The sequence below is a fragment of the Copadichromis virginalis genome, linkage group LG19, assembly GCF_057382275.1.
Source record: "Copadichromis virginalis isolate Kocher_CV1m ecotype Utaka linkage group LG19, C_Virginalis_male_GT1.1, whole genome shotgun sequence".
Classification (NCBI taxonomy): domain Eukaryota; kingdom Metazoa; phylum Chordata; class Actinopteri; order Cichliformes; family Cichlidae; genus Copadichromis; species Copadichromis virginalis.
In genome coordinates this window covers 28,861,762-28,933,850 of record NC_140636.1, presented here as the reverse complement: position 1 = coordinate 28,933,850, position 72,089 = coordinate 28,861,762, and the positions used below count along the sequence as shown (strand labels likewise).

General features: G+C 39.7%; 4 protein-coding genes across 6 annotated transcripts in view; all 4 read left to right on the top strand.

The window, feature by feature from the left end:
- Window positions 1-26,774: 26,774 nt before the first annotated feature.
- Window positions 26,775-29,008, top strand: LOC146686373 (B2 bradykinin receptor-like). The gene is made up of 2 exons (XM_085441824.1): window positions 26,775-26,838; window positions 27,589-29,008. Exon 2 carries the CDS (start codon window positions 27,621-27,623, stop codon window positions 28,542-28,544), a length of 924 nt encoding a protein of 307 aa, XP_085297950.1. The 5' UTR covers window positions 26,775-26,838; window positions 27,589-27,620; the 3' UTR covers window positions 28,545-29,008.
- Window positions 29,009-38,449: 9,441 nt separating this feature from the next.
- Window positions 38,450-39,805, top strand: LOC146686372 (B2 bradykinin receptor-like). Its single transcript, XM_085442012.1, has one exon. It carries the CDS (start codon window positions 38,477-38,479, stop codon window positions 39,383-39,385), a length of 909 nt encoding a protein of 302 aa, XP_085298138.1. The 5' UTR covers window positions 38,450-38,476; the 3' UTR covers window positions 39,386-39,805.
- Window positions 39,806-41,823: 2,018 nt separating this feature from the next.
- On the top strand, window positions 41,824-42,762 carry LOC146686371 (B2 bradykinin receptor-like). The gene has a single exon (XM_085442554.1). It carries the CDS (start codon window positions 41,848-41,850, stop codon window positions 42,760-42,762), a length of 915 nt encoding a protein of 304 aa, XP_085298680.1. The 5' UTR covers window positions 41,824-41,847.
- An 18,403-nt stretch (window positions 42,763-61,165) lies between these two features.
- The window catches only part of LOC146686370 (B2 bradykinin receptor-like), a 15,266-nt gene continuing 4,342 nt past the window's right edge, over window positions 61,166-72,089 (top strand). The window contains exons 1-2 of one of the 3 annotated variants that reach the window (XM_085441795.1): window positions 70,221-70,415; window positions 70,637-70,724. Coding sequence is in view for 1 of the 3 variants with exons in the window: in XM_085441793.1 (XP_085297919.1) it covers window positions 61,507-61,718 (212 nt within the window). In the remaining 2 variants the exon portion in view is untranslated. Of the gene's footprint in view, window positions 61,719-70,220; window positions 70,416-70,636; window positions 70,725-72,089 lie in introns of those variants that run through there. The other 2 variants (XM_085441793.1, XM_085441794.1) reach the window with 2 other exon arrangements.

Below are 72,089 nucleotides of genomic sequence, written 5' to 3'. Positions count from 1 at the left end.
AGTCAAAGTGCTTTACAGATAACAACATATGCCAAAAAAAATCCCATATTAAAGGCTGTGGTTAAATGAATAAAATTAATAAAACTGAGGGCTTGTAATGAACAATTTAAACCCTCAGTTCAAACTCTGTCCCCTACCATCTTGTTATATCAATATATGCTATATCTCTGAGTGTTCGCATGTGCTTTTGCTGTGAAAATTATCACTGAGTGGACTTTATATTTTGTGGAGATGTTTTACCTCATCTCAGAGGCTTCTTCAGTATTAGTGGTCTCATGCTAATATTGAGCATCTCATATGCATCCACAAAACAATTTGCCTGCTACTCTGTTGTTCTTCTAATAACAGTTATTAATTTAATAATCATTCATGTTATTGTTAATCTTATTTCCAATCTCTTATTTAGACTTAAATGTTTCATGTTATAAGTGAATGATTTTTCATGATAGGTATGGGTATGACACAGAGTAACAATCCATATAATCATCACTAAGGTCTGAAACTTTATAAATAAACACTTCCCCTGCAGATGATGACTTAGTTGCTTTATAGCTACTCTTTCAAGAATTTGAGATATAGAGAGCTGGGTCAAGTGAGGACTTTTAAGTAATGGCTCATTTACTGCTACATTAAATATGTTTATATTAAAGATTAAAGGATTAATTTCAGGACTTTTTTTATTTATTAAACTTTTATAAATAACAATCACTTTGTGTGAGATAAATGGTGCCAAGTAAATCATAATATGAAGGAAAGGACAAAGAGATAATATATATAAATATTTACATCAAATATTTTCTGTTTTTTTTTACATCAGTCAACTCAGTTATGTTTATTTCTAGACCACCTCAGTGTCACACACACTGTAAAATAATATCTGAATCAATAAAAACAGAATCGATGAGAGAGGATATGAACCCATTTGGGTTCATTTGAGTTCAAGTAAACTGAGAAAACTAAGAGCAAAACACAAAAGACAAATAGCTACCAAAATAAATCAGGAAACAATAAATTATAACCACACAAGTGGAACACTAAGGGAAGAAATAAACACAGACTACTAACAGAGAATACCATACAGAAACCATACAGGAACCATACAGGAACCATACCAGACCATATGAGGAACAGAATAAATGAATAAGCATGAAACCAGATTTATACAATAAAAAGATAAGACCAGTGGTCCAAAACCCAAGACTATGACAAAATAAAACCACATTCCATTTTTTTTTTCTTGCCTGTCCCGTTTGGCTCTTTTGCCATCAGAATTGTTGTCTAAAGGCAAACAAAGATGCCCAATGGATTTACTTTACCAAATTGACCATCCCAGCCTTGCCGTAATGGTCCATTTGATTCACCTTTTATTGTTTATTTTATTTTCACTTACTGAATATGGGACAGACTTGACTGGGGGAAAGAAGGGGAGAAAGAAAGAGGGAAAGAGAAACAGCTGAGAAGAGGGACGGGGGAGAAGGGCAAAAGACAAAAACCAACAGAATGAGCAGAAAAAGAAAAAAAAAGAAGAAAAAAAGAAAAAAAATGCATATATCGATCACCTGGGTCACCTGCTGAGAAAGAAAAAAGAAAACAAGCAGAAGAGAACAAGAGTAATAGAATAAACAACATCACAATGATATATGGGAATATGACAGTAAATACTAAATATTAAACATTATTGTGCAGCACATAAGATCAACAGAACACAGTGTGCTTTGAGGTAGGAGCCAAAAAGGGTGTAGTTTGTGGGTGTGATCACCCGTGTGTACACCTGTGAGCATGGACGCGCTTGTTTTTTGTTTTTTAAAAGGTTCCTTCATGTAATGATCTGCTAGAGGGTGTGGGGGGGCCACAGCCCCGTCCTCCAGGGCATGAAGCGGGTATGGAGGAGATCAAAACTCCAGACATCCAGAGGCCCCCAGAACACAAGAGACCAAGGAAGACCAACAGAGGGGCAGCCGCGCCACTGTCCCAGAAAGAGCTGAGGAGAGTCCCAGATGAGGGCTCACTCAGCAGCCGCGGAGCAGAAGCCAGGGGGAGTTGCAGTGACGCGCCTGTGAGCTCCGCCGGCAGCCAGCTGCGCCTGAGTGACCGAGCCCCAGGCCGAGAGGCCGGGGGCACCCCACCTCCGAAGCGGCCCGAGCAAGCCCCAGGCTCCAGGCCCCGATAAGCGGCCGCCAAGGAGTGAGCCGGTGTGTACCTGGACGCCCATCCCCGGACACAAAGAACCACCAACGCACCAATGTCTGAGGCAGTCCGCCACTGGCAGGGAAGTGGTGGTAGGGGGAGATAGGCCTCCATACCTTGGAGGGCCTGAGATGTCCCCAGAGAGGTGGCGCCTGACACCCAACCTGACATATAGACACAGAAATACAGGCACACACATATACAAACATCCATTCCCACCCTCATGCTCTCATATGCACTTACTCCACACTCAACCAGCGTGGAGACAGACATAAAGAGACGCTGTACACACGATCACACTCCCCAAGCGTACTCTACAAACCGGGTCTAGGTACCCTTGCCCCTGGAGGGGGGGAACTGCACCCAGACCCAGGTGGTGTTACCCTTTTCCCTGCGGTGGGGGGAGGCAGACCGCCCCGACTCCGCAGCAGCAGGGAGGCCCCACACTCCAGACCGCAGTCGGACGGCCAACTCCTCCTCCTAGCCCCCCCGCTCCAGCAGGTCGCAGAGAATGGGGGTGAGAGAAGACTCCAAACCTCCCTCCACCCGCTCATTGTAGTGTTGATGCATGTGTGTTCTAAGGTGCATTTAAAACCCAGGAGGGCATGGAGCTACCTGCCAGAGAGCAGCAGGTAAGCGCATGGTCCCTCCTGCTGGCCCTCAATGTCTACGTGTATTTAACATTGAGAGGTGGGCAACGACGCCAGGGGTGGGGTGTACACCCTGATGGTACTTTGGATTCCGTGTATCGTGCCCACCCCCAAGATCCTATATGTATGTGTAATGAGAGTGTGAGTAATGTGAATGTCTAAGTTGTGGGATAAAATTGAGGCAGAGGCAGCCAGAAGGGGACAGGGGGGGGTGGCCTCCTCTGCACCCTGGTGACATACCCCTACTCCAAGGTCCTGCATGTGTGGGTGGTTGTGGTGGAGCGGGAAGAGGGAGGCAGCTGGAGATGGGGAGGGAAGGAAGGGAGGGGCAAGTGACCCCTCCCTTGGGCCAGCTCCCCCGCTGACCCCAGTAGGCACCCCCATACTCCGCGACCCGCCCCATTCCAGATCCCACAGGATGTTTGTAAATGCACTAAGCAATATTTCTGTGAATTATCATGAGATTCTGACATTTTGGCTCGATGTTTAAAAACAGAGAATTTGTCTGTAAGTGTCCCAAAGGGGGTGTACTATATTGATAAACTGAACGCTGAGATCTTTGGAAGTAGATATAGCAAACAGACAGAAGACTATTCGACGATGGGAAAGTGACATGGGGCTGACAGCCACAGAGTTGGAACACAGAAAAATCAGAAGGCGTGGGGACACAACGATCCCAAAGGGGAACATAAATCAAGGAACAAAGCTAGAAAGAACTATAACAAAATTCTGAAGTAATGGGAAATAATATTAATATAATATACAAAACTAGAACATAACCCCCAAACAAATTATGAACCAACAAACTCAAAGCACTGTGTTACTGGAACCATGACAACTGTTATCTTTTTTCTGTGGTATTAGCATTAAAACCCATGATGAATAAAAAGATATAGGTGAAGAAATGCGCAGTGAACTGTAGCAACGCCCTTAACTGTATAAGACTAGAGCAGCATAAATAAGGGATGGTTAAGGTTCACATGATTTAGGCCCAACTCTAAGCTTTATGAAAAGAAAGGATTTAAGTTTAATCTAAAGTTTAGAAATGGTCACGAGCATTAACGTTTTGAGGAGCAAAATGCAAGAGTCAAACAGGAACTAAACTCAAATCAGCATTTAATACTAAAGAATTCAGTGAATTAAAAAAGTCCACTACAGTTTACAGAACAAAGCCAGTAAAACTAAATTCCAGATCTCTCAGTACACCAAGCAAGGAAAGAGGACTGCGAGTGATGCAACAAAGAACAAAGAGGAGACTCAGACAAAATATACACAAGATAATGAGGGGAGGGGTAGTGTATGGGGAACACAGCTGAAAGTGATTTGGGAGGTAAAATTTTATACAAAACACCAGAGACACATGACCATCAAAGTAAAACAGGAAGCAACTACGCAGGTTAAGGAGACTTAATATACAATGAAACACTAGGGGAGGAGGATTAAAATGAAAGGCACAAGGAAGTAAAAACAAATACTCAAAATGTAAATGGAACCTATAGTATAAAAGTAATCAGAACAAAAGACTAAAAGTGAAACAAAGATACAAAAGTCACAAAGTCAAAGACTCAGGACGATCTCTCACAGTTGGATTTTTGCAGGATCTAAAGAGCAGACTCAATATACTGTATATTTGTCATTTTATCTCGTCTAGTGATCACCTGACCCAGTGGCACTGAGCAGCAACATGCAGGCTGCAGTGCGTGAGAAAGTATGGTGTAGAGGTACTTCATAGCCTTTTTTGTATATGGAAAAACTGCAAACAGTGATGCATGTTGGAAGGAAATTTTCCTCTGTGGCAACACCATCAACTTACATAGGGATATGAAAGAACGCAACTACATAGCTCATATACACTACAAAAACAGCTCTACTCCATCCATCCATCCATCCATCCATCCATCCTCCCAGTCTCTTCTGCTTATTCTTTTCAGGGTCGTTGGGAATCCGAAAAACTAGCAAATGAATCTGCTGTATGCCTGAGATTTTCACACAAACAAAACAAAAGCTTTCTATAGGACAAACTTTAGTGTCATTAATTTTTTCCCCCTATATTTTAGGCCTTTATTGATTGTGACAGTGAAGAATTGACAGGAAAGCTGAGGGAGAGAGGGGAAGACATGCTGCACAGGGCTCTTTTCTCAAATTGAAAAGTTGTTTATGTGGCCTTACGCTTGAAATAAGAAAAATGATGTTATTCTTATTGTGGAATTTCAAACAAACCATTGCCATACCCTGTAACCAGTTAATAAAGCTCAAGATGAGCTGAAATATCTTATTAAGAAAAAGTCAGACATATTTTCCTAAAATGTGCAAAACTTGCTTGTTAAGAATATTTTTTCTTAGATAGAAAAATAAGAAAAAATATGCATAAACAAGGTTTTGTTTTTTTTTTTACTTCCTTGAAAATCGTTTTATGCAGTGCAGGTGTGTAAATAATGTCTCAGTCATGTCTGATGCTGCATTAGGTCAAGTATTATTGTTCATCATAGTTACTTCAGCAGACTGATTAGCTACATAAATATATGGAGTGGACCCAAAAGGTTTATTTAACTCAAGAGTCTTAACCATGAAAGCATGGTAGGAGCAAGCGTCTCAGGAGTGGAGTCACTGTAATCACAGGGAGAGGAGGGTTATTTCTGTAATACCGGCAGTAATTTAATCTTGACACAATGCTTACTTGAAAAGCAGGAAAACAAAGACCTCTGGGGGAAGCAACCTAGCAAGTGCCTTGGTGGGGCGTGAGATGAGTGAAACAAGATGTTTGACCTTTTCACTCGTGACCAGTGATCCAGGAGGGGAGGCAGGCAAGATGTCCGAGCTTTAGTTATTTCCAGAGCAATAAAAGGAATCATCAAGCTGAAAAAGCAGAGGGGTGAGTTTGCAGCAGTTATGCGATGGCGAAGTAGACCACATTTAGTCAAACCAGAAGAGCGACAAGTATGCTGGTCCTGAGCAAAGGAAAACTGGAGATGCAAAGCTAATACAAGGAGTAACACGATATGCTGAAAATACTGGCTGGTCTTAAATGCAAATCCAGTGATTGCTCACAGGTGGGAAGAGGCAGGCACAGTATTCAGAATCTGGACATAGGAGCCGTAGTCATCATGACAGGCTGCCCATTTTAGCTACATAGCACACTTAAACAACACAAGCTGACACAGAGATGAACATTTATATTTCAGGTCTCCATTTTTATATGCTCATGCACTGTCATCCTTTTGCAGATCACAAACAGCCATAGCAATGTTTTAAACTTTTGGGGGTTTTTTTATATCTTCAAGACTCTGCTGTTCTTTTAAGAGTGACTAAAACAGTCCGTGCATCTGACTGTCCCCATATGACCCAGCGCTTTGTGTTTTCTTGTATTTTGATATTCATTGTTTATAGTTAGTCCTTTTGCCATTAGATCCTAGGTTCCTTAGTTGTAGTTATTGTTCATTGTTTAGTAGGTCTCCTTTGGGTCATCTTCCCATGTGTTAAAGTTCCCCTTGTTGATTACTGTGTCTTATCTGTCATGTTTCTGGTCTGCCTGGTTAATGCTGTCATGGCTGCGTCTTGTCATGTTTTCCAGTTTATTTTGAAAGTCCAGTTTCTATGTGTTTGTGTTTTAGTTTACATTTCCTGTGCATCATTATGTTCATCCTGGTCAGCTCTTTATCTCACTTCCCCTGATCACCTCGTGTGTATTTAAGTCATTTGTCTCTTACCGTTCATTGTCAGGACATCTGCCAATTTCCTTCATGTCATCTAGTCACAGTTCCAGTCACAGTCTGAGTCATAGTCATAGTCTTTTGTTATCATAGTCGGTCATAGTTTTTCATCGTTTTTCTTGGTGTTTCATGTTTTCAGCCGAAATAAAGGCTCGCCTTCTGTTTGCAACCAGCTCCTTCCTTCAGTGTCTGCTTTCGGGTCCGCTCTAACAAACACACTGGTGCACCCCACCGTGACATTATGTAGTTACTATGGACTTAAAATTTAGGATATAGTGGTTGTATTGATGTATAGCAATTTGAAATGCTCAAAAAATGTACACTACAGCATGTAAAAATGTAAAGATAAGTTCTGGCAGACTTGGTTCTATGGTGAGCTTGAAAGGGTTAATCCTCAATTTATTTTTCTGCAGGTGGTTATTTTTATTATTTTTTAATTGACAAATGGCTCTTTCCTTTGAATAAATGAGTCAAACTAACAATCACCCATTGTTTGTTAATATGGTGGTAGTAACTGCTCTGTTGCAAAACTGGTGTAACCAGTACTTTTTTAAGTCATTTGTGCTTCCTATATGTGACAAGCTGTGTAACCAGGCCAGTATTTCTTTTTAAACATGTGTCCAAACCATGTGTTAGAGTGTCTGTGAAGGTTCTCAGTCATCCAGGTCATCGTAGTCAAAGGAGCTTGCAAAGAAAAGCGTCTGGACTTCTTTAAGTTGCTTGAAGACGTTTCACCTCTCATCCGAGAAGCTTCTTCAGTTCTAAGGTCAAATGGTGGGGAGTCCCAGATTTAAACCCAGTGGGAGTTTTCCCCCAAAGAGGGACCAAAGGACCCCCTGATGATCCTCTAATCACATGAGCCAAGGTGTGAACACGGGTGTGGGTCCCAATCAGCCAGGGTTTCGGGTGAGCTCATTGTGAAACCTGACCCCACCTTATCATGCGATTTCCTGAGGTCAGCTGGCCCAGGATGTGAGTGGGTGTTAAGGCGTCTGGGAAGGGATCTCAAAACTGGATTATAGATGGCAGAGAGTTGGTGTCGTAAACCACCGCCTCTGTTCAAAGATGGTCGCTCACAGTGGACATAGATGGCTTCTTTCACTCCTCTTTCAAACCATCTGTCCTCTCTGTCCAAAATGTGAACATTGGCATCCTCGAAAGAGTGTCCTTTATCCTTAAGATGCAGATGGACTGCTGAGTCTTGTCCCGTGGAGGTGGCTCTTCTATGTTGTGCCATGCGCTTGTGAAGTGGCTGTTTGGTCTCTCCAATGTAGAGGTCTGAGCATTCCTCGCTGCACTGTACAGCATACACCACATTGTTAAGTTTGTGTTTAGGAGTTTTGACCCAGATGTCGTCTACATATCTGTACCAGTGGCTGGGTACTCTTCCTTTGAAAGAGCCAAGAGCCTTCCTTTCCACTTCCTCCATGTAAAGGTTGGCTACAATAGGTGACACAGGGGAGCCCATGGCACAGCCATGTTTTTGTCTGTAAAAGCCTTCGTTGTATTTGAAATATGTAGTGGTGAGGCAGAGGTCTAACAGTGTGCAGATCTGATCGGGTGTAAAGTTGGTCCTGTCTTCTAAGGAGCTGTCTTCTTGTAGTCGTTTTCTGACAGTCTCCACTGCCTCCGTGGTGGGTATGCAAGTGAAGAGAGAGACTACATCAAAGGACACCATGGTTTCATCTGGATCCAGGGTAAGTTTCTGGACCTTGTCGGTGAAGTCGGTGGAGTTCTTGATGTGGTGTGGGGTGTTCCCCACGAGAGGAGTAAGGATGGTAGCAAGGTGTTTTGCAATATTGTAAGTGGAGTTTATGCTACTGACTATGGGTCTGAGTGGGACAGCTTCCTTGTGGATTTTAGGAAGTCCATAAATGCAGGGTATGGCATCCCCTGGGTAAAGGCGATGATATGATTTAGTCCTTTTCAAAGTCTTGAAGGCAAGCTATAACTTTCTTTTTGTAGCTGCTTCTGGGGTCTCGCTACAAGCAGCTACAAAAAGAAAGTTATAGCTCCTTTTGACCATGTGTTAGAGTCTGACAGCTTCTTATAAAAAAAACCCCCCACCTGTGTTAGGTCAGTGACAGAAAACTTTATTTAGATCTCCAAGTGAGTAAAGTGAACATGGGAAACTACCTCGAGAAATAAATATAGCAAAGAGACGCACATGAGGAAAAAATAGAGAAGGGCTCACTGAAGAGTGAAAGAGGTGCTGATAGAGGGATTCAGCTAGCATATTCCTTGTCTGGCATCACTTTAATATCAGATTACTTTCTCCTTTAAGTTAAGAAAGCCAAAGACAGAGACAGACAACGTTACAGGTCATATGCTTAATTTGTCTTACTTTGTACTTTATTGTGTTTTCACCTCTGTTCTCAGTAGTCAAAATAGTTGATAGGTTGATTAAAAATGTAAAAAGTGTAAATCATTGTTCTTCATTGACAGTGTTTTCTACATCATAGTATTAAATGATAAATTGTAGAAACATTCTGAAAAGCAAAACGTCTTCAGTTAACTTACCAGCAGAGACGATTTTGACAAATCCAAGAACAGTTGAGACGATCACAGATTACGCCCAATGTAATCTGTCACCATCCAGGCTGAAGACTGTTATCTGGATTTGTCTCAACATGTTTGGTGTTTTTGACACGCTACATCCAAATACAAAAAGAACCTTTACACTAACAGGCATACACATACTGTATGATAAAGAGATCTTTAAGCATTTAATTTAAATTCTCTTAAGCAGCAGCAAATCTGTGTTGTAAATATCAGTAATATATTTAAATGCTAAACAGTAACAAGTAACACACAAAAAAGTTGCCATCCCTTTGTCCCTTTTTTATATTTGTCAGCCTAAGTAATAGAGAATGGAAAGCTCGTAGAGCTCTAGAGAAAAACAAACAGAAATAAGTTTGTTTTTCTAATAAATACAGTAAGAACAGTAAATTCAAACTGAGCACTGCTACGTTTTTACTACAACTACAGGAAAAAGAAGGAAAACAAGAAGAAAACAGCAGGCTAAGGTTTTGTCTTTGGAGAACACTCACTCTATTGTTTAGCAGAGAAGGGAAATGTCTTTAGAGCCAAGGATACATACCAAAACATGCTCTCCTGCTTTTAAAACTGGTGGAACTGCTTCGTTTTTCCAGTACTTTGGGAATCTGCTTTTTCTGATTGTTACTCTTATGAGATGTGTCACAGGTCTTATCAAAAGTCTTGATATTTATTATGATAAAAAATGATAAAACTATATACATCTTTTGCCATAGAGTATAGTCACTTAATGATGCATGTGATTCCTACTTCATTAAACTACTAAATGCAACAGGTTTGTGGTGATTCTGCTGCTTGTATCATTAGTTGTTGCTGAAGAATCAACATTTTGTCTTCATTCTTTTACTAATTGTACTAATTGTGTCAAGTATAACTCATTTGTCTTGCAGCAATTATCTCCAGAATAATTGAATTAAGAATACATGAAGTGTATACTATTTATTTTCTGTTAATTTATTCTCTTTCTACTACTTATTAGATAAATTAGTGACGTTGTTTTTAACAAGTTTGAGATTTTTGCTTTCTATAATTCCAGGTGTTTTTTATTTCCAAAACTGTAACAAATCACAACATGGTTGCATTGTTGCTGTGTTGTGTAAGAAAAATGGTGCCAATTCAAAAAAGAAAAGAAAAATAGGTGTTCAAGCCTAATAGGACATATACACAGAAAACTGAAGCGTTTACTAATAGTGTTATATGAAGGCTGATGTGCAGGCAGGAGTGGTGGTAAGGAGGGCCCAATGCGCAGACACTTGGAGGCAAACGTTAACTCAAAAATCTCAGCTTTATTGCTGGATGTTAGAAAACAGAAATCTAACTGAACTGAGAACATAAAATAAACAACAAACCAGTTGAAAGGGAAAACACACAGCATGGTAGATGGTAGATCGCAACACGGACAGAGGAAAATACACGGCTTAAAAGACTAGAGATGACGAATAATATCAAAATAAAAGTTCAATAATAATGTAAACTCAAAACTCTTGGTCGATGACCCAGGTCTCCTAACAAATGGAAGTATTCAGTATCCCCCGCTCTGTCCCCTTCTTCAAGTCTGTCCCGTATCTAGCAAGTGAAAATAAAAAATAAATAAAATAAACAATAAAAGGTAAATCAAATAGACCATTACGGCAAGGCTGGGATGGTCAATTTGGTAAAGTAAATCAGTTGGGCATCTTTTTTCGCCTTTAGACAATAATTCTGATGGGAAAAGAACCAAACGGGACATGCAAAAAAAACCCAAAAAAAACAAATGGAAGTATTTTCTGTCTCTTTTGCACAAAGACGTCATAAATTCTCTGTACTCAGACAGGGAATTAGGAGACTTAAGCTCAGTTGTGTTGAATTTTGACACAACATGAGCAATAAAGGCTTTTAATATTATCTGAATCCTGAGAAAAACCATGCATTTCAGTTAGGTGTATTTCTTGATCACATCAGTGTCAGATATTTTATAAAACAACTATTGATTATTTTAGTAATTGAGTAATATATTGATTATTTCATCGATTAATCAAGTAATTGGATAAGAAATACTTTTGTCTTTTTAATGAATGGCCAGAATACAATCAATTAGGAAAAGATAAGCTAGACACCCATCCATCAACTCAAAGGAAAGCCAGATTTATACAGTAAAAGTCAATAACAAAACTGGGACTCTCAACACTACTTTACCATGGGAGCAGGCAGTACTCTGTATGACACTCTTTATCAGTTCACACTCAAACACTGTTATTTCCCAGAAATAGTGATGATGATCTGACAAGAATGCCAAATTTTACACAAACACTGTCCTGTGCAAAACACTGGGACGTATGGCTGTTGACGGTGGCTTACCACTACTAGCAAACCATAAAAGACCTTTAAGTTCAACAAAGCTGAAGTTCAGAAGTTCAGTATGCTCCCAGGCAAAGCAATCCATTATGCAAGTTGTCTGAATTACTGCTTTATCTTCATGAACATAAATTACCTTTTTATAGTTTTGTTGATGTTTAAAATAATATTAAAAATAATATTTTCAGGATTCCTGGAAATTTCTTATTAATCGAACACTGGCCTTTATAGACATTCAGCTCTCTTGCCAGCAAATAAATATCCAGCAGTTAGCAAAACTTAGCAGATTACCAGGCTATTTTTTCAAAGAGTGATTAAGAAATCCAAAATTCACAGTTGCATATACTATAACATGACTAGTTGTGCTCCTGTTTAGAATTGTGGAGGCTACACTGCAGCAGGGCCACAACTGAACCCAAGTAGCCTACTCCACAAACCAATTTAAATGTACCTATCGTCCTATGGTAGCTAGGGCAGACTCCAGGCCCCCTTGACCCTGTTAAGGATAAGTGGAAGACACTAGATGGACAGCTGACAAACTTGAAGGTCTTTTATGGCTTGCTAGTACTGGTAAGCCACCGTCAATAGCCATACGTCCCAGAACCTTTTTACCTCATGGTAAATATGACCAGATCAGTCTTTCATCTTTGGAAACATACCTTAATTACGGTATGTTAAGGACAGACCAAAGGAGAAGGCCACCACTCTCTTCCTGGCAGTTCTCCTGGCATTGCTGATCTGCTGGATAATATTCCGTTTAAGTGAGTTACTAAGTGTGCTCGAAATAGTTGACTTTCTAAGGCGTCATCTCATACTGGTCATCTACCAACACATTTCTCTATATTTAGCCTTCTTCAACAGTGTCCTTGTCCTTAAGCCAGATCTCTTCATTATCTTTGGGAAAGGTTTCAAGAAAAGAGCAAAGGAATTCTTTAAACAGAGATCCAATCCAACAGTAAAAGCATTCAGCCTCGCACAGACAGATTCCAGGCTTGGCCCTGGAATCTAACATTTCCTCAATCTGATCTGTAGAACTGTGATGTTTTCAGCTGTGATGTGTGCTTTGATAATTTTACATAATTTTTTATGGCTTATCCAAAAAGAGTAACTATTAAGCTCCTCACCAACCAGCCTTAATCAGTCCAACTCAGCCCCCACCTCTTCCCCCCACTGTCACTCAGCACTGGTTGCCCACAGGGTGTAACAGACAGTGGGAGCCAACTGTGTGGAGAGTGAATACTTGACCCAAATGCAGACCCAAAAATGGAGTGTGAAATGTGACTTGAACTCAAAGCGAGCCATTTATTATAGCTGATAACAAGAGTACACAAACAGAGCAAAAGCGAGAGGGGCAAAAACTAAACCAGCACCTAAACTAGCAGAAACTAAACTATGATGACTGTGACATAAGACATGAACATGATTCAGAGCAGGTGCATGCAAGAACTATGAGAAAGCAATCTCACCTGGACTCACAACACCAATGTCCAGTGGAAGGCCCAGCAGCGGCTGCACTTCCTTTGTCCTAAAGAAGAATAACCTGGACTGGAAGCTGCTGCTGGCCTTCTTCCGCTTCTCAGCGGAGAGCATGCTCTCTTACTGCCTGGGTGTTTGGTACACAGGAGCCACGACTGAGAACAGGAACGCTGCACAGAGGGTAATTTAATTAACGCTGGCCAAAAAATAATTAGCTGCCCCCTGCTACCCCTTAAGGCCATTGCCAGATCCTCCTGTCTCAAGAAAAACATTGCCACACAGGTGACCCCTTGCACGTTGCTCACCTCCTGTTTTACATGCTGCCCTCTGGTCGGTGCCTCAGGTCAATCAGGTCCCACACCACCATAATCACAAACAGCTTCTTCACCCAGGTCATTCAGACTGTCAGTAAACACTATCCTCCCACACCCCACACTAAACCATGGTATGACTAACCCTGATCACTCAGGTCACTCACACACAAACTCTTCAGACCAAGTCTTTTCTTTGCACTACGTCTGAGCACTTTGCATCTCTTTTGTACTCTGTTGTGTACCTTTCTCTCGTTTTTTATATATCCTTCTTGACTGTATAAATTTCTCCTTTTTGCTATCTCAAGTTCAAGTTCAAGTTCAAAGTTTATTCGCCACATGCAGGTTGCCCTGCAGTGGAATGAACCCGCCCCCCCGACCTTACACACACAACACGGACATCACATGGGGATACAAGTCAGAGAACGGTTGCATTACAGAAAAAACACTGAAATGGACACTACAATGAGAAAAGAGGAAAAAAAGAGACCTCTACTCATGCTGGGCTACAGGAGGACAGCATGAGAACAGGAAACAAAAAAACCTCCTCTGCACAGAAAAGCACATAAACGTCCACAGTACAACATTATAGAGCACATGACCAGCAACAGGGTTGGGTAGAGGATAAGGAGTAATCCCAGGCAACACAGCAGCCATCCTGCCACTGCGCCAACTCTCCAGCACGGGCCCAGACCCGCCTCGTGTTCCCAGGAGGCAACAAGCATCGAAGGCATTGGAAGGGGAGGGGGGATGTGTGAATGCTTATCAGTGTAAGTGTATGTGTGTGCTAGTTCTAGTTTATCCCAGCACAGTTGGTGTGAAGCACCCACAATGTTGTTGGACATGTACAATCACAACAAAAGGCTATTCTATTCTATTCTATTCTATAAAATACAAGTGTCTATCTATTCTGAACGTAATATGCTTCACTTACTTTCTGTATGTAACAGTGTTTCTCATATCCAGATAATCCAGATGTTTACTTAATAGAAGTGCTGCCAGTCTGATTCAGCTTGAAGTAATGAGGTTTTAGTTCTCTTTGAGTATTTTCCAGATGGGACATATCCCATGGCTAAGAGAAGGTATTTCGGTGGTTTTAACTCTGACGCTATGTGCTTTGTGGTATTTTTTTTTTATAGGAAACCCATTATTATACATGGGAGTGTTACATAAAAACTGAAAGTTCAGACTGCTCTTAATTCTAGAAGTTTTTCCTACTCTTGGTTGTGCATAATGTAATGTCAGTGAGAGTGGATAATTTGATACAATCATGTCAAGCACACAGCTCTGGCTGCCCCAATCAGGTGCTGTTCAAATTCTGGCTTGTGAAGAGCAGCCAACCAAAAGAAGGTGGACTTCAACAGACCGTGAAAGCCCTTCAGTAGCTTAGTTAATTTTAAAATCCTCAAGATGGACTGTGCTTTCTAATAGAGAAACACATAAACATTTTTCAGTACAAGACTGAATGTTTCTGTCACTGATGCATATCACAGAAATATAAAATTAATTATAAAATTAATTAAATTAATTGACTTAGCTGGTGACTAGCATGTGTAAATATATGTGTGACCTGCATAAGATCGCCAACCATTGTCTGGGCATCTGTCATTGTCAATAAAACGGGGCCATAGTTACATACCTTCCTGTGAACACCGGCACAACTGTTTCCTTTTTTCCAGTCATTTTGGAATCTGCTTCTTCGGATTTATGACTGGAATAATGTGTTTCCAGGCTTGTCAGCAAAGTCACGAATGTTTTAATGATGAAAGCATGAAAACCTCATATATTTTTCCCTTAAGTTTAATAGTTGCTTTAATATTTTACTTTATTAAACTGATTCCGTTGCACATTGCATTATTAGTTACTGCAGAGCACTCAAAATTTCGGAATTTATTAAATTTACTGTAATTGAATTAAGAATAATTGAAGTGTGTACTATTTATTTTCAGTTAATCAGTTTCCTTTCTGGTAGATGATGGGCAAAAGAAAAAATTAATAGGAAACCCTCAGTTTATCTTTATAATGGCTTAGTTGGGTGGGGTTGTGGACCAAGAGAAGGGAAACTGTGCCATAATCTTTCTTATTTACATTTTTGTCTTATTTAAATATTCTCACCATAAAAGGCAAATTCTCAGCACATCACTCTTCTCTTGTCCTAAGCCCTCATCAATTCTCATACCCATCTTTCCTTGACCTCAATGAAAACATCATCAAGGTTAAGGAAAGGAAAGGAAAGAGTTTAGGAAAAGGAGGTAGGAGGGAGTTTTGGAAAGCAGCCTCTGTTTTTCCTCCACGTCGTGTAGTTTTACTTCCTGTCTCTGCCCTTGCTTATTCCCTGAGTATCCCCAGCTGTATTTTATTTCCTACCAGTTTCATTTCCTCTCGTCACTACTTGTGTAAACATTGTCTCTGTGTTGTATCCTTCCTTCCTGTATTCTAATCTTGGATACCCTGTGCTTTATTTTCCAAGTAAGTTTTGGCTTTGTGGATTTCCTGGTTTTCTTTTTTTTTCCCTAGAATGTGTGTCCTTAAGACTAAACAGCATTAAAAGCTCCCTTTTCATTTACATCTGTCTATGATTCCGGCATTTGGGTCCTCAAGACGAATTTGACTTTCACAAAGCTAGCCTTGACCCCAAGGATCTCACATATTCTCTGCACTCAGACACAGAATCAAGAAATTTAATGAACTCAGGAGATTGTGTTGGATTTTAGTACTCTTCAGTACATTTCACTTAACCAGACCAATATCCAGATATCTGAGATTAGGACCATAATCTTCAGCTTCATCATTTAGAATAGAATAGAATAGAATAGAATAGAATAGAATAGAATAGAATAGCCTTTATTGTCATTGTACAGAGTACAACGAAATTGGAGTGCCACTCCCTTGGTGCAAGTTTCAATAATAAATATAAATGTAAAATATAAAAAGTACAAAAAAAACAATCGTAAGTACTCAAACAATAGTATGTACAATATATACAGGATAGCAGCATAATATAATGACAGTGACGGTATGGAATAGGTTCAATTGTTTTTGTGCTTATTTACTACGGTGATAGCTCTGGGAAAGAAGCTATCCCTGAATCTGTTTGTCCTGGTTTTATGTGACCTGTACCGTCGGCCTGACGGTAATAGTTCAAACAGTTGGTTGCTGGGGTGAGAGTGGTCCTTGATGATATTGCCAGCTCTGCTGAGGTACCGAGAGTTTGCAGTGACCTCCAGGCTGGGCAGAGAGCAGCCAGTGATCTTCTGGGCTGTGTTGATGACCCTCTGCAGTACTTTCCTGTCTGCAGCTGAGCACCCTGCATACCATGTTGTTATGCCGTACGTTAGGATGCTCTCTATGGTGGCTCTGTAAAATGTCACCAGCAGCCTCTCCTCCAGGTTGTTCCTCCTGAGCACTCTCAGAAAGTGGAGACGCTGCTGGGCCTTTTTAACCACCGCTGTAGTATTTGCAGTCCAGGAGAGGTCATCAGATATCTGCACGCCCAGAAACCTCATGGAGTGTACCCTCTCCACACAGCTCCCGTGAATGTAAAGTGGGGCCGGGTCTGCTCTGCCCTTCCTGAAGTCCAAGATAAGTTCTTTAGTTTTCGTGGTGTTCAGTTGGAGGTTGTTAACTGAACACCACTCAGTCAGTCTGTTGACCTCATCTCTGTAGTCCGACTCATCCCCCCTTGAGATGAGTCCAACCACTGTGGTGTCATCCGCGAACTTTATGATGGTGTTTGAGAGATGGGTAGGGGAGCAGTCGGATGTGTAGAGCGTAAACAGGAGGGGACTCAAAACACATCCTTGTGGAGACCCGGTGCTGAGTGTGATGGTGCTGGACCGGTGGGGGCCGAGTCTGACAGACTGTGGTCTATTTGTCAGGAAGTCCTTGATCCAGAGGCAGATGGGGGTGGAGAGTCCCAGGTGAGACAGTTTCTGGACCAGGATCTCCGGGATGATATGATTGAATGCTGAGCTGAAGTCCAGAAAGAGCATTCTCACATAGCTTCCTCGGTGCTCCAGGTGACTCAGCGCAGTGTGGAGTGCTATGGTGATGGCGTCCTCGGTGGAACGATTTGTCCTGTAGGCAAATTGGTGGGGGTCCAGAGTGGGAGGCAGACCGGCCCTGATGTGCTGACAGACCAGTCTCTCAAAGCACTTCATCACTACAGGCGTAAGTGCAACAGGCCTGTAGTCATTTGGGCTGGCCACAGCTGTCTGTTTCCATGATCTCCTTCTGTACTGTCAGAGTTATTCACACACTCCAGAGACAAAGCTAGGTTAACATAGACTGATATGTGATACTGGTACACTCGCTTTCCCATGAAAATATGAGAACGTGTTTTTATGCCAAACTGGGATGTCGGTTTGTGCTTGGTGTTTGTTGCCCCTGTATTCATCTAAGGAAACTCAAATCTGAAGCTTCAGTCAAATGTTATTGGATGCAGTAGGAGTGAGTTAAGCAGTGAAGTGGCAAGAAAACTGAAGACACAAGGAAATCAAGATAAGTACAGAGCACAGACATAAAAATACAGCCTGGTTACCACTATGAGATAGTCAAGATACTGACTATATTTTTAAAATGATGTACTGGCAGACATCCAGGCATTTTTGTATTGTTTCAACACAAATATTAGAAAAACTGTTAAAGACGAACGCCTGAAATTTTTTCCAGGTCTTTCCTGCAGTCACAATCAGTGTTGGGACTAACGCGTTATTAAGTAACGCGTTACAGTAACTACGTTATTATTGTGGTAACGAGCACGGTAACTAGTTATTATGCCAAAATCAGGAACGCGTTACTCGTTACTGGGATTTAGATAGGGTCGTTACTCGTTACTTCGTGTGGTGGCTATCGCGGAGTTTCCACAGATTCAGTAACATTAGCAAGTGGTGGAAGCAGCAGGTGGATGAAGGAAAAGGGACGCAGAATGAAAAGAGACCCGAGGCGGCCGCCGGTCCAAGTGTGAACTGAACTTCAGGTAAGAAGTTATGACCTGCAGTCTCTCTGGGTCAGATATGAACCAAGTTTAGGTGGAGTTTATTTTCGTTATTCTGACTTTTTCCGTACTGCGTGCTAGCTAGCATGACGGAGTTTCTATACAGCTGGGTGGTGCTATGAAGTTAATGATGTTGAACTTTATTTTGTTCATAAGTTATTAGAGTTGCCAACCGTCCCGTCTGGTATTCAGAGAAAATATTACGCGTTTCTTATTGAGGTGAAAAGGAACAGTTTGTCCCGTAATTCAGCTACAATGAAAAAGACACAAACCTGGAGTTATTCTGTGTCTTTGCTGCACAGCTGCCTCTTCTCCTCTCATTCTCCCCCCTCCCTCTCCTGTTTCTACTTCAATCATGAAAACTGATCAGTGATCAGCTGATCGGCTCTCTTGTTTGTTTATCGCTCACTTTGCGCCGAAAGAGGAAACCAGCGGATGTCGCGCTAAACAACAGCAGCACGTTTAAGCTTGATCAGCTATTGTTAGAATTTATTTAATATTAATTTCTAGTATCAGCTGATGTTTGCTGGAGCCACAGCTGCAAAAAAGCTGCTGGTCATGATATCGGTTTGGTTATGTGGTGAGAGGGAAACATGAAGATGAAACCAGGAGATGTCCTTACTGGATCATCAGAGCTGAACAGGTGATGGAGAAACAGGTTTACCCTTTAGGTGACATGAATGAGTTGAAGGGAAGTTATGAACTGTTTCTGAGAGACAAATAACCCCAGGATCCTTTTTTAGGTAGCTGACAGCTGGTAACTGTGCAGGTGCGGATCTAGCAAAGTGTTGCCAGGGGTCCATGTAGGGCATTAACAGGGAGAGGTGGGCACAAGGAAATACTTTTCTTTCTTATTCTCATTTAAAATGTCTAGCTTTTAAAAAATAATTATCTGAATCTTACAACAAACGATTGATAGATTGATGCATATATACCATCAAAACAGTGTACATCACTGTCACAACAGTGTTTGTTTTCATTCAAAGGCTTTAAGATTTTTCCTATAATGGTGGGCCGGTCTCTAGTTAAAATACCCGGGCCAATTTTCTGTCCCAGTCCAGCCCTGTATGCAGCTCATCTGCAGTCTGGTGTTGCCTACATCTTTCTATTCAGAAGGCAGAATTTCAGAGTTCTGAGTACAATCGAAAGCACCACGACTGCAGTTTTTGTGTTGGATGTAAAAGGCGCACATGACGCTGTGACGTAGGCTAGAATCATGGCAGCAGTCAATGACGGTCCAGGCGTGGGATTTCTCTTGTGGAAATATGCACATTATCTTTTCCTTTCTATTGGTAGGTGGCACAGTGCACTTGTGGCAAGTAAGCAAGCTAGAAGACTGGCAAAGTTATGGAAGCAACACATTAACAAGAGAATTCTGAGTAAAACCAAAGTTACTTTCCCTAGTAACTAGTTACTTTGAAAGTAACGAGTAACTTGAAGTAACTGAGTTACTTTTGAGAGAAGTAACTAGTAATGTAACTAAGTTACTATTTTAAAGTAACTTACTCAACACTGGTCACAATGAATCAGGATCTGTAGTTTGGAATAGACATGTCAATAAAAGTCTCCTTCTTAATTAGCTCATGTTTTTCTGATACATTTTCATCTTCACCATTGTCTTTTGGCTGCTCCCTTTAAGGGTCGCCATAATGGAAACCCAAATAAAAGTCTGTGTCTTCCTGAATCCAGAGGTTTGATCTTCCATCACCACTGCGGCTTAGATTTATTTGAGTAACTTGGCTTTAACTCATTTTGCTGCGGTGTGCTGTTTGTCCTGCTGGGCTGATTATATAACAGATGCTTTTCAGTGAAATCCTATGCAAAGTGTCATCAGTTGTTATCAACATGAATGTGCTCTGCAGCATCTTCTTCCTTGTTCTGGTTGGCGTAGGTTCTGTGCTCTTAAAAATTCTTCAGCAGGCTAAAAGAAGGTTTCTCAGAATGATGTTTTGAGCTGAGGTGTGTGTTTAATGATTTAATATGATGAAAGGAACAATTATTTGTCTGAGTATGAGAGAAACATTGGTGTATTTCTCTCTAATAATCCTACTGTATCAGGTCTAATTTAAATTCTTTATGTAACACTGTTTGTTTGTTTGTTTGTTTTTCAGTGATATCCAGACATGGCATGTTAAGTGATATTGGGGAGCTGTCAGTCAGTAGTGAGTAGTGCTTTTTCATATTTTCTATCATATACTGTTACAGTGGCAAATACATTAAATAAGTTCATATTTAAAAGGATGAGGTCTGCATATGTGGGAGTGATCCTGAAAGCTGGAAAGTCATACTTCAGACTAATCTAAACACTCAGGTTCACATGTTCGATTTGAGCATTTGAGGCTAATGAGTGACTTTTCACTTGCCACACAAATGTGTAAAAACTAAATGCACATATAAAAAGGAGTGGGTTTTTTTTCTTTGTTTGTTTGTTTTAATCTTCATGAATACAAAGATTTACATGGTTGTGGGAACATGTTTCACGTAGTTTGTGCTGTGGGCAGAGGTGGCAAAAGTACAGGCTGTCTTTACTTAAGTAGAACTACTAAAAAAATCCTCCAGTAAAAGTGCTGAAGCAACTTCTTTACTCAAGTGAAGTACTCAAAGTAAGAAAGCAAAAAGTAGCTCCTGATTCTAACATTTTTTTGTAGAAAGGTAACAGAACCTTGTTCTAAATATATGTATACTAAGATAATGATAAAGTAATATATATGTACAACATGTACAAATGAAACTACATTATTTATCAAATCACATTATATACTACCACCTTACACACACCATGCATACATGCCACTACTGCACATTCACCTAATGTTTATATTATATATACATTAGGTATATCGACTTTTGCACAGTTCGAGGAGCATGTCAGGTTACATTTCACTGTGTGTTATACTTGTAAAACTATGCATGTGACGAATAAAGAACTTTGAAACTTCAACCAATATGTGGTTAAAATTCTGCCATGTGTTTTAAATTTGCAGTTTATCGAGCATCACTGAGCAGTCCTTACCTTTAAATCTAACCTCATGTCGTGTCTGTCTTCCTTCATCTTTCTCAGAGTAAAGTTATCTCTCACTCTTTCTCTCCCTGTGAAAGACAGCAGCTGGGCCTTTAGCTAGCAACACACTGTGCCACACAGCATACAAACAGTTTGTGTGTTCGCTGTGTGTTGAGCTGATAGAATTTAAAATTACCTGCCACTTTATTTGCACATAAGTGAAGTTTTTTTTAAAGTCAATATTTCGAGATTGAAGTCAAAAATGGATTTTTAGAAAAAGGTCTAAATATGGAGATTACTGTTGCTGTTTCAAGACAAACTGCCATGGCTGCTGTACCCTCTAAAAATGCCATGTTTAGTTTGTTAGTGAGACAAACAGATCAACCGTCTTGTGATACATCTTTACTGCACGAGGCTGTGGCCATTGATCACTTTGCATCTGTCCATTACAAACCATTTCCTTTCATGCAAATCTACTCTTGCTGTAAATTATAAATCCTAGAAAATAAAAACTGGCCATGAATGCTTTCTAAACTGATGATAGCCTAAAATAAAGTGAAATACATTGAAAAAAATAATGTTTGTCACTGAAAGATGAATGCTGTGAAGTGCCATATATACCATCATCTTTTTTTTTTTTTTTTTTTTTTTTTTTTTTGTCCCGGTTGGATCTTTAGCCATCAGAATTGTTGTCTTAAGGCCAAGAAAGATGTCAAGCGGATTTATTTTACCAAGTGGATCATCATGGCCTTGCCATATTGGTCCATTTGATTGACCTTTATTATAATTATGAATTTATTTTATTTTCAGTTGCTACAAACGGGACAGACATGACTGGGGGATAGGACAGGGAGAAAGAATGAAAGAAAGAGAGTTAGAGAAAGAAAACCAAAGGGGAGAAGAGACGGTGAGAAGGGGGGGAAGAAAGAAAAAAAAAAAAACAAACAAAAAAACAAAACACCTGGGTCACCTGTATGGAGAAAAAAAAACAGAAGAGAAAGCAAACAACAAAGAGCAACATAATAAAAAAAAAAACAGCACCATCACAATAAACTAGCTAGCAGTAGACATCAGTAGATACTAAATAATAAACGATATTGTGCAGCACGCAAGATAGACAGCGCACAATGTGCTTTGAGGCAGCAGCCAAGAAAGGTGTAGTCCGCGTCTGTGAATACCCGTGTGTACACCTGTGTGCATACCTGTGTGGATCAGCATGCTTGCATTCCAAAGGTTTCTCCATGTAACGATCTGCTAGGGAGTATGGGGAGCCACAGCCCCGTCCTCCAGGGTATGAAGCAGGTATGGAGGAGATCAAAACTCCAGACATCCAGAGGCCCCCAGAACACAAGAGACCAAGGAAGACCAACAGAGGGGCAGCCGCGCCACTGTCCCAGAAAGAGCTGAGGAGAGTCCCAGATGAGGGCTCACTCAGCAGCCGCGGAGCAAAAGCCAGGGGGAGTTGCAGTGACGCGCCCGTGAGCTCCGCCGGCAGCCAGCTGTGCCTGAGTGACCGAGCCCCAGGCCGAGAGGCCGGGGGCATCCCACCTCCGAAGTGGCCCGAGCGAGCCCCAGGCTCCAGGCCCCGATAAGCGGCCGCCAAGTTGTGAGCCGGTGTGTACCCGGACGCCTACCCCCAGACACAAAGAACCACCAACGCACCGACACCTGAGGGAGTCCGCCACTGGCAGGGGAAGTGGTGGTGGGTGGAGATAGGCCTCCAAACCTTGGAGGGCCTGAGATGTCCCCAGAGAGGTGGCGTCTGATACCCAACCTGACATATAGACAAAGACATACAGGCACACACAGACACAAACATCCATTCCCACCTTCTAAACTGATGATAGCCTAAAATAAAGTGAAATACATTGAAAAAAATAATGTTTGTCACTGAAAGATGAATGCTGTGAAAAGCAATATATACCATCATCTAACAAAACTACTGAAAATATAAGCAAAACATCCAACTATCTGATGATCTGATAACAAGCATGCCACAGTTTAGAGAACCAAAAACAGGTCTCGCCTATTATAAATATAATTTATACATACATAAATATATAAGTGAGGTGCGCCTACACATCAATCTTTAAAGGAGTACCCTCAAACACTGTTATATAGAAATATATTTATCAATATAAATAAATGTTGTCTGTCATCTTAAGTACCAAAGGAACAACTAATCTTCTGGGATCTGCAGCAGAAATTCATTTTTTGCATTTCCAACCATTTTCATGTGCAATGGTGCTCCTGTTTACGAGTGTATATATGTGTGGTGTGCTGTGTGAGCTTCTGGGCTGATAACAGATGGTCTTTCAGTGATATCCTATGCAAAGTGTCATCAGCTGTTATCAACACGAATGCATTCTGCAGAAGATACTTCCTTGTTCAGGTTAGCATAGATCACATGTTGCACTGGTGCTTTCCTATGAGAGGAAGAGTAGGGCATTTTACACCAAACTGGGATGTCTGTTTGTGTGGGGTCTTTACTCTTCACGCATTCATCTACAGGAAGGTCAAAATTCACCCTCAGTCAAATGTTACTGAATGCACATTTAATCTCACAAAAGATCCATATCTAATGATGGAGAGGATGCTGATTATTTTTAGTTTTATCATCCCTGTTATCCTTCTGCACAGCATTAGAAAAGCTCTGAGAAACAGTCTAGCAGTGGGTTTAAACACTCAGAGAATTAAGCAGCTGTCATGTTTTGCAGTTTTTCTTGGCTTATCTTGCGTCTTCTTCTTATAATTGAGCATTTTAGTTTGCTTTTCATTGCTGTTCTTGAGCTTTAGTTTAATTATTATTTTAGGCTGAGCTTTGTTAGTGTGCCTGTGATTATTATTGCATTTCTGGGTTCTGTCAGAAATATCCCCCCTTCTGGCGTTATTTTAGTTCCTCTGGTGTTTTACTGTCAAGTCCCCGTCTTAATGTTAGGCTTTGCCCTGTTTTGTTGCTTCGTCTTTTTAAGTTGGGTCTTTGGCCTCTTGTGGTCTATATTTTTTTACCTTCCCGTTTGTGTCTAGATTCTGCTATGCCTTGTTATCTCCAGCTGTGCAGACTCTTCATGATTACTTTATGTGTGTGTTTAAAGCCTCTGGTGTCCATCTGTCTAGTTCCTAGTGTGTTTTCTCCTCCTGGTGCTATTTGGACTTTCTAAGCCTTTGTTTGGATTTTTTCTTTTAGCATTGAATCAGCTGCAATGAAGCTCACTTTTTTATTTCTTCAAGTCTCCTGTAGTCTGCATTTGGGGCTATGGCTGGGTATCGCCACCGATTTCTACAATCGATTCGATTCTGATTCACAAGCTCCCGAATCAATTTGATCCACGATTCGATTTGATTTGAATCTGAAATTTTTTTGCCTCAGATAGTCAAAAATATTATAATTCTGATCACGTATCGGTACATTTCCAAATTTTTATATCGATAAAAACAAAAAGGACCATTATCTTCAGCTTCATCATTTCCGTTTCCATGATCTCCTTCTGTACTGTCATAATTATTCACGCACTGGGAAAAAGAGGGGTGAGACACTCAGAGAATGGAGTAGGAGGCCACCACTTTCATCCTGTGAGTTGTTCATTCTGGCATTCCTGATCTGCTGGGTGCCCATTCTCCCATGAGCAGGATACTAGATCTACTCGACAGAATAAATACTGAGATTCTGCATACTAAGCCTTCTTTAGAACCCTTCTAAATCCCATTTTCCCATTCAGCCTTGTTTCCAAGAATCCAAGAGTGACGGGAAGAAGGTGAGAGGCAATTCAGTGAATTTTGCCAAAGTGACCAGCATCCAGAGACTTGAGCTAGGAGTGTGTTAAGCAGTGAAGTGGCAGAGAAACTGAAGACACAAGGAAATCAAGATAAGTACAGAGCACAGACGTAAAGATACAGCCTGGTTACCACCATGAGATAGCTGACAGACTGGCACAGAGTAGATGAGTAGATGCCCTGCCCTTAAGTATTGCCTCGTTGATTGTCATCAGCAGGTGAGCAGAACAGGTGAGGAACCAATGCTCTGCACACAAAGCAGACACAGAAAGACACAGGATGACCACCATGATGGATGATGGATATCCTTGATAAGAGCTTCTCAGGCACACAGCTCTGGCTGTAAGCACAGAAGCCCCAACCAGCTGCTGTTTTAAATTGTGTTATTTGTGGAACAGTCAATCAGTGTTTTCCAATAGAGAAACACATTTTTTGTCCTCTGTGCAAGATGAATATGTTCCTGTCATTTGCACATATAATCCAGATTCACAGTTAGGGTGGCCCTGTTGTATTACAGAAGTTTACAACATGTATGACTGCAATAATTGCAGCTTGCATCCATGCTCTAGACAAAGGACAGAGAAGCAAATAAAATAAAAAGTATTCAAAAGGAAAAAACAAAAGAGAAAAAAGTGAGTTCTACTTTGTTTAATTATTGGAAACAAATAGTGTCAGCGACAGTTTTATTACTTCTTATCAAAGAATCTAAATTTTGTTTTCTTCAACTTATTGTATCGAGTATTTATTCAACTCAAGTCCTTTGCAACAATTATGTCTAGGATTATTTAATTACATTAACACGGAGGCAGGCATTTAATATTGAATCAATATCTGCTTTTTATGCATAAAGTGTCATCTTCTGTTTTGAGGTTTTTCATGAATATTTTGGAGATTAATTTAAATCTCTGCTCTTCGTTTTTGAAAGGTAGTTTTGTTTATAGTTTTGTTAGGTGTGGTATTATATCCCTGTGATTCTTCTATACATTTATTGTAATTTGCAAGGCTTATTTTGTACTTATCTTAGCGTCTTTTACCTTATAATATAAACACACCTTGAGGTGACTGTTTTTGTGATTTGGCACCATTCAAATAAAATTTGAAGGCTGAATATTATCTTCTAATTGTGTGTATTCTGTATAATTTATTATATATGCTTGTTAATTGAGACCTTCTTAGCTCTTGTTACTGGTGACTTTGAAGCTGCATTTAGCTTCTTCCCTTTTCTCGTATCTAGTTGTCTCTGTCTGTCACCATTTTGGTTTGTATGTATTCTGGTTTGTCTGCTCCCTTTCATCAGTTCCTGTCTTTACTTTTAAAGTTTCTGTTTCTGCCCATGTCGTTTAGTTTTACTTACTTTCTCTGCCCTTTCCTATTTCCTGACTTACCTCAGCTCTGTTCTGTTCCCCACCTGTTTCACCTCCGTTCATCACATTTTGTGTACATGTTGTCTCTGACTTTCTTTGTTGGATCATCAGTATTATGGTGTTCTTACAGCAGAGTAAGTCTTGTATTGGTATTTTAATCGATAACCACAGCGTCTAACATGTTGCCATTAAGTTAATAAATGGAAAATTTTCTCTGTCCATAATAGGGTCATTTTTGTTAATAAAATCAACCCAGAGAAAAAAATATTTAGAAGTAACTAAGGACTTCATTGAAGAGTCAAGGAAGTGGTCATAGACTGGGTGTGATGTCTCTCTTATCTGAAATCACTTGACTATCAGTTTAGTTTCTTCTTTAAATTAAGCATTTCAGAAAGAAGACTGTAGCAGAAGGTACTGAGAGAGTGTAGCTGGCTGTTTGCTCTTTTTCCATCAGGAGCACAGACTAATTTGCCTGCAAGGTATGTAAACGCTTAATTTGGCTTGGAATTTACTTTCTTATGTCTTTACCTTTAGTTGGAATATTTGCAAGGTCTAAATCACTGTCCATCAGGAACAGTGTTTTTAACCTTTTGGCACTATCTGTATAAAAAAGGAAATTTCTTCAGTTTAACAGCTGCACAGGTTTTGGAAGCAGTGATGTTCTTAGGTGTACAGTAACGTGTCGACAAGTAGACGGCAGATTAACTGATTTTGTCTCAGCATGTTTGTCTCAGCATGTTTTGTGTTTTGATCAAATTCAGCCTCATGCAGTAACAACGTTTATAGTAATGTATTTAACACAAATGAAAATGTATTTAATAAAGACTGCCCCCCAAAACATATAATAAATTCACATTTAAATTGTTTTAAACTGTCTGTAAATGTGAGGATGGAAATACTAAACTTGTGAACTTGTTTTACGTAGCTGGTGCTGTGGTGATGACTCTATGATGCTGGAAAGCACGCTCAGCTCTAAATATGATGTAAAATTGCATGTTTTCTAATATGATGATGGTCTTTAAAACTGAATCAAATACTATATATCAATCCATTTTCTTCTGCTTATCCAATTCAAGTCGCTCGGGGTCTGAAGCCGGGTAGTTACATATCAGTCTTATTCAGAATTAGGTGTATCTATGTTTTCTGTCATCATAACAAATTATGTTAGAACAATACCAGTTAAAATTATATTTATGTTTTCTATTTTGGTATCCTTTATTTCACTCCAGCATCCCTGCCAACTTAATTCCTGACACTGAAGATGACTGGAAACCAAAGCAACGCAAGTGAAGACCATTGTCCCACCATTTTTAACAACAACACGTTAATCTTCTGTATGACTCCAGTTTATGTCATCAGCCTGCTTGCAATCATCTTTAATGCGTTTGTGCTGATGGTTTTCTGCCTCCACAAGAAGGCCTGCACTGTGACTGAGATCTACCTGAGCAACTTGGCTGGAACTCAGCTTGTTCTGATGTGCTGTTTGCCCTTCTGGACTGATGATGTAAGATTAAGCATTGACTGGCCTTTCAGTGAAAGCCTGTGCATGCTGGTACAAGCTGGTGTGAGAATGCATTTATTTTGCAATATCTACTTTCTTGTTCTGGCTATCTTAGATTGTTATGTGGCACTGGTGCACCCACTTTTCCACGAGTTGATGAGCAGGCCATTTTATGCCAAACTGGGATGTCTGTTTGTGTGGAGTTTTGGTTTGGTCTTTGCTTTCCCCATATTCATCTACAGTAAGGTAAAATTGAACCCACAGTCAAATACTACTGAATGTATAGTCGACTCCACTTCACTAGATCAATATCTGCTGTATGACATGAGAGACATAATATTCAACTTTATCATCCCTGTTATCATTATTTTGTTCTGTTCTGTCAGAATTATTACAATTCTGAGAAAAAAGCGAATGGGGTTTTTAAAACCTGAGAGAACAGAGCAGAAGACCACGACTCTCATCCTGGCAGTTGTACTGTCATGCCTGATCTGCAGGGTGATATTGTACGTGAGAATATTTGTGGTCAAAAACACTGACAGTCAGAAATGTCACATCATGCTGGAAATCATCAATTTGGTCTGTGTGTACTTAGCCTTCTTTGACAGTGTCCTTAACCCCATTCTCAACATCATCATTGGAAAAAGCTTCCAGAACAGGACAAAGGAATTCTTCAAGCAGTGAAAAAAGCCTTAAAGGTAGAATAATTAAACTGCCAATTATTCATCCAAGCATTAGGAGCCTTTGTGTTCATATATATATATTCTTACATTGGCAGCATAATGTGTGATCTTAGAGAGAAGACGCTATAGCAGCTTCCATAACTTAAAAAACTTATTTTGCTAGAAGGGTTTTAAACTAAGTTGTCTGTTTGGGTTTTTGATTTGTTTTTCATTATTATATGATTGTGTTTCTGCCACTGACTCATATCATCCAAATAGGATTATTAGGGTTGTGGCTATCATACTAGGTGACTTACCTGGGAGCAGAGTGTGTAAATCTATGTGTAACCTGCATAAAGCTGACAGCTGCCCTCTGGGCAACTGTCTTCTTAAAATTTCTTTTTCTAAATTCTTGTACATGCAAATAGTGTTTGGTAATTCTGCAGCTACTGTATTAATACTTGTTGTCAATGAATAAAAAAATTAATTTCTACTCACCGTGTGACTTATTTATTCAAACAAATCACTACATAATTACGCTGTGTAAGAAAAATTGTGACGGTTTAATAAATCACATCATACATTTATGTATGAACCAGGAGATAAAAATCTCCTGGATCACCTGTTGAGAGAGAAAGAATAGAAAACAAGCAAAAAAACAAAGCAACATACTAAACACAACACCATCGCATTAATCTAGCTAAGTGTAAACAGCAGTAAATACTAAATATTGAATGTTGTTATGCAGCACGCAGGACAGACAGCGCACAATGTGCTTTGAAGTAGCATATCAAATTCATTTCAAGATACTGACTATATTTTTAAAATGGTGCAATGGCAGACCTCCAGGCATTTTTGTCATGTGTATCTTAAAAAACACCTGTTAAAGGTGAACACCTGAAAGTTTTTCCAGGTCTTTCCTGCAGTCAAAATGAATCAGGATCTGTAGTTTAGAATAGACATGTCGTTAAAAGTCTCCTTCTTAATTAGCTCATGTTTTTACATTTTCTTCTTCACTGTTGTTTTTTGGCTGCTCCCTTTAAGGGTCGCTATAATGGAAACCCAAATCAAAGTCTGTGTATTCCAGATTTAAATTTGCAGTTTATCGAGGATCACTGAGCAGTCCTTACCTTTAAATCTAACCTCTTTTCTTTCTCAAATGTTGTGCTTGTCTTCCTACGTGCCATCCAACGTGTGAAACCTGCTGTGAGGACAATTAAAGTGTGGCCAGAGGGGACGGACGCAGTGCTCCAGGACAGATTTAAAAACACATACTGGAATATGTTCACCCACACAGACCTGGACCAGTACGCCTCATCTGTACTGGATTACATCTCCAAAACCACAGACAGTGTCACCACCCAGAAACGGATCACCATGTACCCCAACCAGAAGCCTTGGATGAACCGGGATGTTAGTCTCCTCCTGAAGGCCCGCAACACTGCCTTTAGGTCAGGAGATGCACACGCCTACAGTACAGCCAAATTCAAATTCAAATTTTATTTGTCACACACACACAACCATACACAGTATGACATGCGGGTGAAATGCTTGTAGCTGTACAATGCCCGACCATTAAATAACAGAAGAAAAAGTTTTACAATATTTACAATTTACAGGTTACTACAAAATTTACAAATTTACAAATTAACTTAGGAATTTACAGTAAAGAATGTGCAAATTGCAGAAGAGATTATAAAGATTATAAATTATAGGAATTATAGGATTATAGGAAATGTGTGGTGGTGCATGTGGTGACGTGTGTGAGAGTCCAGTCTTATAGTGACGTGTGTGGGAGAGTCCAGTCCTACACCTGGTTCAGGGCCCGAATAGCCTGGGGGAAGAAGCTCCTCCTCATTCTCTCTGTTTTGGCCTTAAGGGAGCGGAAGCGCTTCCCAGACCTCAACAGTGAGAAGAGTCCATTGTTGGGATGGGAGAGGTCCATCATTATCTTCCTAGCTTTGGACTTGCACCGCTTGGTGTAGATGGACAGCAGGTCAGGGAGCTCTGATTGAATGATGCGTTCGGCTGAGCGCACCACCCTTTGCAGATCTCGTCTGTCCTGCTTGGTGCTGTTCCCAAACCAGGTGCAGGTGTTTGCCGTCAGGACGCTCTCGATGATGTAGGAGTAGAAGTTCTTGAGCACCTTCAGTGGCAGATGGAAGTCTCTAAGTCTTCTAAGGAAGAAGAGATGCTGACGGGCTTTCTTAACCAGGGAGTTGATGTGGCAGGACCATGACAGGTCCTGAGTGATGTGGACACCCAGGTATCAGAAACTGTCCACTCTCTCCACTGGCGTGCCACTGATGATGAGGGGTTTGTAATTCCTCGCCTGCTTTGTAGTGAAGTCCACGATCAGCTCCTTAGTCTTGCTGATGTTTAGGAGGAGGTTATTCTCCTGGCACCAGGGCTCCAGGTGCCTAATCTCCTCCAGGTAGGCCGTCTCGATGTTGTCGGAGATCAGGCCCACAACAGCAGTGTCGTCAGCAAACTTGACAATGGAAGTGGTGTCTGATGTGGCTACACAGTCATAAGCAGAGGTGTGGACTCGAGTCACATGACTTGGACTCGAGTCAGACTCGAGTCATTAATTTTATGACTTTAGACTTGACTTGAAAAAATGTTCTAAGACTTGTGACTTGACTTGGACTTTTACACCAATGACCTGGGACTTGAATTGGACTTGAACCGGTTTACTTGAAAAGACTTGATATTTCACCCCAAATATAAAATTTAACATGCATATTATATAGAGATTGAAAATGTGACGTCATTCAGGGGTAAACCGCAAAGGATTCTGGGAACTCGTGGCAAGCGGTACTAGCGCACGCAGGCTTTCAATTGAAATCAGTCACACAGCGATAAAAAAGAAACACAAAAATGGCAAGAAGCTGTTGTATTAATAACTGCAATAGCCGGTCGCATGACAGCCACGGGAAGCCGACGGGTAAAGAGATCGGTTGTTATCGGATTACGTCGTTGAAGAGAAATTGTTCGAGCCATGTTTCCGAAGTGACAAACAGGCGACGGATGGCCTGGATTGCAGCCATTCAAAGACCAAATATAACGTCCCAGAACACTCCAGCTCACAGGTTAGTCTGCTCCAAGCATTTACACGAAGGTCAGTGTTTTGTAGTAGTTAATACGTCATTTTTCTTAACATAATTGGTGATATAGGTTACAAGCAAGTCTGGCGCTGAACAGAAATTGTCGCGCTATGCTCCTTTATTAATTGTGCATAAATAGTAAATTGTCCTGACACAATATTGCGTTTCGCTTCTGTTATTATGGTACATTGACAAAAACGTATACTTTTATTCACAGGATAAAACAGGTTTTTTGTATCACTAATTGCCCAGTACGATTACAGCATACAATATTATTGTCACTGCTACATTTCTGTAACGCGTACCAGAAATTATTTCCACTACTAATTAATTACCGTTGAGCTCAAAGGTCCTATTAATAAATGGTTAATGAATGTGTATTTATGAAGACGATTTGTGAGACTGGTAAACTTATGATACGTACGATGGTCTTTCGTTCTACACGGTGCATTTCAAGGTCCTGCACCCATCCGGCGGTAAACTGTACCTGGGCTTGTTGCAGTGACCTGAAGTTACTAAACTTCACGAGTGTATGCACTCACTCCAAGAACCGTATAATTATAAATATGCATATAAATATGCTACGATGAGATAGCTGACTTCATCTAACTAGCAAATGTTGTCCAGGCTACGTTGGTGATACAGTTTTTTTTAATGTGTATGATATTTTTGTCATGCGATTTTAAAGCCGGTCCTACAACCGCATCCAAGAATAACATGCAGCTTATCTCAGAACTGTCGGTGAAAATTATTCTTGGAGCTAGGTTTAATTGAGCTGCATTTTAAAGAGGTGCAATTTCACAATTTGTGTATATTTTCTAAGTTCACTATTTTGTCATGTGTTGAGAAAAATACAGATTGAAAAAATAAAAGGTCTGATATTTACATTTAGCATAACTGCAACATTCTTTTTTCTTTTTTTTTTAAAGACTCGAAAGGACTTGAAATTCAAAGTTTCAGACTTGTGACTTGACTCGGACTTTTACACCAGTGACTTGAGACTCGACTCTGACTTGCCTGACATTACTTGAGACTTGACTTGAGACTTGAGGATAAAGACTTGAGACTTACTTGAGACTTGCAAAACAATGACTTGGTCCCACCTCTGGTCATAAGTGTACAGTGAGTACAGCAGGGGGCTTAAAACACAGCCCTGAGGCGCTCCAGTGCTGAGTGAGATGGAGGGGGAGACTTGTTTTCCCACCCTCACTAATTGGGGTCTGTCTGTGAGGAAGTTGAGGGTCCACTGACACAGTGATGAGCTGAGTCCTAGATCCGTCAACTTGGTGAAAAGCTTAGAGGGAATTATTGTGTTGAATGCTGAACTGTAGTCCACGAACAGCATCCTAACATAATTCCCTCTGCCAGTGTCCAGGTGACTCAGGGATGTGTGGAGCAGGTGAGATATGGCATCGTCTGTGGAACGATTAGTCCGGTAAGCAAACTGAAGTGAGTTGATGGTGGCAGGAAGTGAAGAAGCTAGGGCTAATCTAAAGAAGGGCATCAAAAAAGCCAAACACCATTACAAAAAGAAGGCAGAAGAACACTTCTCCAACTCCAACCCCCGACGCATGTGGCAAGGACTCCAGACCATTACAGACTACAGGACCACCAAACCCTCCCCCGCATCCTCTGATGTCTCCTTCCTCAACGAGCTCAACAACTTTTATGCTCGTTTTGAGCGAGGGAACCCCACAACCACAACCAAAACAGACATGACGCCAGACCACCAGCCTCTGACTCTCTCCCCCACCGATGTAGGAGCGGTGCTGAGCAGGATCAATGTCCACAAGGCTGCAGGTCCTGATGGCATCCCCGGGCGTGTTCTCAGAGCGTGTTCTGGGGAGCTTGCACGAGTGCTCACAGACATATTCAACCTGTCCTTGGTCCACGCTGTGGTACCGACCTGCTTCAAATCCACCTCCATCATCCCGATACCCAAAAACTCCAACCCATCTAGCTTCAATGACTACCGCCCAGTAGCACTCACCCCCATCATCACTAAGTGCTTAGAGCAGCTGGTCCTAGCACACTTGAAATCCTGTCTCCTCTCACACCTGGACAACAACAACACCTACGCCAGAATGCTGTTTATAGACTTCAGTTCAGCATTCAATACAATCCACCCCTCACAACTCATCAGGAAACTGACAGACCTGGGCATCAGTTCCCTCATCTGCAAATGGTTACTGGACTTCCTGACCAACCGCCCCCAACATGTCCGGCTGGATAACCGCTGCTCATCTACAATCACGATGAACACCGGTGTACCACAAGGCTGTGTGATGAGCCCTTTCCTCTACTCCCTCTTCACCCACGACTGCAGACCTGCTGATGGTTCCAACACCATCGTTAAGTTTGCAGATGACACCACGGTGATTGGCCTCATCAGTGACAATGATGAGGCTGCCTACAGGGAGGAGGTGGATCGTCTGGCTGAGTGGTGCGACAGAAACAACCTGCTGCTTAACACCGAGAAGACTAAGGAGCTCATCGTGGACTACAGGAGGAATGCTGACCCACATCCACCCATCCACATTAAGGGGACGGCTGTGGAGCGTGTGAGCAGCTTCAAGTTCCTGGGAGTCCACATCTCCGAGGATCTCATCTGGACGACCAACTGCTCCAAGCTGGTCAAGAAGGCTCACCAGCGCCTCTTCTTCTTGAGGACTCTGAGGAAGAACCACCTGTCCTCAGACATCCTGGTGAACTTCCATCACTGCACCATCAAGAGCATCCTGACCAACTGTATAACAGTCTGGTACGGGAACTGCTCTGCCTCGGACCGGAAGGCGTTGCAGAGGGTCATGAAAACTGCCCAGCGCATCGCCGGAGCACCACTTCCTGCCATAAAGGACATCTACAGGAAGCGGTGTCTGAAAGGGGCTGGGAAAATCATCAAAGACCCCAGTCACCCATCACACGGACTCTTCACCCTCCTGCCCTCTGGGAGGCGCTACAGGAGCCTCCGGACTAAGACCACCAGGTACCGGAACAGCTTCTTCCCCACAGCTGTCAGACTCCTGAACTCTGCCTCCTGACATCTGGCCCACGTTAACACATGGACTGAACATACACACACCCAGAACCACCTACACACACACACAATGGACAACCGTACCCTCAAACACACAATAATAACATGGACTGAACCACCACTCACAAACACTAGCACTTTATATAGCCTCTGTAGGAATTATCCACATATCTCACTTATCTTAACTGCACTACTGTATAGTTCTGTGTAAATAATCATTCTGTACATACGATAATTTTTAATCCTACAACTGTTTAGAACTTGCATAGTTCACATTTCTGTATAACTGTATATCTCAGATTTCTGTATAGTTTTTTGTTTTTTTTTTTCATATTTATATCCTGTTCATAGCCTGTACATAGCTTATACTCACTACAGCCTGTACATACTTATAGTTATAGAATATTCACAACATACTTCATACCGTGTACATTATAACATACCATAATAGACCCATTTCTGTAATATACTTACATATCTATACTATTGCTAATATATATTGTAATATATCTATATCACTAAAGCACTTCTGGATGGATGCAAACTGCATTTCGTTGCCCTGTACCTGTGCATGTGCAATGACAATAAAGTTGAATTCTATTCTATTCTATTCTCAGGGTAAAGTTATCTCTCACTCTTTCTCTCCCTGTGAAAGACAACAGCTGGGCCTTTAGCTAGCAACACACTGTGCGACACAGCATACAAACAGTTTGTGTGTTCGCTGTGTGTTGAGCTGATAGAATTTAAAATTACCCGCCACTTTATTTGCACATAAGTGAAGTTTTTTTTAAAGTCAATATTTCGAGATTAAAGTCAAAAATGGATTTTTAGAAAAAGCTCTAAATATGGAGATTACTGTTGCTATTTCAAGACAAACTGCCATGGCTGCTGTACCCTCTAAAAGTGCCATGTTTAGTTTGTTAGTGAGACAAACAGATCAACCGTCTTGTGATACATCTTTACTGCACGAGGCTGTGGCCATTGATCACCTTGCATCTGTCCATTACAAACCATTTCCTTTCATGCAAATCTACTCTTGCTGTAACCAATGAATCCTAGAAAATAAAAACTGGCCATGAATGCTTTCTAAACTGATGATAGCCTAAAATAAAGTGAAATACATTGAAAAAAATAATGTTTGTCACTGAAAGATGAATGCTGTGAAGTGCCATATATACCATCATCTAACAAAACTACTGAAAATATAAGCAAAACATCCAACTATCTGATGATCTGATAACAAGCATGCCACAGTTTAGAGAACCAAACACAGGTCTCGCCTATTATAAATATAATTTATACATACATAAATATATAAGTGAGGTGCGCCTAGACATCACTTTTTAAAGGAGTACCCTCAAACACTGTTATATAGAAATATATTTATCAATATAAATAAATATTGTCTGTCATCTTAAGTACCAAAGGAACAACTAATCTTCTGGGATCTGCAGCAGAAATTCATTTTTTGCATTTCCAACCATTTTCATGTGCAATGGTGCTCCTGTTTACGAGTGTATATATGTGTGGTGTGCTGTGTGAGCTTCTGGGCTGATAACAGATGGTCTTTCAGTGATATCCTATGCAAAGTGTCATCAGCTGTTATCAACACGAATGCGTTCTGCAGAAGATACTTCCTTGTTCAGGTTAGCATAGATCACATGTTGCACTGGTGCTTTCCTATGAGAGGAAGAGTAGGGCATTTTACACCAAACTGGGATGTCTGTTTGTGTGGGGTCTTTACTCTTCACGCATTCATCTACAGGAAGGTCAAAATTCACCCTCAGTCAAATGTTACTGAATGCACATTTAATCTCACAAAAGATCCATATCTAATGATGGAGAGGATGCTGATTATTTTTAGTTTTATCATCCCTGTTATCCTTCTGCACAGCATTAGAAAAGCTCTGAGAAACAGTCTAGCAGTGGGTTTAAACACTCAGAGAATTAAGCAGCTGTCATGTTTTGCAATTTTTCTTGGCTTATCTTGCGTCTTCTTCTTATAATTGAGCATTTTAGTTTGCTTTTCATTGCTGTTCTTGAGCTTTAGTTTAATTATTATTTTAGGCTGAGCTTTGTTAGTGTGCCTGTGATTATTATTGCATTTCTGGGTTCTGTCAGAAATATCACTCCTTCTGGCGTTATTTCAGTTCCTCTGGTGTTTTACTGTCAAGTCCCCATCTTAATGTTAGGCTTTGCCCTGTTTTGTTGCTTCGTCTTTTTAATTTGGGTCTTTGGCCTCTTGTGGTCTATATTTTTTTACCTTTCCCGTTTGTGTCTAGATTCTGCTATGCCTTGTTATCTCCAGCTGTGCTGACTCTTCATGATTACTTTGTGTGTGTGTTGATTTTGTTCCTCATGTCTCGTATCTAGTTGTCTCTGTCATTATGTCTCCTCGTGTCGTGCTCAGTCTGTCTTATCGCACCATTTTGGTTTGTATGTATTCTGGTTTGTCTGCTCCCTTTCATCAGTTCCTGTCTTTACTTTTAAAGTTTCTGTTTCTGCCCATGTCGTTTAGTTTTACTTACTTTCTCTGCCCTTTCCTATTTCCTGACTTACCTCAGCTCTGTTCTGTTCCCCACCTGTTTCACCTCCGTTCATCACATTTTGTGTACATGTTGTCTCTGACTTTCTTTGTTGGATCATCAGTATTATGGTGTTCTTACAGCAGAGTAAGTCTTGTATTGGTATTTTAATCGATAACCACAGCGTCTAACATGTTGCCATTAAGTTAATAAATGGAAAATTTTCTCTGTCCATAATAGGGTCATTTTTGTTAATAAAATCAACCCAGAGAAAAAAATGTTTAGAAGTAACTAAGGACTTCATTGAAGAGTCAAGGAAGTGGTCATAGACTGGGTGTGATGTCTCTCTTATCTGAAATCACTTGACTATCAGTTTAGTTTCTTCTTTAAATTAAGCGTTTCAGAAAGAAGACTGTAGCAGAAGGTACTGAGAGAGTGTAGCTGGCTGTTTGCTCTTTTTCCATCAGGAGCACAGACTAATTTGCCTGCAAGATATGTAAACGCTTAATTTGGCTTGGAATTTACTTTCTTATGTCTTTACCTTTAGTTGGAATATTTGCAAGGTCTAAATCACTGTCCATCAGGAACAGTGTTTTTGACCTTTTGGCACTATCTTTATAAAAAAGGAAATTTCTTCAGTTTAACAGCTGCACAGGTTTTGGAAGCAGTGATGTTTTTAGGTGTACTGTAACGTGTCGACAAGTAGACTCCAGATTAACTGATTTTGTCTCAGCATGTTTGTCTCAGCATGTTTTGTGTTTTGATCAAATTCAGCCTCATGCAGTAACAACGTTTATAGTAATGTATTCAACACAAACGAAAATGTATTTAATAAAGACTGCCCCCAAAAAATATAATAAATCTAAATTTTAATTCTCTTAAATTGTGTCCAAATGTGAGGATGGATATACTAAACTTGTGAACTTGTTTTACGTAGCTGGTGCTCTAGCGATGACTCTATGATGCTGGAAAGCACGCTCAGCTCTAAATATGATGTAAAATGTGCATTGGTTATGCATGTTTTCTAATATGATGATGGTCTTTAAAACTGAATCAAATACTATATATCAATCCATTTTCTTCTGCTTATCCAATTCAAGTCGCTCGGGGTCTGAAGCCGGGTAGTTACATATCAGTCTTATTCAGAATTAGGTGTATCTATGTTTTCTGTCATCATAACAAATTATGTTAGAACAATACCAGTTAAAATTATATTTATGTTTTCTATTTTGGTATCCTTTATTTCACTCCAGCATCCCTGCCAACTTAATTCCTGACACTGAAGATGACTGGAAACCAAAGCAACGCAAGTGAAGAGCATTGTTTGTTTGACAATGACTTCACTCTGGCTCCAGTTTATGTCATCAGCCTTCTTGCAATCATCTTTAATGCGTTTGTGCTGATGGTTTTCTGCCTCCACAAGAAGGCCTGCACTGTGACTGAGATCTACCTGAGCAACTTGGCTGGAACTCACCTTGTTATGATGTGCTGTTTGCCCTTCGTCTTTGATTATGCAAGATTCAGCAATGACTGGCCTTTTGGTGAGAGCATGTGCATGCTGGTAAAAGCTGGTGTGAGAATGCATTTATTTTGCAATATCTACTTTCTTGTTCTGGCTATCTTAGATTGTTATGTGGCACTGGTGCACCCACTTTTCCACGAGTTGATGAGCAGGCCATTTTATGCCAAACTGGGATGTCTGTTTGTGTGGAGTTTTGGTTTGGTCTTTGCTTTCCCCATATTCATCACCAGTAAGGTAAAATTGAACTCTCAGTCAAATACTACTGAATGTATAGTCGACTCCACTTCACAAAATCAATATCTGCTGTATGAGGTGAGAAACATAATATTCAACTTTATCATCCCTGTTGTCATTATTTTGTTCTGTTCTGTCAGAATTATTACAATTCTGAGAAAAAAGCGAATGGGGTTTTTAAAACCTGAGAGAACAGAGCAGAAGACCACGACTCTCATCCTGGCAGTTGTACTGTCATACCTGATCTGCAGGGTGATATTCTGCGTGACAATATTTGTGGTCGAAAACACTGACAGTCAGAAATGTCACATCATGCTGGAAATCATCGATTTGGTCTGTGTGTGCTTAGCCTTCTTTGACACTGTCCTTAACCCCATTCTCTACATCATCATTGGAAAAAGCTTCCAGAACAGGACAAAGGAATTCTTCAAGCAGTGAAAAAAGCCTTAAAGGTAGAATAATTAAACTGCCAATTATTCATCCAAGCATTAGGAGCCTTTGTGTTCATATATATATTCTTACATTGGCAGCATAATGTGTGATCTTAGAGAGAAGACGCTATAGCAGCTTCCATAACTTAAAAAACTTATTTTGCTAGAAGGGTTTTAAACTAAGTTGTCTGTTTGGGTTTTTGATTTGTTTTTCATTATTATATGATTGTGTTTCTGCCACTGACTCATATCATCCAAATAGGATTATTAGGGTTGTGGCTATCATACTAGGTGACTTACCTGGGAGCAGAGTGTGTAAATCTATGTGTAACCTGCATAAAGCTGACAGCTGCCCTCTGGGCAACTGTCTTCTTAAAATTTCTTTTTCTAAATTCTTGTACATGCAAATAGTGTTTGGTAATTCTGCAGCTACTGTATTAATACTTGTTGTCAATGAATTAAAAAAGTTAATTTCTACTCACCGTGTGACTTATTTATTCAAACAAATCACAACATAATTATGCTGTGTAAGAAAAATTGTGACGGTTTAATAAATCACATCATACATTTATGTATTTAACTCTCAAAGAACATATGAACAGAAAATATAAACATATAATAATCGTGTATTTTCTGTTTCTCATATGGATCACCCCATCTCAAATCAACGTGGGCCTTCTGCTCGACCATATCTGAATTGAATAAAAATGTTATGACTCAAAGTTTCAAAATATATAATGAACTTAAATGATTGCTGTGAATTTCTAGCCTTATATATCAAATTCATTTCTTTCTTTTGTTTTTTATTTGTTTTTATTTTTTTGCCTGTCCCATTTGGTTCTTTAGCCTTCAGAATTGTTGTCCAATGGATTTATTTTGCCAAATGGATCATCATGGCATTGCCATATTGGTCCATTTGATCGACCTTTGTTTTTATTATTTATTTTATTTTATTTTCAGTTGTTACAGACGGGACAGACATGAGTGAGGGATAGGAAAGGGAGAAAAAAAGAGAGGAAGGAAAAGAAAAACAGAAGGGAAGAGGGACAGTGAGAAAGGGGAAAAAAAATCTCCTGGATCACCTGTTGAGAGAGAAAGAATAGAAAACAAGCAAAAAAACCAAAGCAACATACTAAACACAACACCATCGCATTAATCTAGCTAAGTGTAAACAGCAGTAAATACTAAATATTGTTGTTGTTATGCAGCACGCAGGACAGACAGCACACAATGTGCTTTGAAGTAGCATATCAAATTCATTTCAAGATATTGACTATATTTTTAAAATGATGCACTGGCAGACATCCAGGCATTTTTGTCATGTTTCAACACAAATATCTTAAAAAACACCTGTTAAAGGTGAAAGCCTGAAAGTTTTTCCAGGTCTTTCCTGCAGTCAAAATGAATCAGGATCTGTAGTTTGGAATAGACATGTCGTTAAAAGTCTCCTGTGTATTTTAATCGATAACGACAGCGTCTAACATGTTGGCATTAAGTTAATAAATGGAAAATTTTCTCTGTCCATAATAGGGTCATTTTTGTTTATAAAATCAACCCAGAGAAAAAAATGTTTAGAAGTAACTAAGGACTTCAGTGAAGAGTAAAGGAAGTGGTCATAGCCTGGGTGTGATGTCTCTCTTATCTGAAATCACTTGACTATCAGTTTAGTTTCTTCTTTAAATTAAGCATTTCAGAAAGAAGACTGTAGCAGAAGGTACTGAGAGAGTGTAGCTGGCTGTTTGCTCTTTTTCCATTAGGAGCACAGACCAATTTGCCTGCAAGATATGTCTTTACCTTTAGTTGGAATATTTGCAAGGTCTAAATCACTGTCCATCAGGAACAGTGTTTTTGACTTTTTGGCACTATCTGTATAAAAAAGGAAATTTCTTCAGTTTAACAGCTGCACAGGTTTTGGAAGCAGTGATGTTCTTAGGTGTACTGTAACGTGTCGACAAGTAGACGGCAGATTAACTGATTTTGTCTCAGCATGTTTTGTGTTTTGATCAAATTCAGCCTCATGCAGTAACAACGTTTATAGTAATGTATTTAGCACAAACGAAAGTGTATTTAATACAGACTTCCCCCAAAAAGCATAATAAAACTTGTGAACTTGTTTTATGTAGCTGGTGTTGTGGCGATGACTCTATGATGCTGGAAAGCACGCTCAGCTCTTAATATGATTTAAATTGTGCATTGGTTATGCATGTTTTCTAATATGATGATGGTCTTTAAAATTGAATCAAATACTATCAACCTATCCATTTTCTTCTCCTATTCCAATTCAGGTCACTCAGGGTCTGAAGCCTGTTAGTTATATAACAGTCTTATTCAGAATTGCATCTCTATATTTTCTGTCATCATAACAAATTATGTTAGAACAATACCAGTTAAAATTATATTTATGTTTCCTATTTTGGTATCCTTTATTTCACTCCAGCATCCCTGCCAACTTAATTCCTGACACTGAAGATGTCCGGAAACCAAAGCAACACAAGTGAAGACCATTGTGATTACATCTTTGTTGACAACAATAACATAATCATCGCTATGGCTCCGGTTTATGTCATCAGTGTGCTTCGATTCATCTTTAATGCCTTTGTGCTGATGGTTTTCTGCTTCCACAAGAAGGCCTGCACTGTGACTGAGATCCACTTGAGCAAGCTGACTGGAACTCAGCTTCTTCTGGTGTGCTGTTTGCCCTTCTGGGTTGATGATGCAAGAGCCAACTATGACTGGCCTTTTAGTGAAAGCCTGTGCAAGCTGATACCAGCTGTTATAAGAATGAGTACATGTTGCAATATCTACTTTCTTGTTCTGGCTATCTTAGATTGTTATGTGGCACTGGTGCACCCACTTTTCCACGAGTTGATGAGCAGGCCATTTTATGCCAAACTGGGATGTCTGTTTGTGTGGAGTTTTGGTTTGGTCTTTGCTCTCCCCATATTCATCATCATTAAGTTAGAATTCAACCCTCAGTCAAATACAACTGAATGTACACTCGACTCCACTTCACTAGATCAATATCTGCTGTATGAGGTGAGAGACATAATATTCAACTTTATCATCCCTGTTGTCATTATTTCGTTCTGCGCTGTCAGAATTATTCAAATTCTGAGAAAAAGGCTAATGGGGGTTTTAAAACCTGAGAGAACAGAGCAGAAGACCACGACTCTCATCCTGGCAGTTGTACTGTCATACCTTATCTGCTGGGTGCCAGTCCACGTGGCATCGTTACTAGTGTTGCTGAAATGTCACATCATACTTGTAATCATCCAAGAGGTCTCCATGTACTTACTCTTCTTCAACAGTGTCCTTATCCCCATTCTCCACGTCATTATTGGGAAAAGCTTCCAGAACAGGACAAAGGAATTCTTCAAGCAGTGAAAAAAGCCTTAAAGTTTGAAAAATTAAACTGGCAATTATTCATTCAAGCATTAGGAGCCTTTGTGTTCATATATATATTCTTACATTGGCAGCATAATGTGTGATCTTAGAGAGAAGACGCTATAGCAGCTTCCATAACTTAAAAAACTTATTTTGCTAGAAGGGTTTTAAAGGCAAGGCAAGGCAAGGCAAGTTTATTTGTATAGCACAATTCAACAACAAGGTGATTCAAAGTGCTTTACAGAGACATTAGAAACAAGAACAAATAAAAAGCATGATTTAAAATTGAATAAAACAAGCAAATAAACTAACTAACTAATTAACAAACAAACAAACAAACAACAGTATATAAAATCAAAACAGATAAAATCAGAACAGTAGATAAAATCAGTAGTTAAATGTAAGTTTTGAAATTTAAGCTTAAAGTGTGGATTTGGTGCTTTATTCAAATGCAGCTGAGAATAGGTGAGTCTTCAACCTGGATTTAAATAAACTGAGTGTTTCAGCTGATCTGAGGCTTTCTGGGAGTTTGTTCCAGATATAAGGAGCATAAAAGCTGAATGCAGCTTCTCCGTGTCTGGTTCTGACTCTGGGAACTGATAAACTAAGTTTTCTGCTTGGGTTGTTGATTTGTTTTTCATTATTATATGATTGTGTTTCTGCCACTGACTCATATCATCCAAATAGGATTATTAGGGTTGTGGCTATCATACTAGGTGACTTACCTGGGAGCAGAGTGTGTAAATCTATGTGTAACCTGCATAAAGCTGACAGCTACCATCTGAGCAACTGACAGGCACCACTGGTTTGGTTTGGTTTGGTTTTTTGTTTTGTTTTGGTTTTTTGCAGTTGTTTTGCAGTTTCTGGTAATTCTGCAGCTACAGAACTAATCTTCTGGGATTTGCATCAGAAATTCATTTTTTGCATTTGCAATTATTTTCATGTGCAATGGTGCTCCTGTTTACGAGTGTATATATGTGTGGTGTGCTGTGTGAGCTTCTGGGCTGATAACAGATGGTCTTTCAATGATATCCTATGCAAAGTGTCATCAGCTGTTATCAACACGAATACATTCTGCAGAATATACTTCCTTGTTCAGGTTAGCATAGATCATTGTGTTGCACTAGGGCTGCTCGATTATGGCAAAAATGATAATCATGATTATTTTCACTGAAATTGAGATCTCGATTATTTGACGATATTTATTTAACAATAACAATGTATTGAATAATGACTTTAAAGATTGTCAAAAAATAATATAAAATAGTGTGCAAATACTGATGCAGTGCAAATGTTTGCAATATAAGAAATAAATGAAAAATGTAAACATCTATGTTTAGTGAACTTTGCAGTGTTGCTCTGTGGTGCAGCTACGACACTGTAGCAAAGTTTACACACTATGTCTATGACTCCGCGAACCCATGATGTTTCCACACCACTGAAGTTTTTTTTACCTCTCTGTTCAACCAATGGCAGTCACTCTCCTCTCCAAATAACTTCTACTTAGCTTTCCGAGCTTCCCTCGGGTTCTCTTCTTAATTGTTGTGACAGGTATTCGAAATGCAGAGCGGTGCGCTCGATTTGCCACATGGAGCAGCGCGAGAGTAAAGCACGAGGGAGGGGCTAATAATCGGCTCAGTCATTTTTAATGGTCGTTGAAAGCCCAGATCGTAATCGAGATTAAAATTCGATTAATTGAGCAGAGAGTTATTCCCATACAGCTTATGACAAAATTTGATCCGAAGTGATTGATGGCCCTAATCACGACCTTTTGACCTCCCGCCCCTCCCCTCCGTGGGAAACCCCCCGCGTGACGAATCGTATCCGGAGAAGGGGGGGTGGGAAACCCCCCGCGTGACGAATTATATCCTGAGAAAGGGGGGCGAACCCCGGAAGCGCGCCATCTGTTGCTAACCGTATCGAATTGCACCCTGAGAAAGGAGGGGTGAACCCGGAAGCGCGTCATCTGTTGTTGGGGAAAAAAAAAAAGTTTTTAGAGGGAGGGGGAAAACCTCCGGAAGCGCGTCATCTGTTGTTGGGAAAAAAAGTTTTTAGAGGGAGGGGTGAACCCCCGGAAGAGCGCCATCTGTTGGAGGGGAATAAAAAAGCAGAGAGAGGAGTCCGTCACAATTTCTAAGGCACAGACACAAGATGGATTCTTTCCTTCTGCAGCCCCGCAGCGGTCCTGTGTCCGATGAGATCTGCTCTCCCAAAGAAGAAGGTTTTGAATATGACATATTCAAATACAGCATATTTACTATGGAAGGCATCGATCCGGACCTTATGACCCTACCGGAAATACTCCGGAAGGGTCTAGTCATTTTCAGACCTGTTGCATCATGTTCCCTAACCACAGCGGTGATGCAGCAGATGATTCTGTGATGAAAAGAAGAACTTTCTATCCGCTTGTAACCTTTAAGATACACCATAGCTTGTGATGAAAAGAAGAACTTTCTATCCGCTTGTAACCTACAGGCTGCCTATGTGTAAAAACGGATAACTATCCCTTAGTGAATACTACTTTTCCTTTTGAGAGACTGAAAAACAAACCAGCGACAGGCGATCTTGTTTCACTCACACACACACACACACACACACACACACACACACACACACACACACACACACACACCGCGGGGCCAAGGAGGAGTTTTTTTTTTTCTTCAATACTTTAACAATAAGTTTTCTCAATAGATAGAAAATGATGACGCTGAGGAGTCAACATCCAATATTATCATTGCTTGTAACCCGGTTTCGTACATCTCCCCATAAAACAAGTCTTAGCGGGGAAAAAAAGCTCATATTCGAATAAGTTTATTCCCCTCTGTGGGAAAGAGTTTTTTTCTCAGAGTCAACCATGAGGCGAGTTTTGTCAACAGCAATTGTCCATTTGGTAAAACAAATACCCGTCTCAAAGTCATATTTTACCGTTGCAGAATGCGGAAAACAGACGGCGTTCGCAAGAAGGCAACCAAAAAAAACAAAAAAAAAAACAACCCTCTCTAACTATTGGTATTGTCAAGAGAAAGATGCGAAAAACAGATGCTTCGCTAGACTAGGATAAAATGAGAGAAGAAACGGGAGGGGAGTCGATATCTACTCAGCCCCTACTGTGACAGTTCTACCAATCGCGAGGAAGAATCCGTGAATATTATGTCAGCATTCCGTTCAAACAACGCCGCCGATCACACACACACACACACACACACACACACACACACACACACACACACACACCGCGGGTCAAGGAGGAGTGAGACGGCAGAATAGTTTTTTTCTTCATTACTTTTACAATGGGATTTCTCAATAGATAGAAAATGATGACGCTGAGGAGTCAACATCCGATATTATCATTGCTTGTAACCCGGTAAATAATTTCGTACATCTCCCCATAAAACAAGTCTTAGTGGAAAAAAGCTCATATTCGAATAAGTTTATTCCCCTCTGTGGGAAAGAGTTTTTTTCTCAGAGTCAAGTTTTGTCAACAGCAATTGTCCATTTGGTAAAACAAATATCCGCCTCAAAGTCGTATTTTACCGTTGCAGAATGTGGAAAACAGACAGCCCTCACAGGAGGCACCATAGTTAAAATATTTAAATTTCAACTAAATTTGTAGTAATGATCGGATTTCCTCACTTATCTACACCACACTCCTTGTCCTTGATTTCTTATCGTTCCTCTGTCCCTTAATAGAAACCACATATATAGAAACTATCCTCCCTTTCAGTTGTCTTTTGCACTTCCATATCGCAAAGCAGTTACTGTAGGTTATTTTCTGCTTATGCATTAATGTAATTAATTAACTTATTTATCCTTAAGTAAGGTAATGACTTGAGTTCTAATGCTTTTTGTCTCTTGAGTTAGCTGTCAATGTGGGATTTTTTTCCCCCTTTTGTCCAGTTAAAGCTGCCTTTCATTCTTCAACACAGCTTAAACTCTAATAGGTAAGCTTTCTTGTAATTTCTTAGTTCTGCAGGCTTCTTGAAAGACATCCGAGACTCTTCTTTGGATGCTGGCTGCCTTTTGTTTTGTTTTCTGTCAAGATGATCCCACACTGCTTCGATTATCTTGAGGTTCGAACCCTGGAGAGATCAATCCATGACTGATGCGTTGTTTCATCCAGGCATACTTTGACTACATTGGCAGTATGTTTGCGATCATTGTCGTACTGAAAAATGAAGTTGAAGCCAATCAGACACTACGTGGTATTACATGGTCGATCAAAATCTGGTGGAACTTTTCTACATTCATAATTTGATTAATTTGGATAAGAGCTCCAACAACACTGGCTGAAATCCAGCCTCAAAGCACGGTAGAGTATCCACGCTGTGTTAAAGACGGCTATAGACATTCACTGTTGTATCTCTCTTCGGACCTCTTCCATGCATATTTCAAATTTGGATTCATTACTCCATAAGACATATTACAGCTGATTTCTTTTTCCAGTCAATTTCTTGTGTAATTTGGCACACCTCAGCCTTATTTTTCTCTGTTCTCCTTCCTTAAGAATGGCTTATTAACAGCCACCCTTCCAACTCAGATAACTTTTGATGAGGTTTCATGAAATGTTTACAGCACTTGAGTTACTCGCCACGGCCATCCTAAATGCTAAAAACACTAAACTTTAATTCTAAATTACGTAATTAACGTTAACCAGAAAAAACAAGCCAAAGTCGAAATGTTGCTGAGCTGACCTGTGGTATGCTATGTCTTCTAAAGCACGTATAATGTAAACAGAACTGGTCTTTGCACAGAAGCCTGTGGAGCTTCATAATTAACCTCAGTGTGTGAAGAGGACTCTCCATTTAATAATAGCTGTAATAAAATGTTCTGGCCGACGGTGTTAAACGCTGCACTTGGGTCTAGCAGGGAAGATTTCAACTTTTCAATATGAATGAAGGCTGAAAACTGATTAGATTAATGTCTGATGATCTTTTCTGTGCTTCTTCAAGTTTGTAACACCAAACATATTAAAGGATAATGTAAGGCTCACAGGAAGAGTTTAATTAGACACACATTTACTATTTTTCTTTATACTCTTTCTTTCTTGACATGTTTAATATGATTACTATCAGAGGAAAAAATGAACCTTGTGTAGTCTAAAAACTTTTTTATTTAATCAAACTGTAATGTTGTTGAACTCTGACGGACGTGTCTTTTAATCTTGTCAACAAATCCTTAATCACCTAAAGCTGCCATTTATCATCTTGTAAAATGTTCCCTCTGCTTCTGTTGCACATCTCCCCGGACACTCTCTGCTTCACCTGTCCTGTGCAGGTGGTCCAACCCCTGCCTGCCTCCTTAAACTGGGGTGTTTAAATCTCTTTACCTCTGTTGTGAACTTCACACAAAGTTTGTGGTAACAAAATCAAACTGACGAGGATCTCGTTTGAAAAACACACACACTCACGAGACAAAATAAAAACGGACTGCTCAAAGCAAAAGCAGAGCCCTCACAGCTGGTAGTACAAACACAGTGACAACATGCGTATTAGATACCCTCAGTGCCAAAAGCATAAATATGAAAAATGTGATCACCAAGAATATCCTAAAAATGGCATTGAGGTGCGTGTTACAGTAAAGAAAAAAAAAAGTAGCCAAATTTTCATCGGAAAATGTTGAATTTTAGTAAAAACAATGCTCTGTAGTTTGATACTGTCGTTACAGACAAAGCAGATGTTTAAAGCCTTTGGACGCACATTTGAAATGCACTCATTCTCCTTATCAGCTGGAAACATTAAAGCCGTAAAATGACTTTTTCAAACGGATAAAAACTATTGAACAGCAGCAATGTTGAGCCTGTTCCAAAATTTGAATGTACATGTGTTGAAGGTGCGGGTCTTGTTGAATTATTAAACATACTTTCTTTAATTTTTCGAGCCACAAAAACAACAACTTTTAATTTTCTTCTGCTTGAGTCTCGGCCTCGGGTAGCTCTACTTATCATTGCTCAGTCAGTCGTCTGTTTGTGCTACTTTTTTTCAAGGAGCAGTGGATTATTGGTAAGGGTGACTTTATGTGTTTAGCTACTTAAGTGGAAGTACTGTGGAAAGTTTTACCTTACATACATAGATCTACCAGTACAGCTTCTGAGGTAACTGTTTACAAAATGTTATAATCTATTCAAAGGTTCTTTGCAATTTTACATTGATAAACATTATCCTTAACACATTTGGCCCACATAAAGTACTATGGCCATCACACAGTCATTTAGAATTGCTTAAATAACTCGTGTCTTAAGTCCTTCCATCAAACAGAAAATTAAAAAAAAAAAAAACATGGTTCACTTTTACATCACAAAATGTTAGAAATATAAGCCGTTCATAACAACCTGAAAGGTTGGGAGTTTAAAATGCAAACCGATGGAAGCAGAAGTAGAAGACTATAATGTCTCAGAGCACACGGTGTCTATTAATGTGTAGACATGTATAAATAAGAGCTTAATAAAGATGCTTAATTTCTTAAGAAATAAACAGGTGGAGTGATCTTTATCAAAAGTGGATGTTGCATCTGTGGCTAAACCACTGTACCCAAAAAAACTTTAAAAATCTACTGTGTGTGAGGCTGTGTAAGTAAAGCTTGCCCTTCACACCTGCGTGTAATAAACCATTTGTTTGGGGTTGTGGATTTGGCACCTCAGCATTGTGAAAGTGGGGAAACATGTTTCTGGCTGTGCATAAGATTCCTCCTTACAACTTAGAATCTCAGTTCTAAATGAAATTCAGATGTTTTTTTAAGTATGGCTAATGTATTAATTGACTTCTAAGGCACACACACACACACACACACACACACACACACACACACACACACACACACACACACACACACACACACACAAGAACAACACAGAGAAGAAGAAGAGGGGGTCGTTTTACTACACATCATAAAAACTCAATCATTCATCTTCCAACTGTATCTTTCTGTTCTGGCTTTAGAATCATAGGTTGTTTACTGAGCCGTACTTTGGGAGTCATACTGTTGTGATACTGAGGAGAAAAGGGTAAGGTTTGATAGACTAAACCATTACACACACACAAAACTTGAATAACCTAAAGAGTGTGTGAGACTGCTAGCTGTGTTGTTCAGCATTAAACTCATCTACAAATGTGTTAGTAAAGAGCGACTTGTACTTCTGTCCCATTAAGCAACGGTTTAACAAATTTCACTGCAAACTATAAAAGGAATCTGGATTTATATAGAACATAGTAGTGATGGATTAAGTGCAGGAAACACTAGTATAAGGTGTCTATTGAACAAATCTCCTTCAGCGTTCAAAATGACCAAAGTGAGGCCTACAGGCGTTTCTCTCGATTGGTTGTGTTCAGGGAAAAAGCAGCTAAATACACTGAGACTGCTCCACATTGTTAGCGAGTTAACTCTGGATATCTGTAGGTTTTGTCAAACTTGGAGTGAACAAAAGCAGAAAAACAGTAAAAGATGCAGACAGTGAAAGTCTGGTTTATTTCATGAACACAATGAAACATTTTACAGTCCACAGAGCAAAGTAGCATACATGATAAATAGATACACATAACATGAGAAGTAAAACTCGTCGTCTTACCACATGTTATATTCTGTAAACTTAAAATAACCACAGAAATTAGAGTTTAGTGTTTTAAGTCATCTATTAAAAAACATGAGTCAACATTACTGAAGTGACGCTTTAACGATGCGTCTTATCACCGTGTTTATGATGATAAAACATGTTCTCTCGTTAGTAGATGTCAGCGCTGTCACTTGTCATGAAAATGTCCAGAGCCAGGGTTCCTCTTTAATCACCATTGATCATTAATAGGGTCACAAAAGATTTGTCACATTATCCCCATAAACAAAATTGCTTTTATAGAAATCATTGTGATACAAATATTTAGATTCTTGATTCACAATGTGCACGAACTCAAAATCTTTAGAGGTTCATATTTATAAAGTATCGCAAATAATACATTTATACCATTGTATGAGCTACACTTCTTGTAAAAAAGCTCCTGTCGTGACCTTCCTTCTGTGAGGACACACACACACACACAGAGAGAGAGAGAGAGGGGGAAGATCATTAGGATTGGAGGCGTTTTTGGATTTTCACTTATTGCTGGCTTTACAGTCACATAAAATTCATTCCATTTTTTTTTTGCCTTTGCTTCAGTTAAGGTGTTTCTTTAAATCTACAGCAGCTTCCTTTTCAAAAAGTTTACTGACATAGTAAGGAAGTAGCTAGGGAACTCAGTAAGTATGAGCAACAACAGCTTAGGGACTGTTTCTACAATAAAGAGGAATTCATCATCATCCGCAGTTCATCAAAAAAAAAAAAAAAAAGTGCCATTAAAAACAATTCAGCAGATCCTCAAAGTATGGATACAATCTGTTTTCAGCTGTAGAGGTACGCTTCATGTACTTATCAACATGCAGTTTAGAGGCTTGCATTAGAGTGCTTTGGTACTTGGGCCTCTTTTATTTAGCACGGTTATACCATTGTGTATTTAGCTATATAAATATGCTCAAGAGTCTATTGTATGTTTGTCATGCAATTAAAAATTCAAAAATATAATTTTTAAATCAGTAACTTTGCAAATTTAGAGGAAATGTTTTTGGATAACAAATGTGTCACATTTTCAACAGGGTTTGAATAATCAGCGTTAACACAGAGACATTTATGCGCTGGGTATAACAGACATCCTTACCTTGGAGCAGAGAAACACGGTGTAATGTTGCTTTTCTCTATTGTATAAGCAGCGCCCGACTGTCAGAAACGCTCTGTGCGGGTAGCAAAGTCGGATCCGACGCACATCCAGGAATCCGTGTGAAAGAAAGGTCTCGCTGCAGCTAGGCTCTCAGGATAGTCAGGCTTTTATTTATATTTGCATTCTGGTGCGTTAAAGCAGCCTCTGTGTCCCGCTTGGATCCTCATTCCGAAAATTCAGATATTTAAATAAAATGGTGAATTGGCTAGTGATGAGGAGCCACTTAGATCCGTAAAATGAGGTTTGATTAAATTAAACTCTTATGAACAGCTATGAACTCTACCTCTCTGCTGATGTGTTCCAAACAAGCAATGTTTTCTACACGTCCAAACTGTGTGCTAACTACCTCACACCGCTGTGTCTGGGATCCGAAAAAATAAAAAGTTAAAACGCTATACCTTGGGGGGAATTGTGAAGTGCTGAGGAAACTACTGTGTGTCTGATGGGGTGTTTTTATATAGGTGGACTTGGTTTCAGTTGGCCTCTGACATGATAAGATAAAATAAAGGAAACTGATTGTAATGGAACTACAGTGCTGGGATGCTCTTGATAAGGCAGCCTCTTTTATTGTTTTATGACTTGTTTTGCTGACTGTTGAGGGCCTAACTGTAACCAACTCTGTCTAACTGTTGCAGAGTTAAGAATCTGTAGTTTTTAGAAGTAACACAAGAAAAGTTTATTTCTAAAGGAATACCTGTTGTTTGTGGTGCTCTATTTAAAACTATTAGTGTCATGAACCAAAGTTCAGCGCACAAGCTGGACCCAGAAGCAGAGCCAACACACACAGGAGTACGAGAAAATAAACTTTATTTTAACTGAAGGTGTCCCGGGAGGGTAGAAGGAAAACACGCGTGAAACTCGAGAAACCAAGGGAGATGAGTCGCGCAGGAACGCCGAAAACGGGACTGTGGGAGGCTGCAACAGAAAAAGGACAAGAATTATTGGGGGGCGGGGAAATAGCAGCATACGTGGGGGAAGAGTATGAGTCTCACGGTGACAGCGGGGCCGTGGGAACCGGAGGGAGGGGTGAGGGTCCGCGCTAAATTTGCAAAGTTACTGATTTAAAAATTATATTTTTGAATTTTTAATTGCATGACAAACATACAATAGACTCTTGAGCATATTTATATAGCTAAATACACAATGGTATAACCGTGCTAAATAAAAGAGGCCCAAGTACCAAAGCACTCTAATGCAAGCCTCTAAACTGCATGTTGATAAGTACATGAAACGTACCTCTACAGCTGAAAACAGATTGTATCCATACTTTGAGGATCTGCTGAATTGTTTTTAATGGCACTTTTTTTTTTTTTTTTTGATGAACTGCGGATGATGATGAATTCCTCTTTATTGTAGAAACAGTCCCTAAGCTGTTGTTGCTCATACTTACTGAGTTCCCTAGCTACTTCCTTACTATGTCAGTAAACTTTTTGAAAAGGAAGCTGCTGTAGATTTAAAGAAACACCTTAACTGAAGCAAAGGCAAAAAAAAATGGAATGAATTTTATGTGACTGTAAAGCCAGCAATAAGTGAAAATCCAAAAACGCCTCCAATCCTAATGATCTTCCCCCTCTCTCTCTCTCTGTGTGTGTGTGTGTGTGTCCTCACAGAAGGAAGGTCACGACAGGAGCTTTTTTACAAGAAGTGTAGCTCATACAATGGTATAAATGTATTATTTGCGATACTTTATAAATATGAACCTCTAAAGATTTTGAGTTCGTGCACATTGTGAATCAAGAATCTAAATATTTGTATCACAATGATTTCTATAAAAGCAATGTTGTTTATGGGGATAATGTGACAAATCTTTTGTGACCCTATTAATGATCAATGGTGATTAAAGAGGAACCCTGGCTCTGGACATTTTCATGACAAGTGACAGCGCTGACATCTACTAACGAGAGAACATGTTTTATCATCATAAACACGGTGATAAGACGCATCGTTAAAGCGTCACTTCAGTAATGTTGACTCATGTTTTTTAATAGATGACTTAAAACACTAAACTCTAATTTCTGTGGTTATTTTAAGTTTACAGAATATAACATGTGGTAAGACGACGAGTTTTACTTCTCATGTTATGTGTATCTATTTATCATGTATGCTACTTTGCTCTGTGGACTGTAAAATGTTTCATTGTGTTCATGAAATAAACCAGACTTTCACTGTCTGCATCTTTTACTGTTTTTCTGCTTTTGTTCACTCCAAGTTTGACAAAACCTACAGATATCCAGAGTTAACTCGCTAACAATGTGGAGCAGTCTCAGTGTATTTAGCTGCTTTTTCCCTGAACACAACCAATCGAGAGAAACGCCTGTAGGCCTCACTTTGGTCATTTTGAACGCTGAAGGAGATTTGTTCAATAGACACCTTATACTAGTGTTTCCTGCACTTAATCCATCACTACTATGTTCTATATAAATCCAGATTCCTTTTATAGTTTGCAGTGAAATTTGTTAAACCGTTGCTTAATGGGACAGAAGTACAAGTCGCTCTTTACTAACACATTTGTAGATGAGTTTAATGCTGAACAACACAGCTAGCAGTCTCACACACTCTTTAGGTTATTCAAGTTTTGTGTGTGTGTAATGGTTTAGTCTATCAAACCTTACCCTTTTCTCCTCAGTATCACAACAGTATGACTCCCAAAGTACGGCTCAGTAAACAACCTATGATTCTAAAGCCAGAACAGAAAGATACAGTTGGAAGATGAATGATTGCGTTTTTATGATGTGTAGTAAAACGACCCCCTCTTCTTCTTCTCTGTGTTGTTCTTGTGTGTGTGTGTGTGTGTGTGTGTGTGTGTGTGTGTGTGTGTGTGTGTGTGTGTGTGTGTGTGCGCCTTAGAAGTCAATTAATACATTAGCCATACTTAAAAAAACATCTGAATTTCATTTAGAACTGAGATTCTAAGTTGTAAGGAGGAATCTTATGCACAGCCAGAAACATGTTTCCCCACTTTCACAATGCTGAGGTGCCAAATCCACAACCCCAAACAAATGGTTTATTACACGCAGGTGTGAAGGGCAAGCTTTACTTACACAGCCTCACACACAGTAGATTTTTAAAGTTTTTTTGGGTACAGTGGTTTAGCCACAGATGCAACATCCACTTTTGATAAAGATCACTCCACCTGTTTATTTCTTAAGAAATTAAGCATCTTTATTAAGCTCTTATTTATACATGTCTACACATTAATAGACACCGTGTGCTCTGAGACATTATAGTCTTCTACTTCTGCTTCCATCGGTTTGCATTTTAAACTCCCAACCTTTCAGGTTGTTATGAACGGCTTATATTTCTAACATTTTGTGATGTAAAAGTGAACCATGTTTTTTTTTTTTTTAATTTTCTGTTTGATGGAAGGACTTAAGACACGAGTTATTTAAGCAATTCTAAATGACTGTGTGATGGCCATAGTACTTTATGTGGGCCAAATGTGTTAAGGATAATGTTTATCAATGTAAAATTGCAAAGAACCTTTGAATAGATTATAACATTTTGTAAACAGTTACCTCAGAAGCTGTACTGGTAGATCTATGTATGTAAGGTAAAACTTTCCACAGTACTTCCACTTAAGTAGCTAAACACATAAAGTCACCCTTACCAATAATCCACTGCTCCTTGAAAAAAAGTAGCACAAACAGACGACTGACTGAGCAATGATAAGTAGAGCTACCCGAGGCCGAGACTCAAGCAGAAGAAAATTAAAAGTTGTTGTTTTTGTGGCTCGAAAAATTAAAGAAAGTATGTTTAATAATTCAACAAGACCCGCACCTTCAACACATGTACATTCAAATTTTGGAACAGGCTCATCATTGCTGCTGTTCAATAGTTTTTATCCGTTTGAAAAAGTCATTTTACGGTTTTAATGTTTCCAGCTGATAAGGAGAATGAGTGCATTTCAAATGTGCGTCCAAAGGCTTTAAACATCTGCTTTGTCTGTAACGACAGTATCAAACTACAGAGCATTGTTTTTACTAAAATTCAACATTTTCCGATGAAAATTTGGCTACTTTTTTTTTTCTTTACTGTAACACGCACCTCAATGCCATTTTTAGGATATTCTTGGTGATCACATTTTTCATATTTATGCTTTTGGCACTGAGGGTATCTAATACGCATGTTGTCACTGTGTTTGTACTACCAGCTGTGAGGGCTCTGCTTTTGCTTTGAGCAGTCCGTTTTTATTTTGTCTCGTGAGTGTGTGTGTTTTTCAAACGAGATCCTCGTCAGTTTGATTTTGTTACCACAAACTTTGTGTGAAGTTCACAACAGAGGTAAAGAGATTTAAACACCCCAGTTTAAGGAGGCAGGCAGGGGTTGGACCACCTGCACAGGACAGGTGAAGCAGAGAGTGTCGGGGAGATGTGCAACAGAAGCAGAGGGAACATTTTACAAGATGATAAATGGCAGCTTTAGGTGATTAAGGATTTGTTGACAAGATTAAAAGACACGTCCGTCAGAGTTCAACAACATTACAGTTTGATTAAATAAAAAAGTTTTTAGACTACACAAGGTTCATTTTTTCCTCTGATAGTAATCATATTAAACATGTCAAGAAAGAAAGAGTATAAAGAAAAATAGTAAATGTATGTCTAATTAAACTCTTCCTGTGAGCCTTACATTATCCTTTAATATGTTTGGTGTTACAAACTTGAAGAAGCACGGAAAAGATCATCAGACATTAATCTAATCAGTTTTCAGCCTTCATTCATATTGAAAAGTTGAAATCTTCCCTGCTAGACCCAAGTGCAGCGTTTAACACCGTCGGCCAGAACATTTTATTACAGCTATTATTAAATGGAGAGTCCTCTTCACACACTGAGGTTAATTATGAAGCTCCACAGGCTTCTGTGCAAAGACCAGTTCTGTTTACATTATACGTGCTTTAGAAGACATAGCATACCACAGGTCAGCTCAGCAACATTTCGACTTTGGCTTGTTTTTTCTGGTTAACGTTAATTACGTAATTTAGAATTAAAGTTTAGTGTTTTTAGCATTTAGGATGGCCGTGGCGAGTAACTCAAGTGCTGTAAACATTTCATGAAACCTCATCAAAAGTTATCTGAGTTGGAAGGGTGGCTGTTAATAAGCCATTCTTAAGGAAGGAGAACAGAGAAAAATAAGGCTGAGGTGTGCCAAATTACACAAGAAATTGACTGGAAAAAGAAATCAGCTGTAATATGTCTTATGGAGTAATGAATCCAAATTTGAAATATGCATGGAAGAGGTCCGAAGAGAGATACAACAGTGAATGTCTATAGCCGTCTTTAACACAGCGTGGATACTCTACCGTGCTTTGAGGCTGGATTTCAGCCAGTGTTGTTGGAGCTCTTATCCAAATTAATCAAATTATGAATGTAGAAAAGTTCCACCAGATTTTGATCGACCATGTAATACCACGTAGTGTCTGATTGGCTTCAACTTCATTTTTCAGTACGACAATGATCGCAAACATACTGCCAATGTAGTCAAAGTATGCCTGGATGAAACAACGCATCAGTCATGGATTGATCTCTCCAGGGTTCGAACCTCAAGATAATCGAAGCAGTGTGGGATCATCTTGACAGAAAACAAAACAAAAGGCAGCCAGCATCCAAAGAAGAGTCTCGGATGTCTTTCAAGAAGCCTGCAGAACTAAGAAATTACAAGAAAGCTTACCTATTAGAGTTTAAGCTGTGTTGAAGAATGAAAGGCAGCTTTAACTGGACAAAAGGGGGAAAAAAATCCCACATTGACAGCTAACTCAAGAGACAAAAAGCATTAGAACTCAAGTCATTACCTTACTTAAGGATAAATAAGTTAATTAATTACATTAATGCATAAGCAGAAAATAACCTACAGTAACTGCTTTGCGATATGGAAGTGCAAAAGACAACTGAAAGGGAGGATAGTTTCTATATATGTGGTTTCTATTAAGGGACAGAGGAACGATAAGAAATCAAGGACAAGGAGTGTGGTGTAGATAAGTGAGGAAATCCGATCATTACTACAAATTTAGTTGAAATTTAAATATTTTAACTATGGTGCCTCCTGTGAGGGCTGTCTGTTTTCCACATTCTGCAACGGTAAAATACGACTTTGAGGCGGATATTTGTTTTACCAAATGGACAATTGCTGTTGACAAAACTTGACTCTGAGAAAAAAACTCTTTCCCACAGAGGGGAATAAACTTATTCGAATATGAGCTTTTTTCCACTAAGACTTGTTTTATGGGGAGATGTACGAAATTATTTACCGGGTTACAAGCAATGATAATATCGGATGTTGACTCCTCAGCGTCATCATTTTCTATCTATTGAGAAATCCCATTGTAAAAGTAATGAAGAAAAAAACTATTCTGCCGTCTCACTCCTCCTTGACCCGCGGTGTGTGTGTGTGTGTGTGTGTGTGTGTGTGTGTGTGTGTGTGTGTGTGTGTGATCGGCGGCGTTGTTTGAACGGAATGCTGACATAATATTCACGGATTCTTCCTCGCGATTGGTAGAACTGTTACAGATATCGACTCCCCTCCCGTTTCTTCTCTCATTTTATCCTAGTCTAGCGAAGCATCTGTTTTTCGCATCTTTCTCTTGACAATACCAATAGTTAGAGAGGGTTGTTTTTTTTTTTGTTTTTTTTGGTTGCCTTCTTGCGAACGCCGTCTGTTTTCCGCATTCTGCAACGGTAAAATATGACTTTGAGACGGGTATTTGTTTTACCAAATGGACAATTGCTGTTGACAAAACTCGCCTCATGGTTGACTCTGAGAAAAAAACTCTTTCCCACAGAGGGGAATAAACTTATTCGAATATGAGCTTTTTTTCCCCGCTAAGACTTGTTTTATGGGGAGATGTACGAAACCGGGTTACAAGCAATGATAATATCGGATGTTGACTCCTCAGCGTCATCATTTTCTATCTATTGAGAAAACTTATTGTTAAAGTATTGAAGAAAAAAAAAAACTCCTCCTTGGCCCCGCGGTGTGTGTGTGTGTGTGTGTGTGTGTGTGTGTGTGTGTGTGTGTGTGTGTGTGTGTGTGTGTGAGTGTGTGTGTGTGAGTGAAACAAGATCGCCTGTCGCTGGTTTGTTTTTCAGTCTCTCAAAAGGAAAAGTAGTATTCACTAAGGGATAGTTATCCGTTTTTACACATAGGCAGCCTGTAGGTTACAAGCGGATAGAAAGTTCTTCTTTTCATCACAAGCTATGGTGTATCTTAAAGGTTACAAGCGGATAGAAAGTTCTTCTTTTCATCACAGAATCATCTGCTGCATCACCGCTGTGGTTAGGGAACATGATGCAACAGGTCTGAAAATGACTAGACCCTTCCGGAGTATTTCCGGTAGGGTCATAAGGTCCGGATCGATGCCTTCCATAGTAAATATGCTGTATTTGAATATGTCATATTCAAAACCTTCTTCTTTGGGAGAGCAGATCTCATCGGACACAGGACCGCTGCGGGGCTGCAGAAGGAAAGAATCCATCTTGTGTCTGTGCCTTAGAAATTGTGACGGACTCCTCTCTCTGCTTTTTTATTCCCCTCCAACAGATGGCGCTCTTCCGGGGGTTCACCCCTCCCTCTAAAAACTTTTTTTCCCAACAACAGATGACGCGCTTCCGGAGGTTTTCCCCCTCCCTCTAAAAACTTTTTTTTTTTCCCCAACAACAGATGACGCGCTTCCGGGTTCACCCCTCCTTTCTCAGGGTGCAATTCGATACGGTTAGCAACAGATGGCGCGCTTCCGGGGTTCGCCCCCCTTTCTCAGGATATAATTCGTCACGCGGGGGGTTTCCCACCCCCCCTTCTCCGGATACGATTCGTCACGCGGGGGGTTTCCCACGGAGGGGAGGGGCGGGAGGTCAAAAGGTCGTGATTAGGGCCATCAATCACTTCGGATCAAATTTTGTCATAAGCTGTATGGGAATAACTCTCTTTGAGCAGCCCTATGTTGCACTGGTGCTTTCCTATGAGAGGAAGAGTAGGGCATTTACACCAAACTGGGATGTCTGTTTGGGTGGGGTCTTTGCTCTTCACACAGTCATCTACAGGACGTTCAAAATTCACCCTCAGTCAAATGTTACTAAATGCACATTTAACCTCATAAAAGATCCATATCTAATGATGGAGAGGATGCTGATCATTTTTAGTTTTATCATCCCTGCTATCATCATTTCCTAGTCAAGTTGTGAGAAACAGTCTAGCAGACGGTTTCAAACTCAGAGAATTAATAAGCAGCTGTCTTGATTTGTGGTTTTTCTTGGCTTAGCTTGCGTCGTCTTCTTTTTGTTAGTGTTCCTGTGATTATTATTGCATTTCTGGGTGCTGTCAGAAATATCACTCCTTCTGGCGTTATTTTAGTTCCTGTAGTGAAGCTCACTTTTTTGTTTCTTCAAGTCTCCAGTAGTCTGCATTTGGGGCAACACTTTTTCCCAGCCCCATACAGTAATTTCATTTGCATGAATATATTCATACAAATGTATTTATTCAAACTTACACACACATATAATGAAGTCTTCAGGATTTTTTAAGTGGCTGCAAAGGTTAGAATATGTATACTCATGACTTGACGTTTCAGGTGATTGTTGGTGTGAAAATGACACTGTGAATTGTAAAGCGCTCTTGGTACGGAAGATAGATAAGATCTCTGTAAATTATGTATCCTGTAAAATACTCAAACAACATTATTTCCTGGAAAAAATGACCATAATCTGAAAGTAAGTATTTTAGAGTTTACATATCTCATATATATCTTTTTCATGATTCATACTAAAATCTGCTTGGTTTTAGCAGATATTCTTTTCATCATTTGCAGCCATTTTCATGTGCAGTTGTGCTCCTGTTTACAAGTGTGGTGATCACGCTGTGGGCAGGGACACAGCTGAACCTAGGTAACCTATGATCCACCGACCTATGATCCTGTGCCTACAGCTTTTTGTGCCACTGACTAAAACTAGATAATGAAAGTTTTGTTAGCCCAGCAAAAACAAGCATCACTACATAACTACACTATCAAATCACAGAGCTTGGATTTTGCCACTGCTTTCTAAAAATTATTATTTTGATTCAGCCTCTTTGGGAACTAATTGAAATATGAGCATTTTGAGTATTTTGTACTGAATATCAGTGTTACTTAAATAGACATGCATCTCTGCATCTCCAGAGTAACAACATAGTAACGACAATATGCCAGAAAAGAGACACTTAAAATGATATCTTTTCTGGTTTTTTGTTTAGAATCCCGTCCAAATTTGGCTCTGTGACAATATCTGGAAACCAAAACAACACAAATGACGAAGTAATTGCACTCCTGATATAATTAGCTTTGTGTAAGCCGTGAGACCAGTTTTCCCGTGCTTCACACGCGTACATCAGTTTGAAGAGGAAAAAGAACTCCACGGGACTCCGATGTGAAAAGATGTAACAAAAAATGTATTCCACAGTTTGCATCTTACAGGAGTGGTCAGGTTTAACTTATCCTCAACAAAATAACCTACTACGGTAGGAAAACCGTGTGGCTCTGTTCTACCCTGCTGCCGCGTATAGCTTATGCCGTGTTAACTCTTTTTCTCTCTCCCCCCTCCCGCACCGCATGCGCTAACCTGCATACATCCGTGATGCCCGGATTTTACTATAAACACGAGTCTTTTAAGGCACATGTATTCATGGTACTACATAACAGAGGTGTGGACTCGAGTCACATGACTTGGACTCGAGTCAGACTCGAGTCATTAATTTTATGACTTTAGACTTGACTTGAAAAAATGTTCTAAGACTTGTGACTTGACTTGGACTTTTACACCAATGACTTGGGACTTGAATTGGACTTGAACCGGTTTACTTGAAAAGACTTGATATTTTACCCCAAATATAAAATTTAACATGCATATTATATAGAGATTGAAAATGTGACGTCATTCACGGGTAGAACCGCAAAGGATTCTGGGAACTCGTGGCAAGCGGTACTAGCGCACGCAGGCTTTCAATTGAAATCAGTTATACAGCGATAAAAAGAAACACAAAAATGTCAAGAAGCCGTTGTATTATTAACTGCAATAGCCGGTCGCATGACAGCCACGGGAAGCCGACGGGTAAAGAGATCGGTTGTTATCGGATTACGTCGTTGAAGAGAAATTGTTCGAGCCATGTTTCCGAAGTAACAAAGATGCGATGGATGGCCTGGATTGCAGCCATTCAAAGATCAAATATAACGTCCCAGAACACTCCAGCTCACAGGTTAGTCTGCTCCAAGCATTTACACGAAGGTCAGTGTTTTTTAGTAGTTAATACGTCATTTTCATAACATAATTGGTGATATAGGTTACAAGCAAGTCTGGCGCTGAACAGAAATTGTCGCACTATGCTCCTTTGTTTATTGTGCATAAATAGTGAATTGTCCTGACACAATATTGCGTTTCGCTTCTGTTATTATGGTACATTGACAAAAACATATGCTTTTATTCACAGGATAAAACAGGTTTTTTGTATCACTAATTGCCCAGTACGATTACAGCATACAATATTGTTGTCACTGCTACATTTCTGTGATGCTACCAGAAATTATTTCCACTACTAATTAATTACCGTTGAGCTCAAAGGTCCTATTAATAAACGGTTAAGGAATGTATATTTATGACGACGATTTGTGAGACTGGTAAACTTATGATACGTACGATGGTCTTTCGTTCGACACGGTGCATTTCAAGGTCCTGTACCCATCCGTCGGTAAACTGTACCTGGGCTTGTTGCAGTGACCTGAAGTTACTAAACTTCATGAGTGTGTGCACTCACTCCAAGAACCGTATAATTATAAATATGCATATAAATATGCTAAGATGAGATAGCTGACTTCATCTAACTAGCAAATGTTTTCCAGGCTACGTTGGTGATACAGTTTTTTTTAATGTGTATGATATTTTTGTCATGCGATTTTAAAGCTGGTCCTACAACCGCATCCAAGAATAACATGCAGCGTATCTCAGAAATGTCGGTGAAAATTATTCTTGGAGCTAGGTTTAATTGAGCTGCATTTTAAAGAGGTGCAATTTCACAATTTGTGTATATTTTCTAAGTTCACTATTTTGTCATGTGTTGAGAAAAACACAGATTTTAAAATTACATGGTCTAATATTTACATTTAGCATAACTGCAACATTATTTTTTCGTTGTTTTTTTTTTTTTAAAGACTCGAAAGGACTTGAAATTCAAAGTTTCAGACTTGTGACTTGACTCGGACTTTTACACCAGTGACTTGAGACTCGACTCTGACTTGCCTGACATTACTTGAGACTTGACTTGAGACTTGAGGATAAAGACTTGAGACTTACTTGAGACTTGCAAAACAATGACTTGGTCCCACCTCTGCTACATAACCAAACCAACAGAGCAATAAAATAATTTTAGTTCCACCATAAACATGCATTTACTTCCAAAATTATTAATTACACAAACAAGCTTAACAACAGCGAAATATAAATACTAAAACATATGAACTATCTTAACTTGGCTCCCACAAGCTTGTTGACGGTGATGTTGGCGGTTTCCAGTGTACATGCTGGTCATCAGTGTGCTTGGAATCATCTTTAAGGGTTTTTTGTTGGGGTTTTTGCATTTTTGCTAATGGTATTCTGTGTAAGAAATGGCTATGACTGGCCTTTCAGTGAAATCCTACGCATATAGTCATCAGCTGTTATCTGCATGAATGCGTTCTGCAGCATCTAAGTCCTCATTTTCCTTAGCATAGATCCTTAGGTGGCACTGTTGCACATACTTCGCCAGGAGCGGAATAGTAGCCTACTGGGGTCTTGACTTGATCATTGCTCATTGAAGTTACAATTTCTCAGTTAGAGAGAACATTAAAAATAAAAGAGAAATGTACCATATTATTCAAGCTCTTAAAAAAGCAGGCCAGTTTAACTGTTTAAAAATTGAGAAGTCCACCACCAACCTGGCATTTCTCCTGGTGTTCCTAATCCACTGCCATTTCACATGAGCAGGATACTAGATTTACTCCAAGACATTCACATTCTCGAGTGTCACATTGTGCAGGTCATCTTCTAACTCATCCTTCTTCTACTGTGTCCTTAACTCCGTTCTCTATGTTAGTGTGGGAAAACCCTTCCAGAAAAGAGCTGAGGTACTCATCCACCAATGAAATAAATAAAACATCCAACTTTATGTCCTCACACGCACACACTGAATTGCAGTATTGAGATATTTTAAGTTAGGACGTGTGCTGTGATGATTTTAAACGATGAATGGGGGATTAAGTATGAGCAAAAAGTACCTAAGATTTGGAAACATGCTGTCATTGATCCAGTTGCTAAGGGCAGTTCACCTAAGGTACTGAATGATTTTAGGCCTGTGGCTCTGACTTGAGAAGATGATTAAGAAGGAGATTTTAATGCATGTTGAACACCATCTTGACCCCTTCCAGTTCGCCTATAGAGCAGGGAGAGATGTGGAGGATGCTGTTCTCACACTCCTGCATTTCTTGAATAATCATTTCAAGGCCCCTCACACCCATGCAAGATTATTATTTGCTGACTTTTCATCGGCATTCAACACAATTGAACCCTTCTTACTTGCTCACAGACTTTACAGTCATTTTAGGCTTTGCGCTAGTCTGATTGGCTGGCTGACAGACTTTCTGACCAATTGGTCACAATGAGAGTGAATCATGTATTTTCTGACGTGCTCTCCTCCTCTACTGGATCTCCCCAGGGTTGCTGCCTCTCACCCCTTCTGTTCATTCTGAACACAAATGAGTGTTGCAGTAATTTCTCGAACAGACACATCCTGAAGTTTGCTGATGACAAAGTGATCGTCAGTCTTCTTGTGGGGGACGAGTCAGGCCATGGGAAGTTTGTAGATGATTTTGTGGATTGGTGTGATGAGTCCTTCCTTTCACTAAAGACATGATTACTAATTTTAGGAAGTCCTTTTTTAGCTCTTCACCTACTATCATTAAGGCTGCTGATATTGGGATTGTGGACAGTTATAAATATTTAGGTGTGATACTTGACCATAAATTGTGTTTTGAATCTCATGCTGATGCCACTACTAAAAAAGTTCAACAAAGACTGTTCTTTTTGAGGAAAATTATATCCTTTAATGTCTCATCTGAGATGTTCTCTTTGTTTTATAAGTTTAATTGAATCTGTGATGTCTTTTTGTATCGCTGTAACCTGAAAGTGAAGAATAAGAATCGGTTGGGACTTCTGGTAAGAACTGCTCGTAAAATTTCAGGGCGCTGGCAAGATGGACTTTTGGCCATTTACAACAAAAATGTGCTTAGGAAGGCTCTTTCTATTGTTAATTGCTTGAACCATCCACTTCACAGTGAGTTTGAGTTGTTGCCTTCTGGCCACTGCTTTAGAGTACCTTTGAGGAAGACCAAAGACTCCAGGTTTCTTTTATCCCTACTGCATCCCATCTTCTTAATGGCAAATAACCGTCCTGTGACTTTCTATTACTATTACTGTCATTATTATTTTATATTCTTGTTTTGTTTACGTTGATGTTGCATGCTGCTAAACTAATTTCCCCTTGTGGTATAATAAAGAATTTGAATTGAATTGAATTGAATTGAAAGCATTTGATAAAATATCATTTAAAAATACCTCAGTGATCCTGTTACACGGGTTCTAATGAAACACTGTCAGGGTGCACGCCATCAAAGGCTTCATGAGTTACTAAACCACTCAGTATATCTGCAAGGCCATCAGTGTCTTATATGACATCTCTAACTTTTTTTTTAATAGCATCAAAGAGACACTAATAGAAAATCAGTGTAATGTAAATATATTACATATCATAAGCCTAATTTAATCTCATGCAGGCCAAATAACAAAGGTACTGTTAATTGTATAGCTTCATAAATACCAATAATTTTGGACTTAATCAAATTTACATAGTTGTTCATAGTCAATGTACTTACAATATTTAAAAGTATTTTCTCTTTCATGTTGAAACTATAGGAAAGCTAATGAAATGCCGACAACCAGGTTTCGCTTTGTTGGCTTTTTTTTAAGCAAAAAAATATATATATCATCACCTGAAATAAAGGTAGATTTAAGTTACTGCATTTGGATTTGTTTCTCTACAAATATGACAGTTTGTAAAGAAATGAAAGTTTAAATATGTAGAAATTTCAAACAAGAAGCAAGGGATGGTGCAGAGTTATCTTATGTATAAGGCCCGAGTTCTGCACCACTATAAATAAAGACAGAGTCAGACAGAGTGTGAGAGAGTTCAACACACACCCCCATCTCTGATCCCACAGTGTCTTTGAAAACGTAAATACCTTGTAAATTGTCAGCAGCAGCATGTTTAAAGACAACTTTGGAACTCTTGTGGACACGTCAATGATTTCCGAGAAAATACTACAAAAATAAATAGTGCAAACTGCTACACTGTTGAGGCTCAAAAGTGCCAAAATTAAATGAATATTATTAAATGAATAAATAGATCATTATGTCATGTGCCATTAATTATTTAAAATAGTAAATGATGCATCATTAATTACACGTCTTTAAATGTGTGATTGATTAATTAATTTCGTTTATGTAAAAACACATTTAATTTGTTTCATTTGAGGTGGTTAGCAGGATCTGTTGTTTGTGCATTCAGTCACTGCTTACTAAGCAGAAAAACTGCAAAAAGCTGTTAATGAATGCAGATGAAAGTGATAATGACCAAACCATTGTCACATGAGGGACGCCAAATGAGCAGCATAAAGTGGTCGTTAAACTGAGTCAGGAGCAAAGTGATATATAAAGTAGTAGACATCAAAAACACCAGGAAAATTAGAAATAAGACATAATTATCTGTAGGGACAAGGTCAGTCATCAGATCAGGCAAAATTACAGGCCAAAAGTTGACAAGCACATTGACTGAGGACAATAAGATTGTCCTTGGACTTATTTCTGGTGTGCCGACAGCTATTAGAGCTGAGCAGACAAAAGAAAATATAGCAGTCTCTATGGTAACCAAGGCACAGCACTTAAAGACAAGAGGAAATAGAGATTAATGTGACAGTTTAGCTGTAATGCTAAAGTGTGTGTGTGGGGGGGCAAAAGCAATGTTTTCAAAGGGTATATGAGCTATGCACTTAGACATTATACATCCCCAGAGGTTTTAAGGGCCAAAATTATATTAATGGCACATTGCTGCTGTGTGTAAAGGAAAACAAAGTTCAAGTGCTAGTACTGTGGAGGACAGCGCATCTCAGATTACTGTGGCTGTGAGGCATGTACTGCAGCAGTGGTGGAAAAAAAGAATCAGTGAAAAGAGCGTCCATGCAGTCACACTTAACGAGATCAACATTTAACTATACAGCTTATATGTCAGCATCACATTGAAAACTGTTTAAAGCTACTGGAAACTTCTCCACTGGCAGCTGTATTGGATATTGGATAAATGCTACTTAAAATTGGGAGTTAAGTTTCCGCTTACATATTGGTTCAAAGTCGAGGGGCATAACGAGAAGAAAAGGCAATCTTGCTGTAGTGCTGGGAGTGTCGTAAAATTTACTTTATGAGTTTTGGATGGGTTTCAAAAGTAACAGGAAAGTCCAATCATTCTTCTGTTAAGTCCATAGCAACTGAGATGGTTTAAAGAACCTGAACTGGTTCTGGTTGCACAGTGTCATTCCTCAGCTCCAAATAACTGTTAATAAACAAATGAAAAAAATTTGAATATACATGGTGTAGCTATAATATAACATTTATGGGGGGGTAAAGTTATTATCGGAAAGTTTATCAGCACTTCAAGGTTCAAGGTTACTTTATTTTCATTTAGATGTTTCCTTATGTACATGACAATGTAGCAGCACAGTAGGGCAGAATAGTGCTGGTGGAATTAATGAGGTATGAAGTTCACCAGTCTTACCGTCTTCTTGAGTAGAAGCTGCAATTGAACCTTGTTGTTTTGGTCTTGATAATCCACCTCCCGCCAAAACCCACATGGTAAGACAATTTATCGGTTTCTTCAATGGAAATGATTGTGGTACGAGTATACACACACACACACACACACACACACACACACACACACACACACACACACACACACACATATATATATATATATATATATATATATATATATATATATATATATATATATATATATATATATATATATATATATATACAAAAAAAAAAAAACACCCAGCACGCCCCTGCGGGCGGTTTATCCTTCGAACTCGGGTCCTCTACCAGAGGCCTGGGAGCTTGAGGGTCCTGCGCAGTATCTTAGCTGTTCCCAGGACTGCGCTCTTCTGGACAGAGATCTCCGATGTTATTCCCGGGATCTGCTGGAGCCACTCGCCTATCTTGGGAGTCACCGCACCTAGTGCTCCGATTACCACGGGGACCAGCGTTACCTTCACCCTCCACATCCTCTCGAGCTCTTCTCTGAGCCCTTGGTATTTCTCCAGCTTCTCGTGTTCCTTCTCCCTGATGTTGCTGTCATTCGGAACCGCTACATCGATCACTACGGCCGTCTTCTTCTGTTTGTCTACCAACACTATGTCCGGTTGGTTAGCCAACCACCATTTTGTCCGTCTGTATCTGGAAGTCCCACAGGATCTTAGCTCGGTCATTCTCCACCACCCTTGGGGGCATCTCCCATTTTGACCTCGGGACTTCCAGGTTATACTCGGCACAGATGTTCCTGTACACTATGCCGGCCACTTGGTTATGGCGTTCCATGTATGCCTTGCCTGCTAGCATCTTGCACCCTGCTGTTATGTGCTGGATTGTCTCTGGGGCATCTTTACAGGCATCTTTGCCTGGTGTGATAGACCCCAGCCTCTATGGATCTTGTGCTCAGAGCTTGTTCTTGTGCTGCCATGATTAGTGCCTCTGTGCTGTCTTTCAGTCCAGCTTTGTCCAGCCACTGGTAGGATTTCTGGATATCAGCCACCTCCTCTATCTGCCGGTGGTACATACCGTGCAGGGGCCTGTCCTTCCATGATGGTTCATGGAAGGACATATATATATATATATATACATACAGTGGGGCAAAAAAGTATTTAGTCAGCCACCGATTGTGCAAGTTCCCCCACTTAAAATGATGACAGAGGTCAGTAATTTGCACCAGAGGTACACTTCAACTGTGAGAGACAGAATGTGAAAAAAAAATCCATGAATCCACATGGTAGGATTTGTAAAGAATTTATTCGTAAATCAGGGTGGAAAATAAGTATTTGGTCAATAACAAAAATACAGCTCAATACTTTGTAACATAACCTTTGTTGGCAATAACAGAGGTCAAACGTTTACTATAGGTCTTTACCAGGTTTGCACACACAGTAGCTGGTATTTTGGCCCATTCCTCCATGCAGATCTTCTCGAGAGCAGTGATGTTTTGGGGCTGTCGCCGAGCAACACGGACTTTCAACTCCCGCCACAGATTTTCTATGGGGTTGAGGTCTGGAGACTGGCTAGGCCACTCCAGGACTTTCAAATGCTTCTTACGGAGCCAATCCTTTGTTGCCCGGACGGTGTGTTTTGGATCATTGTCATGTTGGAAGACCCAGCCTCGTTTCATCTTCAAAGTTCTCACTGATGGAAGGAGGTTTTGGCTCAAAATCTCACGATACATGGCCCCATTCATTCTGTCCTTAACACGGATCAGTCGTCCTGTCCCCTTGGCAGAAAAACAGCCCCATAGCATGATGTTTCCACCCCCATGCTTCACAGTAGGTATGGTGTTCTTGGGATGCAACTCAGTATTCTTCTTCCTCCAAACACGACGAGTTGAGTTTATACCAAAAACTTTGGTTTCATCTGACCACATGACATTCTCCCAATCCTCTGCTGTATCATCCATGTGCTCTCTGGCAAACTTCAGACGGGCCTGGACATGCACTGGCTTCAGCAGCGGAACACGTCTGGCACTGCGGGATTTGATTCCCTGCCGTTGTAGTGTGTTACTGATGGTGACCTTTGTTACTTTGGTCCCAGCTCTCTGCAGGTCATTCACCAGGTCCCCCCGTGTGGTTCTGGGATCTTTGCTCACCGTTCTCATGATCATTTTGACCCCACGGGATGAGATCTTGCGTGGAGCCCCACACAATCTCGAGGGAGATTATCAGTGGTCTTGTATGTCTTCCATTTTCTGATGATTGCTCCCACAGTTGATTTTTTCACACCAAGCTGCTTGCCTATTGTAGATTCACTCTTCCCAGTCTGGTGCAGGTCTACAATACTTTTCCTGGTGTCCTTCGAAAGCTCTTTGGTCTTGGCCATGGCGGAGCTTGGAGTCTGACTGTTTGAGGCTGTGGACAGGTGTCTTTTATACAGATGATGAGTTCAAACAGGTGCCATTCATACAGGTAACGTGTGGGGGACAGAAAAGCTTCTTACAGAAGACGTTACAGGTCTGTGAGAGCCAGAGATTTTCCTTGTTTGAGGTGACCAAATACTTATTTTCCACCCTGATTTACGAATAAATTCTTTACAAATCCTACCATGTGGATTCATGGATTTTTTTTTCACATTCTGTCTCTCACAGTTGAAGTGTACCTCTGGTGCAAATTACTGACCTCTGTCATCATTTTAAGTGGGGGAACTTGCACAATCGGTGGCTGACTAAATACTTTTTTGCCCCACTGTATACATATATATATATATATATATATATATATATATATATATATATATATAATTTCCGTTGAATTAATGACAAAATTATTGAAATGTTTATTTATTTCATTCCGGCACGTTAGGCCCTCCGTACCACAACGGTACTTAAACAGAGAAAAGGGAGGGATTGACCGAAGTGTGTGGCAGCAGCGCGAGCCATCGGTTTACTTTCCCCTCGAAGTCAGCGACAGCCACAGTCAGTAGCACAAGGTGTTGGGTGTGTATAGTTGATTTTTGGACGCTTTCTTTTTTACCTAGAGGACAGACTCTTGCGTACAAGGTATGAACAAACTTGTTTTTTACTTTTCTGTCTGTGTTTTTTTTTTTTTCTTCTTCCTTATTTTTTTTTTTTTACCTTTTTTCTTCTGCAGTTTAAGGTTAATTAAATCATAACTACAATTTAACAGTGTACATAACGATTTATAATGAATAGTGTTTTTTGCTTTATATCATTACTTGTGACAAAAAACAAAGTTTTGAGTTAATATTCTGGCTGTGCAGGTTATGAACTCTGTCAGGTGTAACTGCAGATTCTTAACTGGATTTGTCTCAACACGTTTAGCGTTTTGAGAACCTTTAACCAAAACGAGTAAGTACGATTAAACATTTAGACTAATACAAACACACACACATGATGACGAGTTTTTGTTTTTTGCCACTTTGTTTTGTTTTTAAGCGTTCATGCATTTCAGTTAAAATTGTTTTAAAGCTGCTGAGAAAACATACAGAAACTGTGGATGCCCCGCAGTTATACAGTGGAGGCGACATGCAGGCAAAATGTTGTTGGATTGGTGCTGATAACCGTTAATCATCCTTTTGTGCAATTGCTTTTCATATTATGCAGCGTTAAGTGACAGATATGGAAAAGTTCTGCATTCAATGTGGTTTCTGTTTTGCTGAACCGCAGTAAGTTTAAAATGTGAATACCTTTGGGTTGTTATCGTTTATGTGCAAAAACAAATACAAAATACTACATAGGCGTGGGGGACAGGGGGGTGTTAGAATTAAGTACTTTTAATACAAAAAAAAAAGTTTTAAAAGCAACAAAAACAAAGTTCAGCAACCCTTTAGAGGATTGAGTGTTTGAGTTATTGTTGGTGTTGATGTTACTCAAGACATCAATTATCTGTCATTAACACCAGATTTTCATAGAAAATCAATTTTCTATGAAAGATTGAGGTGTTGTTGTTTTTTTTGAGGAGGGTTTTTTTTTTGTTTGTTTGTTTGTTTACTATTTTAAATGTCTAGGCAAGGGGGGAAAATCAGTTGATTTTTATTTATTTAGCACCAGTTTGCACAAACTGTTCCCTTAAGGTCTTTATAGTGAAAGATGAAGACTATGATAGAGAAAAACCTGACACGCATACAAGTCCCTGGGGGGGAAACACTTCTTTGAGACAGGAAGAGGCCTTTGGCAAACCCCGATTCAGGAAGGGCTAGCCATCTTTACTGTGAATAGTTGGGAGATGAGTGGAAAAAGAAGAGAAACAAGTGGTTCATGGGTAAGCAAAGGAAAACACAAACTATGGTAGAAAGTAGATTAAAGTTTATGAGAAATAGAAGGAAAATACGTTGTGCGTCATAGTAAGTTGTCTAATTGTAGCCTAGAGCAACTTCAGTGTTAGGCTTGGCAGTACAGTGGTGCAGTCGTAAGCTCTGCTGCTTAAAAGTACAAAGCTATTGGGTTCAAATCCAGTCGGGGACCTTTTGCATAGTGTTTCTATCCTCTCACTGGGTACTCTGGGTTCCTCCCACACTCCCTGAATTGAATAAGTGATGGCATTGTTTTTGAATTTTAGTAAGGATTTAGAGATGGTGAGAAAAGTTCATTAAAAAAAAAAAAAAGATTTTCTTTCAGGAGTCACCAAAACAGGTTCTGTGCCTGAACTTGCCACAGTGTTTATTTATTAGGAACGAACTGGAAATACAGCAACAGCTTTTGCATTATGAGTTT

Excerpts from the sequence above, each read along its gene's own strand:
- LOC146686373 (XM_085441824.1), top strand. The coding sequence starts at position 27,621 with ATGACTGGAAACCAAAGCAACGCAAGTGAAGACCATTGTCCCACCATT.
- LOC146686372 (XM_085442012.1), top strand. The coding sequence starts at position 38,477 with ATGACTGGAAACCAAAGCAACGCAAGTGAAGAGCATTGTTTGTTTGAC.
- LOC146686371 (XM_085442554.1), top strand. The coding sequence starts at position 41,848 with ATGTCCGGAAACCAAAGCAACACAAGTGAAGACCATTGTGATTACATC.